This window comes from Gymnogyps californianus, chromosome 25, assembly GCF_018139145.2.
Source record: "Gymnogyps californianus isolate 813 chromosome 25, ASM1813914v2, whole genome shotgun sequence".
NCBI classification, from domain to species: Eukaryota; Metazoa; Chordata; class Aves; order Accipitriformes; family Cathartidae; genus Gymnogyps; species Gymnogyps californianus.
This window is the reverse complement of record NC_059495.1, coordinates 3,750,284-3,820,695: the sequence shown is the minus strand read 5'-3', so window position 1 is coordinate 3,820,695 and position 70,412 is coordinate 3,750,284. Positions and strand designations below refer to the sequence as shown.

The 70,412-nt window shown below is 49.7% G+C and overlaps 1 protein-coding gene across 1 annotated transcript; it reads right to left on the bottom strand.

Annotated features, from left to right (window-relative positions):
• Positions 1-31,121: 31,121 nt before the first annotated feature.
• Positions 31,122-70,097, bottom strand: SORL1 (sortilin related receptor 1). Its single transcript, XM_050910937.1, has 47 exons — positions 69,984-70,097; positions 69,542-69,667; positions 68,512-68,673; positions 67,052-67,119; positions 66,523-66,703; positions 64,375-64,476; positions 63,253-63,422; positions 62,885-63,077; positions 62,577-62,694; positions 61,963-62,036; positions 60,083-60,171; positions 59,792-59,970; positions 58,190-58,376; positions 56,984-57,112; positions 56,649-56,734; positions 54,745-54,917; positions 54,393-54,524; positions 53,777-53,868; positions 52,754-53,000; positions 52,132-52,270; positions 51,272-51,445; positions 50,983-51,096; positions 49,772-49,894; positions 48,980-49,099; positions 46,483-46,608; positions 46,151-46,258; positions 45,548-45,679; positions 45,158-45,289; positions 44,306-44,440; positions 43,763-43,918; positions 43,031-43,180; positions 42,498-42,626; positions 40,845-40,971; positions 40,113-40,282; positions 39,415-39,527; positions 38,956-39,060; positions 37,911-37,983; positions 36,628-36,710; positions 36,248-36,344; positions 35,475-35,659; positions 34,887-35,006; positions 34,622-34,786; positions 33,557-33,731; positions 32,899-33,005; positions 32,028-32,220; positions 31,698-31,910; positions 31,122-31,326 (listed from the first exon to the last, which is right to left on the bottom strand). Exons 1-47 carry the CDS (start codon positions 70,071-70,073, stop codon positions 31,259-31,261), a joined length of 6,330 nt encoding a protein of 2,109 aa, XP_050766894.1. The 5' UTR covers positions 70,074-70,097; the 3' UTR covers positions 31,122-31,258.
• Positions 70,098-70,412: the final 315 nt, after the last annotated feature.

Below are 70,412 nucleotides of genomic sequence, written 5' to 3'. Positions count from 1 at the left end.
GGCAATCATACATAATACATGAAAAAAGCAAAAAGACATAAAGCAAACAAAAATGAGATCAAATGCACAGGGTACACAGCAGTACAAGGCAACCCACCACTTGTGTACTGCTGCTAACAGCAATAACAACGGCTCTCCTCCTGCACCTTTCAACGCAGGATCCCCAAGTATGTTGCAGAAAACAAAACTAAATCAATTAGCCTCCCAGCACCCATTTGAAGGAAGGAGAGGGGGAAATGTTTGCTCACCTCCGCAAGGAGAAAAGCCACCATCCCTAGGGGCAAACACAGCCGCTGTGTAACCACACGCAGCATGGCTGCACGGGTGTTTAAGCCAGGCATGGGAAGACTCTATCCATGCTGCCTAATTCAGACTCCTACAGTAGCTGTGAGGCACCTAGTTTGCTGCTATAATCAATAAAGAGAGAAAAACTGTCACAGAGGTCGGGTTTAAGCTAGATTCATACTTTGGCAGAACTGTTTTCTCTCTATGGGCGGAGGCGTCTATCGTTAGGGATTGTTGGGCTCTGCCATGGATTCAGCTGCAGATGCGGGGAGGGAAATATGCTCTTCCTTAGTGCGTGGTCCTTCTTGAAATTTTCTGCGGACAGTCAGCTTGATGGTCTTTGGATGAGGATCTCTTTTCCCTGTCTCTGTGTTTGGGTTGGTGCCTCCCCTTGTCCCGCATCAGTTTACCAAGAAGCGATGAGTGATGGAGACCTGGTCAGCTCCGTGTGACCATCAGTGACACAGGCTCTGATGGTCTTCTGAGCATCCCCAGAGAGAAAGGTGGGTAAACAATCCAGGTAAAAGAATATGCCAAAGCTTCAGCTGTTAAAAGATATTAGAGCTCCGTTGACTTTAATGAACTGAGTCCCTAACAAATACTCTTGTCACTCTTGGATTGTATGTATGCTGCGAGGGATGTGTGTGTTGGAAAACAAATTTGAGAAGAAATATAATCTTGAAAGGGTGTTTAGAAAAATGAGGGAAGTCAAAGTATTTCTTGAGCCTTCTTTGTTTAATCACTACATTGTGATTTTTCCCAGCAGCATGTAACACATCCACCATCCCCCTACACACGCGCATGCACACACATACACTCTGCACCAGGGCAACTGCTCTGAATTTTATTGGAAAAATAAAAAACGGCTTTGCATTCTTACCTTTATTTCAAGACCTCCTACAAGAAACAGGAAGGGTAAACATGAAAGATCTGTTTCCTTTAAATTGTGAGTGTGGGGGAGTTTTCCTGTAGTGAAAGGACTGTTTTGAAAAGCCCTAAATGCTTTTGAATTGAATACATAGAAGTAATGTACACACGGTTTGAATTTACAGTTCTGGGTCTCCTATCCCCCTCCATATGAATCCTATAAGTCAGACGTGTTGCTACAGTGATTCCCACCGGGAAAGTCTGGACCTAGACTAGGAACAGCTGTAGATCTACAATCCACCAAAGTCGGCTTCTGAAACAGATATGAATTATTGGTTCAGTCAGATAAATATGGCTTTGCCTTTCCCCCACAGGCAACCACATATGGCACTTGGAACGAATTAAAACCTTTACCCTTGGCCAGGTCTGGTTAAATAATGGCTCTTTCTTATACTTTCCCCCTCTCTCCATTTCCTCTCATTCATTCTTCTTTTAATTTTCCTTTCATGATCTTTTTGGCACCAGTATCCGAAATGTCACCTCCTCAAAGTGACCCTGAATTTTACAGTGTCACCTACAGGGCTGCAGGAGCACAGGCAGGCAGGCGTATGGGAAAAAATGTAGTTGTTATTCAGCGGGGATGGAGCTCTGAAAGGAGAAACAAAACCACCTTTCTGCCTCTCAGCGTGGCCACACTGACTCTAGAAAAGCCTTCGCTATCAGCTGAATGCAGGCCTGCCCCCGAGCCGGAATTCGCCCACCATCCCCGGAGCATACATGCGGGAGGATGCTCCGACACCCTTTTCAGAGGGCAGAGCTTACGTCCTCTCCTATGCCAGCAGTGCCGATGTAGATATATAGGCTTTTTAGTATGTCTGTGTTACGGCTTGTGTTAAACTGCTCTAACAGTGAGGACCAGTGATCTGAGGCTGAAGCATCATGCAGACACATGGGATGTGAAGGTTTGGCTGCTGGCTCTGCCATGAGCAGCATCGCTCCGAGCCAGAGCTGTGCACAGCTGGGCACTGAGCCGTCCCTGCTCTCCTGGCCTCTTCCTTCCCAGGTCCCTGTGCTGCTGGTATACATGTGTCAGGATCTGCCCCTCCAAATCCAGGGCATGCAGGTGCAGAATGGCATCCCTTAGAGGAGGATTAAACCTCATCGCTAATAAATGCTCTTACCTGCATCTCTTGGGGTCCCTGATATCCCCTCCTCTCTCTCTGCTTCTGTTTTCTAACTCTTAGTCATTCATTCATTCAGCCTCATGAGCTTGAGGAGGCTGCTGCCCAGCCAAGCCCTCCACTAGGTTTAACCCAGTTCTCTTCCTAAAGCTACTTCATCGGCTTTAAAAATCTGGAATTAAGAAACTTGTAACTTGCTGCTTTATCTCATTATCTCCTGTTTTGCATTTTAATGTGCCTGCTCTAAAAAAGACCTCATTGATATTCTGGTTCGGCATGTGTTTGTTTGTGTCTCTTGGGAAAATTGGCTACAGATATTACTAAGTCAAAAACACACACAGGAGAGTTTGCTGCATATTTTCCTTTCCTTTTTTCCTTCTTTGAAAGAAGATGTTATTTTCTTCACTTTCTTGAATGGCAAGTGAATTGAAATGGCAGAATTTTGAGACAGCTCGGGATGTAGGATATAATCTACTGATCTTGGAGATACCGTCTCCAGCTCTGTGGTCATAGCTCCCAAATTCCTCCTCCCCCTCCACAAAAGGAGCCCAGGATCCTGCTCTGAAATGCAGGTCACTGTGCCTGGCATCCTCCTACAGCTTCCTATTCATGCGGCGCCTCTTCCTGAAGTCCTAAAAGTCACAGTACAAACAGGGACAATCCAAATGGTCAAAAGCAACCCTTGGGGACCCAAGGACAGTGTTGAACCAAAGGTGACCCCAAAGGCTGGTGTTCCTTGCTGTGCAGCCAGCCCGGGAGGGTGGCACTGGGCAGGAGCATGCTCACCAGAGCCCGTGGGCTCCTAAATGTGGAGTGTGCACAGCAGCCTTGAATGCACGAGATGGCCCCAGATCGTCCGCTGGCGGCCCATGAAGCGGCCGCGTGGGCAGAGGGCAGGCGTGTTGCAGCATTGCCCTGACTCTACAGCAGCTCCGCCGCGGCTGTGCCGAGCTCAGCGCGGTTGCTTCTGGAAAGGTACGGGTGACTTAATTTGGATGGCTTTCTTTCCACTAGTCATTGCTCCAGCAAGATGTTGCCAGAGCTTTTTTTCCTCTCCCTTTTGAGGTGCAAAATTAGCTTTCTGCCCTTGTGCAACCGTTAAAGATCCCTCTGGTGCTCCTCTCGAATGGTCGTTTAACTGCAATGGTCCTGACATGTTTCCACTGCGTAACTGTTTGCTGCTTCCTGCTATAAGCCTATGGTTAGGAGGTCTTAGGATGGGAGAAATAACCCTCTGGAGGTAGCGATGCCTCTCCACCTACTAGAGAGGGAGTTTAAATAGCTACTTCAGACTAGGCATTGAATTTTTTAGGGGAATAAAAATTAGACGAGGTGAACCCCAGGTTGGCTGCTTGGGAAATCAGTGTCAAGCAAATCTTTGAACAGATTTTTAAAAATGCAGTTGTTTTCAATGTGTCCTCAAGAATCATAAATGTGGAAATATCTACCGTCAGCCTGGGCCTTGGCATACAAGGACTTCTTGATTGTATCTCCCTGATTTTTGGCACTGCATTTTGTACAGGTGGTATCTTTGTGGTGGGAAGGGAGGATATACATTAATAAACGAGGAGGCTCTGAGTACGTGTGAATTGGCCTCAGAACTATGGCAGCTTTAGGGTTTACCCTGGGCAGGGCATGATCTAGTAAGCCCTGCCGCCACACAGAGGCCTTAGGCTGGATAACCCAGTAGAGGCGTCTTCCCACCCAAAAGGTGATGTCATCTTTATTTAGTCATCTTCCTTGTGTATTGCACTGCGATGCTCTGGTGTAAGCAATGAGTGCCATTCCCATTACGCAACAGCCCGGGTCCATCCTACTGACTGCAGCGAGGCTCCAGGTGTCTCTTGCAGGCTCTTGCTGCTTCTGCTGCTCTTTTTGTAGCTTTGAGCAATGCCACAAACTCTTCTGGCAGCCTCCCCATCTCCCCAGAGTTTGCCGTATGTCAGCAGCAAATAAAGGTATTTCTGAAGAGTTTATCTCTCAATTTCTACAGTGCTTTGCCCTCTATGAATTGGAGCAGTGAGCAGCTCGGTATTGCTAATGGCAAAGACTGCAGTGAAGCATTTTTCATCTTCACCGCTCTTCAGGGGCCCAGTGTAGGAGACTAAGCAAGGACTTCTCATACGGCATTTGAACTCTGGGGCTGGATCGTGTGTACACACTCCATAGCACAGTACATTCAGATCCCTGCGTGGCAGATAAAAGTGCCTTCACCTGCACTTACAGCGCTTCTGGCACTACAGCCACCACCCCAAACCTCTCCTGGGAGATGACAGTATCGAACAGAAGCATGTCCCAGTAGTCAGGGTCCATGCATTTATCGCAGATCTCTGCACCAGCAGGCATCCTCTCTGACCTTGTGCTGTGTCACTGAGGCCTGAAGTTTTTTCAAAGGTAGGTGGTTCATTTTGCTGTCCTGCTTTCTGGACTCCCAAAGCTGAGGCACGAATGAGACCTGCTTTTAGAAGTATGCTCATCAATTCCTCAAAATTAGGCTCCTTTATGGCATCTCAGCTATTGAAATATAGGGCTCCCTCTCCCCATGGCAATAGTTCCCTGTGGCAATAACTTTCCCTGTGTCACCAAGATGCAGTGTACCGACGTGTCTGGCATAGGGGCAGGTGGGACATGGACCTGCTGGAGGCAGGCAGTGGGCACCTGTAAGTCTCGACAGCATCTCGCCGGCCCACAGCCCACACCCGGGTGCACGTTTTGAGCCGGTCTCTGACAGCAGCCTACCCACAGCCGCTGCAACCCATCTCAGCACGCCCTTCCCAGAAACGTGGATCTATGTGAGGCACCATTGTAATCTAACGTTTCATTGCCAGTATTTCTACCTCTTAGGCATGCATTTACTTAAGTGTTGTAGGTGCTTTTTTTTTTTTAATGATCTTTTTATTTTCTTTAAGTTTTCTGATATTTCCAGTGGGACTATTGAAGCCAGCGCCTTTCTTTTTCACCTTGCACTGCTGACCACCCTGACACAGTAGCCCCTGTCAAAAGTGCAGTGAGCAGGAGCAGCTTTCAGGGGATGGCTGTGCAAGGGAAGAAATGGCACCGTTGCCAGATGCTCCAGCGAGCAAACAGTTTCGGAGCCCTGTGATTTCCCCCTGCTGTATAGCAGAGGCTGCTGCTGTACAGAGGGCTCCTGACAGCACCGCAGCCATGCACTTAACTGACTTTAAAAGGGACCGAGGTGAAGTAACCCTTCTTTCTTTATTTTTTTAAATACCCTGTGGTGCCGAACTGAAATTGCAGCCAGCTTCTATTTTCAGAGGCCTCGGTAAGAGAATGTTTTTATCTGGAGATACAATGACTGTCGCCCTGTAGCATGCAGTTCCCATGCTGGTGCTGCCAGGACCCATGAATGCGTGCTTTATGAGCTGCTCTCGCAGGTGTTCGGGGGGCATGTAATCACTAATGAATAGTAGGGAGACACAGAAACTCGAGGCAGGCTCTGGCACAGGGAGCTAGGCCAGGCTTTTCTCATTCTGTGAGAAAGGGGGGAAAAAAAGTACAGTGCCTTTCCTCCCCTCCTTTGCATATTTGACTGCCGAGAGCTCTCCCAGCCTCTGCTGGGCTAGCTAGTTACCCGCTCCATTTACACTGACACAGATGTAAATTTGGCCATAGAATTCAACGTGCCTTTTTTTTTTACCTCCCTCAGGGAGCTACTGCCTGTAGAAATCCTGAGCTGCTGGAGCAGGCAATGCTCCCATCAACGTGGAGTTTGCAGGAGCTGGTCTTTAGGATTTGGCTCAGGATTTTGTGCTTTATGCTCCTTGCTCTCTTCGTGCCAGGGCTCATGCATAAAGTCAGGAACAGTGACTGCAGGACAAGTCCAGCCCTTGGTATAATTTGGAATGTGTGTGTTATGGATGGGGCCTATTATGATAACGATGATTAATTTGCCATTAAGCCTGTCTGATACTTCCCCTTCTACAACCCTATGATGACCATAAAAGCTTGCATGGTAATGCATAGGCACAAAGGGAGGTGGATTGAGTTGCACAGGCAGTTTGAATTTTGGCATGCTGGGCTTTCAAATGCTTGACTTTGCAGCCAAATAACGTGCTCTTAACAAAGTTCTGTGTCACGTGTGAAAAAAAAACAAACAACCAAAACAGCCCCAAGCAGGGTGTATTTTAAAAGGGGAAAATCTCTGTCTGTAGTTTTCTGAAGCTTCCACTTTTAACTTTTTTCCACATTTTTTTCCTACTTCTAACACAACAGCTCAGCAAAAGAGGGGAAGTCAGTGCATTTTGTTTTCTCAGAGCCAGTGTCTTTGGATCAAGTGATTTAAGCCCTCTTGACTTCTAGGACAGTGCAGAGGTGACAGACACCCAGCAGTCACGCACCATGTTTGCTCAGGGCTTGAGCCCCGATGGCCGATCTCTCGCGCCGCCGATAAGCTGCCTCTCGCTCGGGCTTTGGTCTGGGAGGGAACAATGGCTCTCCGAGCCAGGACATGCCAGAGTGTGACGACACAATTGACTTTGAGTCTTTTGGCTTGGAGAACCTCAGCTCCAACTCGGCTACGGCTACTTCAGGTGGGGTGGATGCGGCTGCTGGCTCCCAACAGCAGAGCTGCTGGGTCTCAGCGTGCCTGCAAAATTCGGGTGCAGAACCTGACTGTGAAGCCAACTACCTGCCAAAGTGGTAGGATTTCCCCTGGGAAAACTCCCAATGATTTCTGTTTATTATTATTGTTTTTATTATTTAAACATTCTCTGGAAGAGAATAGCCCCCAAGTTATGATAACTTTTATCAGTCAGTGTCAGGTTAACAGTTATCGATAAAGCAATGTATCCTTAAGCTTAAAAGGAAGACGCTATTTTGGAAAAATACTAATATTCAGGGTGTGCAGCCTAAGCCAGTGTTTTTATTTGTGCTCATATTTTTCATTGCCTTTCTTTTACACCTCAAGGACACATTTATGATCTCCTCATGGTATTTCACTTCTGAGGTGACGGTGATGCCTTGAGAAAAAACAGATCTCACATTAATTTGGCCCCCAAAGCCATTAAAGTGCTTGTGGAAGAGGGAAACGCGAGTACAGTTCTTGGATATTTGGCGGTATTTATCAGGAATTTGCCATTTTGTGCTTTATATCTGCAGTACCAATATATGCAACGGCCTAATATTGGGGCTACATGGGTAGCGCATGTTTTCTTTAGAAATACAGGGAAAGTCAAGCACTCCCTACCCTCCTGGAAGTTGCATCCCTGAAGGATTTGTCCATTACATAAAAATCTAGGATACTGTCTGAACATGCCAGAGAAAATAAAACCTTCATCGCTTTGTATATGTTTGCAAGTAGGGTTTTACCCTCCAGAGGAGGAAGCAGAAATGCCGAGGTGATCTGCCAGTAAATGAGGGTAATTACTGATGAAGAACGATAACACTCTGCGCTTGCAGGATACGTTTCACACTAGGATCTTCTAGTACTGGTCTGGTGGTGTTATGTCTCCTCTATGGCTGAGGGAAATGGGCAGAGAAGATGCTCAAGATCATCTGCAGAGTTAGTGGCATAGCAGGAAAGAAAATCATCAACTCCCAAGTGCCAGAACATGCTTTAACCAACAGGAAACACAGCTTTTTGGTTCGAAGATGGCTCTCCGGCTGGTTTTGCCGCACTCTTTGAGCACTTTGTGAGCAATGATGCAGCACCTGTAAAATAGGAATTACCCCTGATTTACATGAGGGAAAATGAATCATGCAGGGAGGAGATCACCACACCTAACTGCAGCTCTCCAGAAGTCAGGTGTCGGTTTGAGGCAATAGTCTAGGCTCAGCTCAGGAGCAAGGAGACAGACTCTTGCAGGAGGCAAGTTATCCCAGCCGAGATCCTGGTGGGTTTCCTCACCCTCCAGAAATGTCCGTCTCCACTGAGGGCTGTGTTTGGAGGGAGGGTGTGGACGGCAATGCTGGAAGAGGGGGCTGAGGCACCGTTTGGGGGTGCCTCTGGAGCATGATGAGCTCCGGCGCTCACACACAAGATGTGGTTATAGCTAGGGTTGCTTGACCAAGGCCAGACATGGGAATTGTAGGAGGCACATAAGGATCTACTGAAGTCACAGTACTACTACACACACTACTAGACCCCTGTGTCTTGACATGGAAGCAGTATTACTCTGTAGTTTGTCACAATCTTGGCTTTTCAGTATCTCATTTCTGGAAAAAAAAAGCCCAACAAGCAAAGACAGCCAACCTTTGGTTCAGGGAAGAATGAATTTCCCCCACCTGAAACCTTGGTGGCACCAAGCCTTTGCTAAAATTTGAATTCATTACTTTGCATTTGTTTTCCAGAAATCTTGTGTTTATCTGAAAAAGGTGATTGTGTATCCCCCCACACGCACCTTTTTATCTTTGGCAGGCTAAACAACTCCAATTACTTCTAGCTTCCCTTGTACATAATTTTCTCAGGATGTGAGCACCCTTTCTGAGCCCCTCTGGAGGGTCTCCACCTTTCTGCAAGCTTGGCGCCTCAGGCTAGATCTAGTGCTGTAGCTGAATCCTCACCAGTTAGGAGGAGGGCAGAGATATTCCTCCGTGTACCTGGCAGGCTCTGCCCCACCAGGCTTGTCCACCCCAGCATTGTGTTATTGACTCACATTCAGCTTGTTATCCACTCTGCCTGCTGAGTCCTCTTCTGCATAGCTCCTAATCAGCCTGGGGTTTATTTATGCTTTTGAATATTCCTGCCTGTGTCCAATATCTTGTACTTATATCCCTATTGGATTTCATCCAGTTATTTCAGACGATTTCTCAATCTATCTAGATCATTTTGAAGGCTAATTCTGCCCTTAACATACTGGCGGTCTCTCCCAGCTCTGCGTTGTCCGCAAATTTAATAAACATGCTCTCTGTCAAGGTCATTATGGAAAATGTTGACTAGAAACAGGAGCACGACAACCACTTAAGTTTGACACCTACCATGCAAAAATTTCACCAAATCATGCTGGCTTTAGCATCAGGGGAACGTAACTTCTACCTGGAAAATCACAAGCTAGCAGCTCTCCCAAATACTTCCAGTTCTGCTTTGTTGTCAGATCTATGTTTCACCTTAAAAGAAAAGACCTCCGCCATATGACCGAAGTATTTTGAGATTTTTAAATAGCACCTTTCTACTTACAAGTAATGGGACCGCATATGTACTTAAGATGACATTTTCATTCATAAAGATTTCAGGATCCACCACAACTCTCACTAGCATATTTTACTATCTCCAGAGTGGGGTATGGCAGCCATTTTAATGATGCACAATTTAAATTTGCGCATGATTCACTCAATTTGTGGGTTTATAATTCTGTGGAGTTACAAAGTTCTTGTTCTGTAATCAGTTGCTTCCTAACTTGAAGTCATCTCAAATTATAAATTGCTTCTCTAACCAATGCAAAATACGGCAGCATAATATCATGATTGATGCTATAGAGAAAACTCTGGTACAGTTTGCATGCTATCAAATATAATCCTGGTGCAGGTGGGTGACTGAAGCATGGGGTAAATGCAGTTGATTAGATATTTTGTCTCATTCAGGATCCTTTTCTGTGAGCACTATATGACTAAATGCATATTGCATGAGGGGCCTGTTCCAAAGTCCATTGAAACGAACTGAAAGACTCCCGTTTCCCTTGGCGTGCTTTGGATCAGGGCAAAAACGCTGTCAGGCAGACAACAGAGACGTTGCGTTTCAGCTTGCGGAGACTGTCTCTTCTAATGACAAAAACAAATGTTTTGTCCATGATGTATGGAGCTATTAATGACAGTAATTCCTTTGAGAGCCCAATGATTTGCAAATATTGAATATATTTCCATTTTACAGGGGAGTGGTAGAAACTGAAGTATGGAAAATTAAACGAGATGGCCAGGTCCTTAGAGAGGAGCTAGAGCCTTGACCTCTGCTATAGCCTAAATACACAGGGATACTTATCCTAGCAGCATTGTGGGGAGAATATGGCTGCAATCGTGTTCCTTGCTTCTAGCATCATTCCTGCTAGGGAAATGGATGCTCTTTTCTTCACATGTCCAGTATGTGAGTGCAGCCAGGTTGCTGTCAGTGCAGCAGAGGCCGTGGTAGGGAAGACCTCAGACCACACCAAACAGCAGTGTGCTCCAGGAAGAGAGCAGGAAAAATTAAGTGTTGGCATTTTCCAGGTCTCTTCAGTAGCTGACGTGCCATGGCAGGGACAGTCCCAGCCCACGGCTGGCCCCCAGCACAAGTCTCATCCCCTGCTCATGTCCCAGCAGGGCTGCATCCTCAGCCGGCCCGAGAGCGGGGCTGGGACCTGGGAATTCCTCCTGGAGCCCAGATAGGAGGTGTGAGGGCAAGGAATTGCAAAGCTGAGTTTATTTTTCTCTGTGTTTTCCAACTATGTCTCAGGGTTTTTCTGGTTTCCTTAGAAAAACTGCTTTACCTCGCTTGTATTTATTTGTTGCCAGTGACGGGGAAAGCAGCGCTGCCTGAACGAGGCTGCGTGCTGCTGCCATTCCTGCTCTGCAGAGGCTAAACCAAGACAGAAAAGGCATGGGCAGCCAGGAGGGAAGCGCAATTAGTCATGTTTTGCAGGGATCTGAAGCCCACAGATGGGGTAGATGTAGGGGCACCATTGCCGAGCTAGGAAGAGAGTCCTTACCCCCACGACGATCTCCTTTTGCTTTAGTACCCTCAGCCCAAGACCAAGGATGGCAGCCGAACAGGGGAGGGGAGTGATCCGCTGCTGGGACCCAGGGGCCGGGGAGAGATGCAAGGCGTCAGCGTTGTGCAGGGAGCCTGCAACGGGGCGCCTCAGGCTGGCAGCCAGGTCTGTGACCCCAGCCAGCCATCCCCGCTGCCTGTGAGAAACTGGATTTAGATGAGTTCCTGCCTCTGCTAAATTTTCGTATTTGTATGTGCAACATTTCTCCTTCTCGTGCCCCTTCTTCTTCCTCCTCTCGCCTTATATAGTCATGCAAGGCATGGCTTCAAGGAGCAGGGGCAGCCTGCCAGAGCCTCCGACCTCCCCTGCCAACGCCGATTGCTCTCAAGAGCTGAAAATTTAGTCAGAGCTGCGGCTCTAATGTAACTATTTGCTGCATCATGAGACGTTGTTTGTGTAAACGCCCAGGAAAATAAATAAATAAAGTGGTGGACACCTAGAGCATACTGCAAATCTGTAGCTGGAGGTACAGCCACCCCCTTGCAGCCCTCACCGGTGAGCAATAAATGAAACTTTGTTCCCCCCGAAAGGCGTGTGGGTTTTTTTCCCATTTGCTGGTCTCTAGCGGTGCTTGAGACCTCCAAGAGGTCTGGGCGCAGATTGCAGTGACTTCCAACCTCAGCTCCAGCTCTTTGTGCCAGTATGGCATTATCTGCGGCTTTTCTTCTTTTTCTTCTCCTGCTTTCTTTAAAAAGCCATAAAACAGCAAGTACTATTCAGTGATTAAGATTATTTGGGTTCACTTCAGTCCTGGCATGGTGCTAATAAAAAAAAATGTTAAAGGGTTTGTTCTCTCATTTGCAGAAGAAACCGTCTCACTATGGGAATGAACAATTAACAACACTTAAATGAGCTGAACTTGGTCCTTTTCTTCCATTGTCTTTGTGCCTTTTGAATCATCTGGAATTGGATTTTCTCTGCTGTATATTTTCCGGTGCACTAAAATGTTTTACATAAATTGTAGACCAATCCTGAGATGTAACCCCCTCATCCCCGTGGTCCACAGCGCCTCAAAAAATCATGAAATGTTGTGGTTAATCACCTGGATCTGCTGTACGATCACAATCTTTGCTGATGGCGATTTTTTCCCTGCCATTTTTTTTCCCCTGAAGGAAATACAGTACAAAGATGGGGAGGGCGTTCTCTCCGATTCCGTATCTGCAGGCATTTCTGCCTTCATTAATTAAAAATGATAGCAAGGAAGGCAAGCAAAAGGTTTTGATCTTTGCATCAAAAAACCAGTATGCAGCCTCTGCTAAAACCTTTTGGTGACAAATTTAAGCGCTCCTTTCATACGTTGCAACCTCAGTGGGCTGTTTGTATCTTAAAATATTGCCTCCCTTCCCCAGGTGCACAGTGGGACATGATGCATTTGATCAGACACAGGGTAAACCGATAGTGAAAATACCTCACAGGGTTTTTGTCTGTCTCGTAGGTGCTGCCGCAGGTATTCCCACCGGTTTATTTTACCTGGAGCGCAAAATGAGAAGCGGTCCTTTAGTGCTTAAGCAGTCGCAGGGGACTGCAGAGGGGTATTTTGGCTGGGCAGGTTCGGGTTTGTCTCTCAGTTGCAGCACACAGCGGGAAAGGCGATTCGGTGGCATTGCGCTTGGCTGGGGGGAGTACGCCGGGGAAGGAGACGGGGAGAGGATTTAAACGCATTTTCTGCAAACTATTAACCTACATATGGGGCTGGGAAGCGGGGGAAAGCGCAGCCGACGTTCGGCGTGTTGTGGCTTTAAGAATCGAGACTGAAACACCTTAAATGAACTCTGCAGCAGACAGCTGAAAAAAGCGCCCTGGCCCCGCTGCCGCCCGCTTCTTCATGATGTCATTTTTCAGGTGTCAGTTTGCCGGAGCAAGATTGGAACAGGCCTTGTTGCTAGGACATGAATGGAAAAGTGGCTGCCGATTGGCTGGCGGGGATTTCCCCGCCAGCCAATGGGGGGGGAGCAGTCGGCATAGAAATGAGAAGCAGAAAAGCTGCTGGCTGGGACAATTAATGTGTTTGCAGTGTCAGAGCAAATTGTGGCGCAAAGTACTGTGCGGGTACAATTAAACCAAAAACCTTCCCCTGTGTAGGCTGGTGATGCTGCCCTAATGGACCAGCCTTGGGTCTGAGGCAATTAGCAGCCATGCTGCCTTCTGTTTGAGTTGGCAGCTTGGAGCGGCTAGCGCAGAAAGGGGACGTTTTTCACTTGCACGGCGCAGAAGATTCTATGACATTTTTATTACCTTTAACCTGCAGAAATAGAATAGGTAGAATTCATTTCCTCTCATTTTTGTAATTATTGTCATTTAAGTCCATCATGCGAAGAGAAAAAAGTACCAGTATGCTGCAAGCGACTCCATGTAGGAGGAAGGAGAGAGGGGAAAGCAGCTGGTGGGAAAGGTTGGTTTCCTACCCTGTGCGGTCCTGGAATAAACACTGCAGCAGCGACAGCAAAAAGTCGGCAGGAGCCCGCTCTCTGTAAAGGTCTTTGAGTAGAAAGTATTGCTTTATAAAGTGTAATTGAGTATGATTCTGTTATTTCAGACCCTGGCTATAAAAAGCGTTCCTATTTAAGTTGTTAGTAGTGCCTGCCTGACAGCGGAATAGCCAAGTAAGCAGATTTGCCTGCCTGTCATCCTTAGCTGTTTGCTATTGCCGCGCTCCTGCAATGCTGCCATAGCAGAGGCAGTTGTCTTACATAACCGCCCGGCTTTTCCGCAGCCATCCCCCTTCCCGCGGGAGCAAGGCACCTCCTGGGTCATCGAATCCAATCCCTTGCTTGTCAGCAGCCACTGCGCGCAGCCCGTCGCAGAGAGGGATGGAGCTCCCTCTCCAACCTCCGTGGGGCTGGTGCCTCTTCTTTTCTTCTCTCCCCACTCATTACTTTTCCTGGAGAGTCATCCCAGCCTGTCCCCTCTCTGTCAGGAGCCCGGACCCACAGCCAGGACATACCTATTGCCTCCAATGGCTCTGCAGTGGCACATGGTCCCCCTCTGTGGCCACCGCCGAGATGGTTTTGCAGAGCCATACGCGCCCCGGGGTGGCCCACGGGGAGGTCAGCGGTCCTGTTAACAAAATTATGAGTGTCACGTATGGGGCGGGGGGGCTGCAATGCTGTCGGGGGCCAAAAGTCGCAAGTTGTTCTCATGAATCCCCGCGGGGTGCCGGGTCAGAAAGGCGACTGCTGGCCCTGCCAGTGACGGGAGGTGGGGAGCAGCACTCCTCAGGGCTCCAAGCTCTGGTCTCACCCACTGAAATGGCAGCAGGTACCATGCTGGCTGGCACCAGCTCGCGTTATTAGCCTCCAGTTGCTGAGAAGGCCTTGGGGCTGTAGGATGAAAGGAGTAAGTGCCATGACCTGCCCCTCTCCCCAGCGCTGCTCCTGGGCTCGCAGTGCAGCACATCTCCTCGCACTGCCGGGAGGACGGCTCGCTCTGCAGCCCAGGCAGAAACCCCACCAGTCCCCGGACAGCTTATGAAACCGGCCATTTTTTTTATACCAGCCCTGAAGCACCGGGTCTAACCTACACCAATTCCAGTTTCAGAACATTTGCATTTGTGGCCCATGTCCAAAATGTTAAAAAAAAAAAAAAATTTCTCTGTGTAACCAGAGCTCATCCTTAAAACAGCCAGTTAACCATTTCAGTTCCTCTGTCTTCCCAGAGCAGAGGCTATTTTAGATGGGTTTATATAGGTTTCCCCAGAGGGTGAGGCGTACTGAGTGTCCCATCCCATCCCTGTTGGTGTGCACATGAATGTGTACGGGCAGCCGCAGGCTTGCTCTGCCCGGCTTTCCTGCACCGGCTGGGTCGTGCCCACTGTGCATGCAGCAGTGCCCTCTCATCACATCCCCGTCTGTCGCCCGCAGGCTGGCCACCCCTGAACAGAGCCCACAGAGCTGCGTGGCTTGAGGAAACTTTCGTTCGCAAGTTCACCGTGTCAAAATAAATGAATTTCCATGTAAGAGGCTGGGGGGGTGGTGAGAAGAGGGAACGCAGACGCACAAGCCAGAGCTCTGCTGCAGAATTAGGGCAAAAGTCTGGCCTTGTTTATTCTCATGTAAATCAAGAGTAAACCCAGGCAATTTTGTCATTCTCCGCTCTGACGCATTACTGTAAATCCTACTTTCGTAACTCTGTCATTATTTATGAGTATTACCGCAGTGCTATATGAGATCAGGGCAGAGTTATGCCTGGTCACGTGCGTGTATTAAGGACTACAGCTTGTACGTTTAAGTAGAGGAGACAAAGGCAGTCGATCATCTTCATTTTACAAATAGGGGCGTAGGATTACACGATCTGTTGGAGAGCTTACAGGAAGCCAGTGTCTGGTCTGGACAGGAAACGGTTTTCCTGTCCTGAAAAACTTTTCATAGTAGGGAAAAAAAAAAAAAAAAAGCCTGTTTGACGTTTGGGTGAAGGGTTTTGAGGGCAGGAAAACGCAATCGGTAACTGCCCAATGTGAGTTCCAGATTTGAGCCCCTGGTCCGCACCAAGCAGATGAAGGATGTGCCTTTGCAAATCCCTCCCCGCTCAACGGCTTTCCCCTGGTTGGGGGGGCTTATGGATCCTCCCGGCCGCTGGTGCAGTCAGGGATTTCTGCTATCCGTGATGAATGATGATTGCTTGAACAGGATCGATTCATCCTCAGTACTTCAGGTTTTATCTACTACATCATGTCCAGAGCATGGTGGAAAAGATAAAAAAAAATAATTTCGAGCAGATCATCACCTACTAGGACACAGGCATTTAACAACAAAAAACAGGTCTCAAGATGAAAGGCTATATGCTGTATGTCTACCATATATATGCTATATGTGTACCGTATCACCTATTTAATAATCTTCTGCATAGGAAGGTGGCTTGGTTGAATGTTCCCATCTCCTGCCCAGGCTCTGGCTGGCATTGCCCTTAGTCTTTGCTCACAAGCTGAGCTGCTGGGAAGGATTGCCCTTATGACTCTACCAGCTTTTCCATCTCCAAATTGCCAGTCTGTACTACCTGCTCCTCAAAGACTGGCAACTTGGTCGGTTGTGGTGTGCTGGGATATCTGTTGCTGGTATTCAAGGACTTCCTCCTGTTTTATTTTGCCGTATTATTTTCCTATATTTAGCTGGAGGACTTAAATCATAGAGGACAAATGTAAATACCATACCGTAGCCTGCCTTTCACCGATGAGGTCACGCATGCAGCGTTCACACAATCACTGTGTCTCGGTAATCTCATGTTTCTGCATAACTCCACACCCCCATCTGACTTTTCCATCTCAAACGACAGTATCTGCTAAAACCTGATCAGGTAAATGTAACGCCTCAGTATTGACCTAGGAGGAGAAAAATGACTTTCTAATCTGTTGAAGACGGTGTTTTCCTCTCAAATCAGCCCATCCCCTCCTCCTACCATCACGCAGTGCAGTAGCCAGGAAAGATGAGGTCTCAGCCCAGGTATTGCAGAGGAGCAGTCTTTGTTAGACACAATGTGTGGATAGTGCAAAATACTTGGGAGAGCAGAGCAGGTATCTTTTAAAGGAAAAAAAGGCAATTAATTAGACTAAATAAACATATATTAGGGTTCAAAATATGCACCGCCAAAATGAAAGCCACATTCTGGTTCATTAAATCTGAAAAGACTTTACACATTTTAAGCCTGTAATCATATTCACAGATGCATACCCCCTTCCCAACCTTCCCCCCTCCCGCAGATTTCACACCTTGGTAATGGCTATTGTAAAAAGGAGCTGCCGATCTCAGTCAGGCGAAGGTTTGCAGCGCAGGCAGCCTGCTGCAGGAGACGGGCTGGGGGGAGTGGATGCACAGGCGGCAGGAAGATGACTGTTTACTGTGTCATCTGTGTCAGGTCCTCACTGCAGAGTCTGCCATTGCTGGGAGGACGCGGGCTGGCGCAGTTCAGGTGCACAAGGAGGAGGAGGAAGCATGAAACCTCGGCTCGTGCTCTCCTTCCCCACCCTGCTCCCATGTCCTGCGTGACCCGGGGCGCTCGCTGAACCCCCTGCTTCCAGCCTTCCCTCCCTCCCCTGAAGGGTGGTATGTTACCAGGGAGCTAAGCTAAAGAACATATGGAAACGTCATGCGTGTACATATAGAAGAGGAGCGAAAATGGATGCTCTTGGGGACAATAAACATTAGTGTATCTGTGGGGGGGGAAAGAATTTCAGCTATTTGTGCTGCTTTTGTGGATTTTTGTCAGTGGTTTTACACTCCTGTTTGTAAAAATAAATATATGTAAATAATTTATTTGAATTAGTAATTCTGTGAAACCCAGGAGTCATTCTTTACGTGAAACTTCTCTTTTTTTCCAAAACGGCACGGTCAGAAAGAAAGATGTTATGACTGCATGCCAGCAGATATTTGTAAGGAGACATTTTGAAAATCTGAAGTGATCAGTGTGAACATTTTCAAGATGTTGGGTCTTGTTCTGGAATACCGTGGTGATTCAATGCTTTCTTCTGGTTTTAGATAAAATGAGATCAAAATTAAAATGTTTCTAGTATGCAAAATCTCACAAGCAGCTTTGTTTGGCCATTTCTTTCTTCTAGTATTTTTTTCTGGTTTAAAAAAAAAAAAATCTAGTGAAGATTTCACTCTCCCCAGTGTGTGTGTATTATTCAGCAAGGAGCCAGCTCCCTGGTCTGCAGCTCCCTGTACTCTCTCTTTTCAAGAAAGCAATCCCAAGGAATTTGATGCAATTACTCAGGAAAGTAAGAAAGCTCAGCGTAAGGTGTCTTACACAGAAACCTGGATATCGTGGTTTCTGTGCCTGGATATCTTGATCAGTTTAAGCTGATTAGAAAAGCTTCTCGGTTCATTCTTGGGCGAGCTGGAAAATGATCCGTGCTTTGTATAATGAAGTATGTTTTATATCCTGCCCTATAATAAATCGAGAGCACGGTTGGAGGGGGTTTGTCATCTGGTCTAAATTAGCATTGCTCCACTGATGTTGATGGCGCCTTGACAGTGCTCACCAGGTGAGGATGTGGCCCATTTAGGGAGCTCCCATGGGGTTACAAAAGCAGCATTGAGGACCACAATTTCAGAGAAGAACAGAAGCCAAGAAAGGAACAGGACAGCTTGCAGGGAATCTTAAATGACATTAATTGAAATCTTATCACTTCCTTCATCTTAAGGTGAACCCAGGGCACAATAAAGAGCAATTATCTGCCATCTTCCTTCATCTGTCCCAAGTGCAGGGAGGGGAAGAGTATATCCATCACTCTTTCTGCTCTACCTTTTTTTTTCAGTAGACAATACGATATATTTACAGACCTGTCACCCCTTCAAATCCCTCCTTTCACAGGAGAGCTGAACAAAAGCAGGTGAAAGCAATGGAGCTGGGAAAAGAGAGGGGATCTGGAAACTGGAACCAAGTAAAAACGGGGGCTTCAGCCCTCTGAGAAGCCATTAAAGGGACTTGAGTTACCACACGTCAGGGGAGCTGCCGCGGGAGGTTTTGCTGCAGGCTGGAGGGGTGTGTGCTGGCAATTAGTCGAGCTGAGCGGAGGCCTGGTACTCTCAAACCTGGGACATGTAGGCTGGGTGCAACACTTGCTGGAAGCTGAGCGAGGCAGGGACTTGTTAACAAGTCATGGAAATTGCCACAGCATCCAGCATGGGGACCACTGGCAATTTTTTCCCCCAGCTGCCCTCACTGGGGGAGCTGGGAGGTCAAATGGAGCCCATGGCCCTATTTAAGGCATTAGCAGGAGTGGCAGCGATCGCGCCCTTCTCTTGGACAGACACACCGAGGAGACCCAGAAGCTGGATCACATCCTGGTCGACGAGGAGGGAGACGGGTTCAGAAGGGGAGCTTTGCCCTGTCCTTGCTTGTATTATATCTATTCTGCAAACATATGGAGGACTGCAATCCTGGGGCTGCTAACCTAGCACCCTTCCCTGGTGCTAAAATCCCCACGGAAGGTTTCAAAAGCAACATGGGTATGCAGGGTCATGCCTGGATTCCCTTTACCTAGGGGTATGTGTCTGAAAGCAACTGCTTGGGTATCTGAAGCGATTGAGGACAAATCAGCTCACTCTGCAAAACGTAACCCATACTTTTGTTTAGGCAGCAGGGAGGAAATTTTATCAAGCCATAATACAAAAATGTGACCGAAACCTTTGAGATGTCTCAGCTAGTGGAAAGAGGGGCAGAAGGACATGGTGTGACCGTAAGAGTCTAGAGAACCAGATTTCCTTGTTTTTGCTCACTTTCTCGTGATTCCTTATGACCTTGGCCGGGTTGTTTAATCTCTCTCTGCCGCTCACTTTCTTTGCCAGTGAGCAAGCAGAGTCCTACTTCCCAGGACATCTCAGATGCACTGGGTTTTGTGAAGTGCTTCAAGGTCCAGAGACAGAAGGCTGCTATGCGGTTGCACAGATCGCATGTGGTTGATGGTTTGGAAAGCTGGGGCTGCACTGAGAAGAGCAGGGCTCACCAGCTCACTCATGCATTGAAAAATGTTTTGGGGTGTCAGGAATCAGCTTGAGCCCTGGGGAGGAGGGAGGAGGGGATACGCTTTCCTGCAGGGTGCATAGATCCATGGAGGGGGGCAGACAGCCCGTGAGCTGTTGGGGCCCTTTCCCTCAGCCCCTGCCCACGTGTGGCTCCCCTGGGAGAAGGGCCAGCGTGGCTCGGGGCTGTGGCTTGCGCCCCTCACCTTCCCCAGCAGCCGAAAAGAGGAGCAGTGTTTCCCCCACAGTGCTGCGGGAGTTTGAGGGGAGCGGGAAAGGGCACCCACACCTGAAGCACTGAGCGCAGCCCATCGCGGGGAGTTGGGATGTGAGAGGGGCAGGTTCCAGTCGGCTGGATTTCGACTGTGTGTACAGAAACTCCAAGGCCATGTTGCTTTCTGACAGCAAATCGATGCTGCTGTAAACACGAGAACAAAGGAGCTCGCAGAGGAGAGGGGGAAGGAACAAGGAAAAGGGAGAGATGGAGATCTGCTACGCAGCCAAAGCTAAAACAATGTTGGGAAAAGCTGAATTACTTCAGCACCTATTCATACCCTGGCCAAAGCTGGTTGCTTGCCCATTCCCAAGGCCATCGAGGAAGTCGTGGCCTCGAGCGGGTTAGGTGTGAGGGCGAGAGCCAGGAGCGCGGTGTGGCTCTGCTGCTTCTGTGCTTGGTAGCCCCAGGCTGCTTGCTGGGAGCACGATTTGCTCCCAAGGTTTAGCAACTGTTTAATCCCCGAGCCGAGGGGCTGGATGAGGCAGACGCTGTACATGTGCAGCTGGTTAGGGCTGAGCGTGCCCCTCCCCTGTAAAGAGTTGTGTCTCATGATGGATATCACTGGCAGGGTGAATTCCCATTCATTTGTCCTGTGGCTTCAACAGTGCGAGTGGTTTCCATACAGATCCCGCAGGAGAGAATACCGTGGAAAAATGGGGGTTTGGGAGCCAAGATGCTGGGACTTTCTTCTTCCCAGCTCTGCAGCGAAAGAGCAGATCTAGGGCCCGGCAGGTTTAAGTTTGGGACAGGGTCTGGCCCTGACCCGATATTGAGGTCATGTCGATACACAGGGTTAGGGTTTAACCCATTGCACGTAGGCTGGTGAAAGGGTTATTTAAGATAGCCCAGCTTGGAGCACCATGCTGATCTGCATGACAGAAGCACAGGTTTCCACCAGCGTTGATGGAGCGGGAACGTGGTCAGACGCTTTGCAGGTACAACACGCCATTGGAAGGCTCAGCCTTCGATGCAGGCAGGGTTTTCTTGTTTGGTTGGGGTTTTAAGCTCATATATTTTCTCTGGCTGTCATTGGGAAGGCCACATGGAAGAGCTTTAAGGACCGATCCTGAATGGGGAGAGGGGAGTTTGGAGCACATAGCTCAGTCCCTGAGTTTACCCATCTGTAAAGAATCAGCATAACAACACTTAATATACTTCCCCAACATGGCAGTTGTGGGGCTTAATTAAACTGTGCAGAGTGCTCGGAGATCCTCAGATTAAAGGCTGTGTGTACAGTGAATTACAAAAGCAAACAACGTGAAATTTTCCATGTGTTGTGCTAGAGCTGTCTTCATTTACCAGAAACAAATCATTTAATGTACCTCTTATATGTAACTTGTTTATATAGGATGTGCTTATTATTCCAGTAGGAGGGAAATCTGGTAGTTTTGATTATTGTTTCTGAATACGTAATCCACATAAGGCATAAAATTTGAATATGATGGTAAAATAGTACAAATAGCTTTTTTAACTATATATGTGTGTGTAATTAGCCATGGGAAATGTCATCAGTTTTAATAGGCCTGAAAGATGGTGGGAGGTAAATTTAATATAGTATAAAAATAAAGGTAATCCCAGCAAAAGACAAGAGTGGAGCGGTTACTAGAGTCACCGCAGGCAGAGACAGTACATGTTTTGTGTCCAACAATAGCAGCGTACGTGACTTGAAATGCTCTTTCCTTATAAAACAAAATACCCACTGGTTTGGCTTATTAGCGCTAATCTTCAAAGGGAGAAGCAGTCCTGAGGTTCCTGGTTCAATTCATAAGTTCAGCTCCGCTCTGGCAGCGCTCGCTTGACAAAGTGCCATTGTTGCCCACGGCCGGGGCCGTGTGTGTGAGGTTTAACCTTCTGCATTTCCCCTTTTCGGCTGCACAAGGAATGCCCAAAGCTGTGCAGAAATATGTCTCTGATGTATAGTTTACATGTGAAAATGCTGCATTTGAACTTGCACTGACTCTGCTCAGAGTGGATCGGGTTAAATGGACTATTACAATGGCAGGAGCTCATCTGGAACTAATAATTTTTGAGGCCACCAAAAGTAAAAAGTAAAAAAAAAAAAGGGGGGGGACGGGGGGGGGGAAGGAATCCTAGTGAGTTTGGTGGCCGGTGACTAAAGCTTCTGCTGCCATCTACTGCACGTGGGTAGCAGCAGGGCCAGCTGGGAACTGCGCGCTTTGGACCGAATCGGCCACGAAACAGGTTAAAGAGTGAATCATCAGTTCTGGTATGGATGGGAGCGGGTTCGCAGCTCCGCACACCCCGCTCAGCCCTTCGCATGAGCGTAGCTGGGGTCTGGCTCGGGCTTTTCTCTAACCGCTGCGGAGCATCTGGTGGGTCTGTTACAGAGGGAGAGGAACACCGTGCTTTAATTGTCGCAGGTTTTGAGCTGCGCTCGTTTTGCATTGTTGCCACTTGCTTAGGATTCACCACCACGGAAGAAGTTTTTGGCTCCGATTTGGGGGGCCGTTAACAAAGCCCTCATCAATTGCATGCAAGTGGCTGCATCACAAATCACACGACAAAACCGGCGCTCGGTGACCGACATCTGTTTTGTCTCAGAAAGCGCAGCACGAAAGAGCGATGCTGGTCGGTAGCCCCACCCGCTGGAACCGGCTCAAGCATTACCGTGCTTGCCGGCCTGGCTAGACAATAAACGGAGTCTATTTATTTATGATGGCTGGACTCTAGCAGGTCATTGGCATGGTCTCCAAGGGCGATGCATTCGAATCCCTTTCTCAATTTTCTCTCTTCCATCTCTCCAGGCTGCCTTCTATTCTTTGTGCCTATTCTCCCAGGAGATCTGGTCTTGAAACAAATAGCTCACCATCATTGTGGCTCTTGGTTGTGAGGTTAAATAAGTTTAGGAGGAAAAGTACATTTGAAATGGTGCTGATCCAAATGAATGAGCCAAACGTGCTATTGTCTTTACCAGCTCCGAGTCCGCCATGGTAATTTCCTGGGTACATAGACGTGTTGGCTATGAGTTACATATAGCTACTGCGAAGTGGAACTGGATTGAAAATGAAGCTGGTCTTGTGACTAAACACACAACTGGGAATTGGCCTCTGGGCTTCTGTTTCTGGCTTTCTGAGGGATCTCAAGAAAGCCACGGCAGGGGGAAAGGAAAGCTGTGTAATTTCAGAAAGCCAGCCTAACCCCAGTGCTGGGCCAGCAGCCCTCAAAGGGGGAGCATGGAGGGTGTTAGGAGAGGACCTGCCATGCTGCTCTCTGCTGGCAGCGTGAGCGGAGCCTCGGAAAGCTGCTCAGGGAAGGGGTGCTAAAAAGGCGGAGATATTTGGCGAGGTCTCTTTTCCAGGCTGCAGCATGGGATGCATGGCTCCGAAGGCAGCACATGTGCTTCAGGAGCAGAAAGGGGCTGCAGCCAGCCGCCCCTGGGTGGGAGAATGTTCTTACCCGAATCATGGGTTTGGGGATTCGTTTCACGTAGGCTGTAGTGTCTTACAGTCACAAGCCTCAGTGTGAGGTAGTCACCTTGAGTTGCCTTTATAGCAAAGAGTATCTATCTGACCTATTTTAAGATGAGGGGAACCACTCTCTGAACTGCTGTGCCTCATCCTTGGCTACAGAAGGGGCCTGGAGTGACCCTCTCAGCTTGGGCAAGAATGAATCCTGCTTAACATTCCATAGAGCCCAGGCCAGGAGGAACCTCTGACCTCTTCTCTGTCTTCTTGCCGTTACCCTTCAGGATCTCAGGCTTGGGGAAATACAAGATGTGCAGGCAGCCATTCTCGCAGGTGGGGGTGGAATAAAAAAGTGTAGAAAAATGTTTGAGAATGGCTCATTCAGGTTCCAAATTCCTCCTTGGTGGCTGTCTGCTTCCCTCCGCTGGCTACAGAAAGATCCAGGGAAAATAAGCCTTCTCGTTTGGCCGAGCCAACCTGGAGATGTGAGGCTTGGTGATGTGAATGCCACATCTTGTACATCTCTGCCTCAGATCCTCCATCTCTAAAATACATTCCTCTCCTGTATAGCCAGTGTCAGGTTGTAGCCAGCTTCAGGATGTATTTAATTAACTCCTGCTCAGCTCACACCCCCATTCCCCATTCACTGACTGTCTTCCCGGCCTTCCTTCCCAAATCACTGACTAGTTCCTTTTTCATCACCCTCCGTTGTCCTCCAAAGCAGTGGGATTTTTTCCAGCCAAACCCCACGCAGGTGCTCTTGCCGAATATGAGGTCAGGTCCGCTCCCCACTTTGCTCTGCAGGGCCCAGGGAGAGCAAATCTGCTGGGCATCATGTGAGCCCAGCTATGAGAATCTGGGGGATGTGGGCTTCTGGATGCTTATAATTTACAGGGAAGAAATAAACCACACATCCTGGAAGAGCCCTGGACTGCCATTTTTCTTGCGTCCCACATTTGGCAGGTTGAAAAGTTTGTGGCAAGAGCCAAGATGTTGATGGTTAGCATGAATCTTTCCTTCCCACAGACCCTCTCTTCTCTCCTTAGTGCAGGGGCTGGGCTATCTGGGAGCTCTTGGCTCCTCCATCCCAAATTCCAGCTTGAGTTCTGCTGCAAAATATCCTCAGTTATTTCATCTTTCCTGCCGAGAAAGGCTAAACACAAACGTTCAGGAGTCTGGCACAAGAAACTTGGATTGCTTACTCAAAAGAGGAGCAGCAAGCCAGAACTTCAGCTGCTCTCTCTCAAGATCAGAGCGCATCTATTTTGTGAAATGCTTAACCCATGCTGGGAAGTGCTTTTGCAGTCTTGGCCTTGCTGTGTTTCCACCTGGCTTCCTCGCTCCTGCAGGCAGCTCACAAAGTCCTAAATTAGTGGTTGTGGTCCATCCACTGGAAGCGGCCCCTGATGTTAGTTGTAGGGGAGAGAGATGTAGTTTCAGGAGCAGCAGAGTAAAGGGAGCCTGGATCTGGGCCTCCCGGCTGGGTTTGTACCATGTGCTCCAACCAAAGCTCCTCCCGTGGCTGGGATCCTCCTCCTCGATGGGTTCTCGTCTGTCTCATAGTGAGGAAAAGTGTTTTGCAGTGGGAACACTCACTTGGATCTCTTTCCTCAGCATAGCCTCCTGTTTGCAAGGAACACACAGGATAGTGGCATGTTCTGAGAGCTGTCCCCCTTCGTCAGATGTGCTTGATTCAAAGGGTGCTATGGGGAAGGGGAGGTTTGGAGAAACACATGTGAGCAATGCCATCATGCCTCGCTGTGTTTCTTCACGAAACTCTGACTCCAGCCTGAAAGCAGTGGGGAAAAGAGAGCTGGATGCTTCCTGTGGCACACTCGGGTTTAGATGTAAAACAAGAGACAACTAGGGTCTCAAAGAGAAAATAAAGTCACGTCATGAGCAAAGCTGGGAGATTTATTTGGGAACTGCCAACACGCTCAGCAATATTTAAGATACCATTATTCGTTAGGAGTCATTGCCTAATACCACTACCTAAAGTGTTTGAGAGCAGGGTATACCTACTCACACACGTCCTATAGAGATGCTACGAGAAACTCTCTTATCTTTCAAGAGCTTGTTGTGTTTAGAGGCTAGACAATAAGGAAAGGTCATAAAGCAATAAAAAGGGAGAAGATACAAAGAAAGAGCCAGGAAAAAATTCCAGTACAGACTTCCAGGGAAGGTGGGTTTAGTCTGCCCCTGTGACTTTCTGGCTGCTCTCCAGGTAATCGGTCTGAAGGTGAGGATCAGGTGAGGGACAGTGGGGTTTTGATATAAGAAGTCCACGGGCAGCCAGGGAAAGGTTTGTGAGTGGGATGGTGGGCGGGAGAGACTGGTTCTCTCGGAGCAATATTTCTTCAGTTCATCACAAGGTAACTTGATAAATACAGTTCAGGAGAAGGCAGTAACGATTGGGGGAAAACCTTTCCTATCCATAAAAATCTGCAAGTTTTGTTAGGAGGGGAGGCATGAACAGATCTCTTCTCTGTCAAGCCTTTACTCTGTCAATATTTTCTCAGTGACACTTAGTGCTGAAGCTTAAGAGTCACGTTGACTACTTTAACAGAAAGTAGGTGCATGGGAATGAGGTGTAACTTCTTGTACCTCCTGGGGGGAGCAATCTATTTCACCAACAATAGGGAAAAATCTGCTTCATTCATGAAGAAGGGGGCAACAGGGAGGAAGGAATGGCTGTTTGTAAATGTTGCCTTAAGCTAAACATTAATGAAGTGCAACACTTAAGATGCTTGCATGCCTCAATTATGTCCACCAAGCTCACATGTTGCCTTCCCAATTATGTAGGCTAAAAAATGAGGTACGTGTGAAGAGACTGCTGCCTGCTCATTACCTCTCTCGGCGAGTAGTAATTCCGCTTGCTTTCAGCTGCTTGGGTGTCAGGTGTACTTGTATACACGGGGTTTCAAACAGCAACAGCCAAACAGTGCAAATGCACCACGTGGTGTGGGGATGGGATTGTTGTGGAAATGGATTTTAACCAGGGAAATAATGTGTGATGTGAGCAGCAAGCCGGGCTTAGCGCCGGAGAGGTTGTTCTGCAAACATGGAGGTGAAGCTCGGAAAGGCTCGAAATGTTGTCTGGTGTCTGAGGGTGTTGCTTACTGACTGGTGCTGACCTTGAAGGAAGGGACCGAGAACTAGCCAGATACGTGACTGCATTATGAATGTTAGTGGTACCTTTTTAGTAGGACTCTGCTGCTCCTTCTGCAGAAAGCTCAATTTTTCTGTTTCTGATCATCCTATTAGGTTATACAACACGTACTTCTAATGTAAAACAAAAATCAAATACGGTTCAGAAAAAAGTCTCCTTTGTATTGCACTAGACACACAGAGGCTAGATAATAATTTTGGAAACCAGAAATTGTTTTGTTTACCCAGTCCATTTTTATTATTATCATTAAGTGGAAAAAAATTGACAGACAAAAATTCCTTCAAAATTGTGCAATAATAACATAGCAGAAATCAGTTAATGAAAAAAAAAAAGATACAGAGTAGCAATTCAAATGGTATAGTATTAAACTTCACTTAAGGAACCAGAATAGAAGTTGACACTACCTCTAAAAAACTCATTAGAGGCTGGCTGCTTGTAGACTGCTGCACGTTTTGAAGGATTAATTATAAATATAACAGCTAGTTCCAGTAATGAAGATGCTCTCTGGGTCCAAGAGTAACTAAGTCAATTGCACCATTTCCCTCCTGAAGTCCATTTGAAGGAGACTTGCAAGTTGTTTTGGAAAATGTTATTTTGGTTTTTCCTGAACACTGCTTTACATTTCCACCAGCAAATTAGTGAAGTTTGTCACTAAATACTACTCTGTGCCTGCAAAGAGATTTCAAGCATGCAGATCCCAAGACTGAAATCTGCCCTGCGAGGAAAGGGTGTGCTGCTCAGTGAGAGTCACTGGCTCAGGTGAGGTTTCCCTGGTGGCTAATGCGAGTTTGGGGCTGCTTTTGGTGACTCTAGAAACAGGATTAGTAAATAATCCTGCCCTGTCGGTTGTCTGGGCGAGGCAGATCCCTCTCCACCCAGACAGGAGCTCTCAAGTCACTTCTCCCAAGGTTTCTAGAAATCAGCAGGAAGCAATACCATTTTGTGACCACCAAGGTGACCTGCAAACACAAAGGTCCTTTGGTCACGAGGCCAAAAGACAATTGCGTGGATGTTGGTAGCCAGCATTGTCACGGCACGTGCTCCCTCACGCTCGTATGCTCTCTCCTCCCCTTTCTGGCTGGGTATGCGCTCGTATACATCTATATGTAACTTGATCTCTGTCCAAGGAAAATAAGTCTTTTCCCAGTACTGAATCTGCAGCTGCCTCCTGCTAATGCTGTGTCAAGGTAGGAGCACATGGAACAAGTTACGGCAGGGTTAGCCGGGGCGTGAACTTATAGCACGCCAGCTATTCTGCAGATTAAATATCTACATGCACAGTTTTCCCCTGCGGTCAACACGACATGCTTCACCCCTCTGAAATTCTCTTAGCGTTTACCTGGGGTACAGGCCATCGGCCGAGCAGCAGAGGAGCTGTAAGCTCATGCTCCGGCTGGCTCCTGTGTGCGCCCGGAGCGGGTGCTGGGCTCCGCGGAGGTGGCTGCGTGTGCAAGTCGCTGCGGGAGCTGGGGCGAGCAGCTCGCTGCAGCCATTTTACGGAGGAGGCAGCCGACAGACGAAGGAGTGACGTGATTTATTCAGGCTGAAAGGATCGCTTTTTTGACCTTGAATGGGTGTTTCAGATCTCAAACCTGCAAAATGGCACCTCCTTGTCCTTTCTTGTAAAAACCAAAACCCCCACCCCCCAAAAAAAGCACAAAAAAACCTCAAAAAAACCTGAGCCAAAGCAAAACAAACTTCACGGTCCAAAACCCCACCAGATTTTAGTGTTCAGCCTTAGTCTTTTGTTCAAATGGACTTAAGAGTACCAGCGGGCATCTGCAGTGAAATCTGAAATGGATGCAAACACAAATTAACTGGAAGAAGTTCCTCCTAACCAGGGTACTTCCCATACCCCTTTTTTTCCTTATGGTTCCAAACATTTCACTGGGTTCCTATGAGGTAAACCTCCCAAAAGTTAGGGTAACGAGTCATGTCACATTGCATAAGGCTACTGAAACAAAACCAGAACAAAATATGCATCCACATCCACGTACCATATTTACACCAGAACCCCCCCCCCCGCCCCATACGTCTCTGTGAACAAGATTCCGTGCTTCAGAAGTTCATAAAAATATACAATTTACCCAGAACTGCATCTATCCTGCTCACTCCCCGCCTGGGACTTAGACTTCTCTATCGATATATAAAATACACTAGCCCTGTGAAGTTGCTTTGCTGAGAGCACAGTGGTGATTTTTGCAATGAAGGGAAAGTCTCGGAGGGTAGGGCGTGCCTCTGCATTACAGTACTGTCCACCTAAGGTAAATTCAGCTTTGCACAAAGCCTGGCTGCTGCAGGGCCCCCAAACCCCTGTGCAATGCAGGGGCGACTCTGCAGACCGAGCGCAGAGGGCTCTGTTTCGCCCACGTTGTGTTAGTGAGGCACAGGTAACCAAGAGTGTTGCTTTTGAGTACAGTATTACAACAAAATGCTTTGCTGGCAATAGACTGAGCTCTGTACGAGTGTGGCTGAGCCACGGGTACAAAGGAGCCTTTCAGAGTGGCCAGAAGTGACCTGTCCCCCAGCTGATGCTTGAAAGCATCCAACAAAGGGATTTCTGCAGAATATAAAGTGGTTACGAGGGTCCCCCTTGGCATCTGGCTTCCAGACAGAGATGGGTTAAATTCTACTCACCTTACTGGAGCGGGATTTACCCTGGGGGAGTAAAGTAGCAGTATTTAACCAATAGTAATTCTCACCAGAGAGGTACCAGCTTCTGGGATACTATACTGTAGTTTTCAGTTACCTGTGCCAGAAATATTTGCTTAATAAGGAAGGGGTTCAATACTCTTTATCTCTGCTTGTAGGCTTTCTTTCCTGTATAAAATCTTTTGATTTATATCTTTAGAATAGTTTAGCCTCTGGGTCAGATTCTGGTCTCTCTATGTGGCTGTAATTCTAGGCAAATTGAGCTATACGTGCTGGGTTGATTTACTCAAAATTTTTACTCCTCAACAGCACCTGACCCACTAACAAGGTAAAAATATTGCAACTCTGCAAGCTTGCTGCTACTTATAAAAATCTGATTATAGTTTGGTCCCAGCTTTGGGGGAAAAAAATCTGTCACCGGGAATGATAACACCAGTAATTGAAAATAGAGTTAGTATTTCTATAGAGTATCAAACCATACAGAACTTCAACTTTTTATACATTTTCTGCATGTGAAATTAAATGGATCAGTCACGTATCAAAACATAGTTGGCCTCTCTCATTTCACCTGTAGGAAGACTGCAATTATAACTTAATTTACACAGCAAAAATACTTTCAGTTTAAACAAAGAAAATAGTGTGACAAGACAGTGTGCTGTATTTTACTGGTGCGAAGTTTTGCATATATAGAGCACGGACAGGTGTGAGCCGTGAACATCCGCTCGTGTCGTCGCTCTTGGGTTGGCAAGTAGTTGGATTCGCGGTGAGATTCACATTTTGCTATCACAAAAAAAGCTCAACAGTGGTAACCAGACATTTCTACTGCTTAGCTCTGTAGCCAGTATTATGTCTACTGGAAACGTGAGATGACTAGTGATGGGAAAATAATACATATGCGTATATATATGTTACTTCTAAAGCCGAAGGTACAACTACAGCTGCTTTTAGGAAATGCTAATGAAGGAGGATCAAATCCCTGCTGTAAACCAAATGAATTTAGATGTTTAGTAATTACTGCTCTGTATGACTGTGGAAAATCTGCATGCGAAGCTGTTTCCTAGCTGCGCACAGTGGAGGCTCCCCCTTCCGTCCCACCGACATATTAGCATCTCAGAGAAGCTCCACAGAGGAAAGGTGTCCTGATTAGCTGGGAAGTGTGTTTCAAGGTGTGCGCTTTAACCTCAGGTAGTGGGAAATTTTTTCAGTGACGTTACTGACGTAAACTACAGTGTTTACGCATGATGGGCACGGGCAGCAGCTCGGTAACTGCGGGTGCCCTCCGAAGGGGTTTGGGCAGCGGTGGGAGGGTACGCTGTGTTGTTACTGCACACCTCAAAGCGAGGGTCAAAACTGCAAAGCCTGGGCGCTTGTACAGCGCTGCAGAAGGGTGCTGCAGTGCTGCTGCCCAGGGGTAACCTCTCTCCTGCAGGCAGAGCCCCAGAAACCCTCCTGCTAATGGCCCATGGCGTGTCACACCCACGTGCAAGGGTTTGCACGACCCTTGGCAGCACGGCTTGGTAGGGATGCTTTTGGCTTATAGGTACGGCAGCAGGAAGCTAAACTCATACATAAAGTATGTGCTGCAGTATCTTGACGTGGGCTCTGAGACTGCTGAAAGACTGGGTCTTTTAATAAGGGGGAAAAAATATGTAAAAAGGAGGATTTTTATTATTGTGGCAAGAACAATGATGGGGATGCCAAGATACTACTGCCTTGCAAGATAAAGTGGCACATGTTCTACACAATAATGTGTACAATGTCTGACGACTTTGGAAATCTGTTCTCAAGCAGATTTCCCAATAAATTAACACAACAAAAATACTTTCATATAAAAGAAAGTCCAAAGGATTTTTTTTAAAGTAAAAGCAAAACCTTCAGGGACTATATTACTTATCTCTCTCTACATATATAATCTCCTGAATTTTTTTTAAATAAATTTATTCTTGTCTTAGAAAAATAAAATGAGTAGCCAATTTAGTCAACGGAAAATATCTCACAGACTTAAAAGCATGCCCAGCAAGCATAGCCTTGTAAGACTAAATTAATGTTAAATCAAAGCAATTTGTTACTAAACCAACCTAGTCTGCAATTCACAGTTGATTACTACAAAGTGTATTTTTAAAATTTTTTTTGGCCCATATAAAAATAACATATTGCAACTCAAAGTGCATTTTTAAAATAAACAATCAACTATTTTTATCAAATAAAATATTTACACCATTTGGTTTTTACAGTCAGAAATGCGCTTCATGCGATGACCATGGGAACATCATCTGAAAATCCAGTTATCATGGGGGCTTCATCATCCTCATCTCCTGAAAAACAAACCCAGAGCGCTGTTATGCTGCCCTCAGCGTTTCAAGGGGCACAACTAAACAGGCTACCGAAACTGGCCACAAAACTGCCCTCAAAACCAGTATACTGTGGCCTCGCTTGTGCTCTTACCTGGTTGTTATATCTGTTATATTCAGGTTTTAACTGATGTGCATTAGAGGGAGAGGTTTAAGTGAAGTTGCTACAAACATTTATCCTGGGCCAGCTTTGTGATCTTAGGACAAGATCAAATCCATAGAGATTTTTATGCCAAAGGTGGCCCAAAGCATGATAGAGAAGTTAGGTCTTGCACTGATTTCACATCCTTAAGGCTGTCTTGAAATGCTATTGCATGAAACCAAGGGCTACGTACCTAAATCATCTCCCGAGGAGAATATGGCCGAGCCCAGGCGGGAGCTGTAGTGGCTGTTTGCAAAGGCAGTGAAGCTGTTCTGCAGCCGTCTGTGCCGCATGTACAGCACCACGAAGCCAATCCCGAGGGTCACCAGCAGCAGGAACAGCACCGGTACCACGATGGCAGCGACGTCTGTGGATCTACCGTTTTTTGCTGCAGAGGAGTCCTCACCTAAGATGAGGGAGGGAGAGAAGTGCCATTTGCAACCGATAGCACATTTCTCTAGTGAGTTTGTGAGGCTTTCATTAGTCTTTGTTAAGGACGATGGGGAAAATGCCAGGGACTTACCAGTTCCTAGTTCATCATAGAGAAGCGTGGCTGGCTCGCCGCACATCTGCCCGCTATACAGGCACCTGGCCTGAACGGTGAATGAATAGTTGTGACCTATCTTCAGGTTGGAAACTTTGAAGAAGTTTTCTGTGGTGTTCCCGAGATAAGCCGTGATGTTCATCAAGCTGTCAAACATGTGAATCTCGTAACCCTGAGAGTTGAGAAAACAAAGACACAAACCCCAAATCACTCAGCTGCAGAGGTCAGGTTTGCCCCTTCCGACAGGGCTTTGAAACTTGTTTTTCCTCCTGAATCTTGCTTTGATGAAATGCGTTAGTCTATCAGCCGGGAGAGAGCAATGTGGAGCCTCCTCCAGGCATCCCTGTAAGTGTGCATTGACCTTGGCCAGTTCAGGGAGGAGAGATGATTTCGGTCTGGCTGGTGCACTCAGTTCTTAGCATCCACCCGAGACCACCCAAAACACAGACTTCAGCAACACTGATGGCTTTTTTGGCGTAGTTTGCTGCCTGTCTGGGCCCTGACAGAGAACATGTCACAGATTTTCTATCAAAGTCTAAATAATGACAAAGACACTACTGATGTGCTTCCTGGCATGGTGGAGCAGTGTCCTATTCCCAGTCCTTTCACATGTGTGACAGCTGACCTTTTCCAAGAGGATAATTATGTTCCTAAAAGGTGACCGATTGGATCTATTGGCTTTAGTGCCTTAGTTGTGATACGAATTGAAGTGAGCTTTACACAGAGGGCTCATCAAGGCCACTTAGGGGAGCAGAGTGTACTGGTGTATTTTAAAGAGTCTGCAAAAGGAGCCTTGCAATAGGTTTGTCTGAAACACTGCCTGTAGGACGGGAGAGACAGCATAACTTACCCGGCTTTCATTGAAATTACTTTCCTTTAATGCCAAACTCTTCCAAAAAAGCAGAATATGGTCATTTTCTGTTATAATTTTTAAGGCGTCTGGTGCAGACAGTGGAACTGCAAATGAGAAAAAATGGCAGGCAGGTTAGGTTTTAACACTGGTGACACTTTTCTTTCGGCTGAGAAACAGCAGTGGGGTCATTGCTGAAAGTTAGTATTTTTTAAGGGATCAGCACAATACTCTGCTTAGAAAAGGGCTGTACTGGAGGAGAGGATACTGTGGCATGTAATCTGGTAGGACTTTTTCAGTGGGTTTTTATGGTAGGACAGTAAATGGTACTTCATGGTGTCTACACAGCCAGCCAAACACGTGTCTTTCCCATCTCCATCTAGGCAGGAGAAAAACTCCCCAGCTATCGTTTGAGAGGCTTCCTCTCTGCTGCTGTTGTTCGGGGGCTTAATTGCCTTCCCTGGGAGCTACAGGGAGGCCTCTCAGAATTGGGCTTTGGCTGTGGGAGAGGACCAAGAGATGCAGAAACACTACTGCGGCCTCCAACCAGCGCAGGGGTGGGATGCATGGTGTGTGGGACGGGCGCTGGCTTCCCTCTAGTGGACACTGCTGCAAGGACTCGCCCCGGCACCCACCCAAGTACTACTCTTCCCTTTACCTGTGTTGATCTTCATGCTGGATTCTTTGCTCATATTTCCCAGTTGAACAATCACGTGGTATTTGCCTCCCGGTTCAAGTTTCTTAATGGTGTACTCCACCGTGCTGTTCCGGGTTTTTACTTTGTAGATTTTATCTGTTTTTCTTACTAAATCTTTAACTGCGACAGCATATAACTGGAGGGGGAGGAAAGGCACACGCGGTGAAAGATCTTACTTTCCTGCAGACTTGCTAGCAATCTCATACAATGGTAGGACATTAGATGCGGGAGGACAAAATTTAAATTAAACCATGCCTGCGCTCTACAGAAAGCCTGGGAAAGAAGATTTCAAGCCTCTTGCTGGACTAGCTGGATCCCTGCCTGAGATCAGTATTTACAGATACAGAAAATGGAGTTACTGGAACAGACGAGGGCAGGAGGAAAATCTCCGGTTGTATTTCTTAATGAATCATAAGGATGCAATGCAAACTCCTGCCCTGTCAAAGTTTCCAGTTTTGCCGGGAAGATTTATACCTTTAAACCTTTGCCGTTACAGTCTCTGGACCAGAATAGGAGTGGAAAGCTTGCTGAGAAAATGACTCGCCTTCAATGGAGCGAGACCTGACCGTACGCCAGCATGCCAGAAAACAGAACCGGGCTTTGTTGGGGCTGCGCCGGCGCGGCGGGAGCGGGAGGCAGAGCCCGCAGCCCGGCTGGCCCGACGCCTGTCCTGCTGACCTGCGGGCTGTGCTCAGGCACTGGCCAGCCTGGACTCCAGGGCAAAGCCGAAGCCCAGAAAGGTGTTTTAGCACATGCCCAAGTTTGCTTTCAGACTTGGTCAGCAACAGATATCCCAGACCTGACTCTTTTTAAACGCAGTGTGAATGTTATAGGCCTGAGCTAATGGCCAGTAATGTGAAGAGAGGAAACGCAGGTCTCGAGGTGTCAGCATCTTGACAATGACTATTTAGATGGAGGGTAGACCTGATCTCAGACTCAGCTCTCCCTCAGCAGCAGGGCAGGGATCTGTCTTCGAGCCAGGGTTTTGCGTGCAAAGGGACAGGGTAAGGCGCTGTGAGATATTACCATGTCCTGGTCGGGCGAATCGTAGGGCGATTCCCACTTAATGACCGCGAACGTCTTTCCAGTGTGCACTGAGTGGAGGTGCCGAGGGGGAAGCCGGTTGTCAGGGATCATCTTCACCACAACGTAGTCGGATGGTGGCCCTTGGTAGGGAGACATCACACGGACCTTGAAGGGATGACACAGTGGTTAATACTGTGCCTGCACCCTTCGGTAGCAAGCTACAGCCCGCTGTGCAGGTAGGAGTGGGAACAGAAAAGGAGCCTACCAGAAACAGGTACTGCTCATCCCGCTGCACGAGCACAGTGACGTTGTGGGAGGTCGTGGTGGTGTTGTGAGGGCTCCTGTACAGCTCTAGGAAGGACGTGGCGTAGAAGATGCCATAGACCTGCGGAGGAAGAGCACAACAGGGACGGTACAGAATTTGGCAAGGGCCGGAGCTCCCACCCAAACTTTCACTGGCTGTCGCTTTTTAGGGACATGACACAAAGACCCTTTTTCCTCTGGGCACTCTCTCCTGCCCAAGTTCAGGTTCAGTCTGCCCACTCACTGCTGCACTCCCCACTCTAAAATCCTGGGCTCAGCTCTGATAACACAGCAGTCAACTGAAAGACCACTGGAGCATCATGCTGTCTGTATTTCAGCCATTTCTCCACTGGATCAGTGGCTGAAAAAAACAGACAACAAGAAGGCTTTCCTTGCAGCAGGTGCTTTCCCTCATTTTTTGAGCATAAAATTTTCAGGGCCTTGCAATTCAATCCCTACAAATAATCCTGTTTTTAAGATTCTGCTTGTGTTTTGAGGCTCTGAGCTAGACCCCGTCCTGGCTGGTGAGAAAAGAGACTCAGTGCCTTACGACATTCCTCGGTCCGGTCCAGCTGCACTCCACCGCAGTCTGGTTGATGGCCTTGGCTTTGAGACTTGGTGATGCAGGTCTTGTCCCACTGGTCACCACATGTACAAAAGACAGAGGGCTGTCACCCAGCTCCGTCTTAGCCCAAGCAGAAATTTCATAGGGGGTGTGTGCTGTCAAATTTGCCACTGAGCAAGAGAGAAATGTGCACTATTAGGTGAGGGAAAGTACTGCAATGGCAGGGTGAGAGCACTAGGAGACGGTCAGCAGCATCAAACAATCTTAAACAGGAGCCTGCCTCTCTTGGTTTGTGTCTTGAGTCATTTTGAGTAATTTCCTTTACACAGAAGCACCTGGGACTCTGGTATCTAACCTAGCCTGTGCTTTTCTGTATCGGGATGCTTTCCTGTATCCAGACTGTGCACACCAGTGATTTTTCCAAACCAGAAGGTAATCTGATTAATAGGGACATGTACTGTATACAAGCCCAAGAAATTGTTGACCTTTTGCAGAGTAGATAAGGAACCACAAACAAAATGCTGTGTGATGAGAAAAGGCTGGTGCAGCTCTGGGGGATAAATCCCAAGTCCGCTTGAAATCTCCAAGTCCTAAGAAGAGAGGCCAAGGATTTGCTGGTTTGTCCTCTCAAGATTTATTCTTTCCTAAACAGAAGCTACTCAGTTGCAAAAAAAGAAACAAAAAATCCTATAGCCTTCTGTAAAACCTTCCATTTGGTGTTGACTAAAGCAGAATTTTACACTTTGCACAGAATTTACCTTTTTGGATGGACTTTTCTCCTTCTATGATCAGAGTCCTTTTCTCCTGCCTGTGTGTATCAAATGTCCAGTAGATGTTCACAACGTAACCGCTGACCTGTCAAGCAGCAAGGGCACGCAATACGAACTATCAGTTCAGCTGGTTTTGCATGCAGTGAGAGAGTCACCGCTGAAAGCCTTGGCATTGTATTTTCCATCCTAATTAAGAGAGCTGAGGTGGTTTGAGTAGTAAGATATGATTTGGCATGAAATAACTAGTTTCACAAAGTAATTGCAATACTTGAATAGGTGACAGCTTATCCCATCCAGTATTTACCATTTACCTAACGCAGGCCTTTTTTTCTTTATTTTAGTTTCAGAAGTAAAGGTAAAAATGTTACCTTGATATTAGTATTCATTTTTAGGCTGAAACTTATGGAGTCCTCGCTGTAGCTCTCAATGTGTATGACAGGTGGAGGAATGACTGGAAGGAAAGAGAGAAACAGCTGTTACCGCAGCACAAAGAAATACAAATACTTGTCGAGAGGGGACAGGTAAAATACAGGCTTTCATTATGACAACCAGCTCTCAGACCAGGAATCCCCCATCTTTCCAGCCCCAACTTTGCCTGTCTCCAAGACATGTGCCCCCCAGAGAAGACACCGACATGCTGTACCTCCATCATTTTTTCAGTCAGCCACCTAAAAGCTGCCTTATCTGTGCCTTGCTCAGCACGGGCTGGAAGCAGAGAGGTATGGGCACAGGTATTTTACTTCTGAACTCAGTGGGACAAGCTCATATCCCAGTTAACAGCTTCTGGCCTTCCGAGGAACTGGCGAGGGAGGTCAGGAGCTATCAGTGGGGACAGCTGCCAAACACTCGTGCAAAACCTGAAGTGAAAGTTATTACGGTTCTTTCTACCTCTGTTTTTCTAAGGAGGTACTCATGTACTTCATATTATCTGAATCTGGCAATTTTACTAGCATGGTGTTTTCTTTCCTTCGTCAACATAGTGAAGATGCACTTTTATCTAACAAATTAGCAGACAATTTTGACATCAGAATATAGGTTTGGAAGAAAAACTTGGCAGGAATACAAATGATTTCAAAAGGCTTTTCTAAAACAGTTTGGAGGGAAACGATTTACTGTGTTGTTTGAATTTATCTACTGTCAGGCTGTAATGTTGTGATAGTTCCTGGGAGCCTTAGTGGTCTTTTAGTGATCTAACCTACATGAGATGCAGAAACCATCATAATCATAACCTAAGAGGGAGAAGAATAAGCAAGCATCCTTTCAGCCAGTGTCAGCGAAGGAGTTAGTGGTGATGTGTCTGGCCTATCTGAAGGTAGGATCTAGCCTACACAAGTCAGAAGGAATCCATCTGCAGTCTAGGAGAGAGGGGCACCTTCTGGACAGGCTTCTCACCCACTTCCAGGGCAGTACATCCATCCTACGTGCCACAGAATTCAGAGGAAGAGTCAGTGACCTGTTCAGACTTGCCACTGAACTTTGAGGCAGCTCAAGTTAAGCGAAATGGTACAGCAAAGTTGTTAAATAGTGTAAAACGCTCGATAGGGAAGAATAAAGGACAAGGAGGTGGTTACGCATGCTGATGCTAACGCTTCAGGCTTATATTCTGCCTTTTTGCTATGTTGTCTGAGTTGACTGAAACAACAACATTTACCTTTGCCTTTTATGGTGGTTATGGATTTGGAATCACTCCAATTTCCCACTCCTCGACTAGTTACCGCAGCAACCTTTTCAAATAAGAGGGTTAGTTAATATGAACAAATGTACGCCGCCAACATTGTATAATGCAAACAGAGAATGAGGTTAGAGCAAGGTTACGGACGTGGCAGAGCTCATGGGAAAAGGACTTTGAAGCAAACAATAGCTTAATTACTTGGCAATAAAATGCTTATTACAGAGATAAAGCAGACTACTTTAAGTCAATTAAAGGAATCTAAGAGGAGGGAGGTGCATCCTCTTTGCAGATAACCACTCTCTTATGAGGTCTTTATGAGGAGTCCATCAAGATAAGGAGCTTTGGACTCTATCGGCCATAGCATAGGTAAGAATCACGCCAGTGAAGTCCATGCAAGCACTGAATCTAGTTCCAAAATTCGGAAACAGATTAGTACGGGAAGGAATACCATGGAAGGAAAGACTCGCTCCAACTGACTGCGAGAATAACACTGATTCATGGGGGGGGGGGGCATTTATCCCACCTCCCAGTGAACTCCCCCAAGAACCCATGCACATTCAGCACAGGGATGATGGACAACGGCAGAGTATACATTTCCCAGGGCTCACTGTGCAGACTTTCATTTCCTATTCTTATTACTTCAGTCTATAATTACCCAGCTTGTCCCATGTGCATACATTCCCCCCAGGCAGATCTGCTTCTTTTCCCAGTGATATAGTAAGGACCAAATTTATCTCTGGCCCAGATCCAGTGCGATTGCAGTGACATTGGAATGGGCAATTAGTAGTGCAGATTTCATAATACAGCCTGGCCTTCTGGGAGAAGGAGCACATCAAGGGCCTTAATTCAGGCCTTGAAACTATATACACTAGCAGCGCAAATGCCAAGCCCCCATTGTGGGTTGACATTAAAGGGCAGGATTCTAACAACATACTTTTTTAGCAAGTACTCGACTGTGCAGGACTTAGGCCATTTAGTAAAAAGTAATGAGAGCATACATAGACAGAGCTTTGAAAATACTCACTCTAACTATGTATAACGTGTTGACCTGTAAGTTCTTGATCTCAGTGTAGTTCTTGGTGGTTCTAAGGGATGACCACTCCTTGGATCCACTCGTGCTGTATTCCACCTAGGAGCACCAAAACAAGGGATGAGGGCTCCACAGTCAACAATACCACGGGGTGACAGGTCCCTCTGTGTCAAAATGTCACTAGAAAGAAGTATGAAAGCTTAGAAAGGGAGCCAGAAATGAAATTATGAACTTGAGGGCTGTGTCACTACCTACAGCCCTGCAGCATTTCTTCTCCCAATTTGCCCGATGCTCTCAGCAGATTTCCTCTACGAAATGTCCTATTCCTGGCCCACCCCCCTCTGCAGAGATCGCTGTGTTCAGACAGGCCAGCCCGCGCTGCTGTGAGCCCCCAGCAGCCTCCCACATCCCACCACTGATCCGGACTCGGCCCCGCCGGGCAGCAGGACTCACGATGAATTCCCGTATGAGGCCGTGGGCATTCACAGGGGGACTCCAGCAGCCTGTCACCACACCCTCAGCTTCTTTTTTCAGGGACAGCTGAAGGTTAAAGGGAGCATCTGGTACTAGGGGGAGAAACAGAGGTGTTAGTGACAGTTGCAGTTGTGTGTCCAGTTCACATGGGGAAAAGCAGAGTCTCCCTGACAGGTTGGGACAAAGGGGGATGGCCAAGCAGTCCTGGCTCATGGGAGATGTCTGATTCCTGCAGTTGTGTCCTGAGTCCCTTTCACCTCCCTCTGGAGCAACGAAGCCTTTTTTGTAACTGTGGTGAAGCTAGGATTGCGCTAAGCTCTTTGCTTTACTTTGCATCCCTTCCCTCACCTGACCTCCACTCTGCAGCTAGAAAGATCTTGCTCCTTGCGTGCGGTACTGAACAGTCCCACAGGCTCAGCACTGCACTGTGACAAGAGATGAACTTCCCAGTGATACTAAACCACTAAGTCATGGGGAAGAAAGAGGGCAGGCTGGTGCCTCAGTGCAGGACTGACTCTAGGCAGCGAACCCGCAGCCCTTTTTCCCAGTCCAACAAAATTCCCAGGCCTGTGGAAAGACTCCTTTTGTTCGTAACAGGGATACCTCCGCAGTATCTACTTTTTAAGCCGAAGCGGCATGCATCAGGTCACTGATATGAGCTGTGCAGGTCTGCTTACATCCTTCGGGTGCCCGCAGGGTGATGAAGTCGTTGGTGTTGTAGACTCGGCTGAGACACTGCACTTGGACTTTCACCTGATAGGTACAGTCAGGCTTGAGGACTTTCAAAACGCTATTGGTTTTGTTGCTGTGGGTTTCCAAAATCTTCCAAATGCTTTCACCGACCATCCTGCATGAGAGAGTCACACCCCTCCCGTCAGGACAGTGTTTAGTAACAAAGAGTGAAACCATCTATCTGTATGTTAAGAGCTTGCTGCTTAGTTTTCTTTTCAGTAAAGCCACACCACTGCCTTGAAAAGATGCTCTTCGAAAGCCTGAACTAAACATAGCTTAGTGACTTACAAGCACCGCCCTCCGAGGTTTTCTATAACTGCTGTTGCTCTAATTTCTTGACTTTGTTCTCGGTGTTGGTGGTCCCACAAAGACAAGACCCGAGTGGGAAAAAAACCCCGAATATAGCTACATTACTGTCTGAGTAAACAATCGTGAAGGAAACAAATACAGCTTTTCACAAATACCCCCTAGTTACAGCTATTTGGGGTCTCCTTTGCAACCAAGTATTAGAAGATTTTTCCAACCACAACTACATTGTGCAGCTCACAGTCTTTCAGGCCTGATTCTGTACGGTACTTTGCCGTAAACATGGGCATACTGATACCTGTGCTCATGCTTCTCCTAGCCCTTACTTGATACGAGTAGCAACGGGTCATGCAGTGTAATGGGTGGTGTACCTGTAATAGACGTTGTAGACACAGGAGGTCGAGGACATTCTTTTTGGCCGAGCCCACGTCAGAGTGACATCGCCAGAGAAATCGGCTGTCCACTGGAGGTTTTGGACTTTGTACACGATTGTGTCATCTAAGCAGGCAACGGGAAAAGTTAGTCTATCGGAGGGAAACAAGCCCTTTGCCCAGAACAGAAACAGGAGTTATGTTCGTAGCACAAACAACATGTGGAGGTAGAAACAGTAGTATGACTGAAGGGAGTATCTGCACCATTCAAATTAGATGTGTAATTTAGGTGGGCGTTATCAGTGGAGAAGAGTGGGCTCATCAGAAGGCAGTTCAGAGCAGGAACATATCCCTGGTGCTCTTAGTTCTCCCCAAAATGTCTTGGTTGTCTTTATGCTGCATCAGGTAAGCATCCTCTTTCCCCGAAGGAAAGATAAAGTGTGGCTGTTGATGAAATACTCTTCAGCATCATTTTGGAAGTGTATGACTGCAAACTGATCAGTGCAAGCTAAGTCACTCTTCTACTCGTGCGATGAACCTGTGCTGTCACTGTAAGCCATCCAGGACCTTTCTTTATGCGGTTTTCCTTATCACATCTCGCGTTCAGCAGAAGGACCCAAGCGAAGGCTGGTAATTAAGGCAGTAGTCTGGGGACTGCCTTAATGCGAGCTCTGTGGCTGAGAGTGCCGCCTGACCTTGGTAGAGGCATTTAGGGGATAACGGCACTGTGAAATCCAGCGCTGGCAGTGGTGGGGACTGGAGGTGCTTATCGGAAATGGCCCAAATCCATGCCCTGCTCCTGCTAGGCCATTCCCTGCTCTCTCCCTCCGGGGACCGTGTGTCGGAGCCCACATCCAAACACCGTGGCCTGGCCCCGCCTGGGTGCTCAGCTTCATTCCCAGTGCTGTGCGGAAACCAAGCGGAGCAGAGCCAAACTGCTGCTGCTTCGCTTTCCCTAACCAACTGGAAATGAAACCAAGCAAGCATGTGGGTCTGCGGACAGGCACGGCAAGACAAGCTATCTGAGGGAAAAGAGATGGATTCCCCTTGGCGTAGCAGCCGAGCCGTCAATCTCGGCAGCTCCTTCCCCCTCCCCTGAACCTGCTAGCCTCTCCCAATCAATATTTAATTAAGGAACTAAAACCTGATTGATGCTCAAACCCCCAAGCAGTTCAGTAGGAAAGTGGCTGAATCTCATGGCTGGCCAGAGACAGCGATTGATCACCGTTATCTGCCCAGGGCGGGCTGCTGTGTGCGTCCTGCCTGCCTCCGCGGGGCCACCAAAGGCCAGCGTGGGAGGACCAGTGATGGCAGCAGGGCACGTGCCACAGCACCCAGGGTCACCTTACAAAGGACGACAGAGCTGGAGACTACTGCTTCACCTGTGGGCCAAGTAAAATAGACAGCTTTGCTCCTACCTGTCCTAAAGTTGTTTTTCTGTGTCTGAGGCTGCTGGAAGACAAATTGTCAGTGCAGAAGCTGGCTGGGAAGTTTGTCCCAGCTGGTTATAAACGGGCGAGGAGGTAGCTTGGACAACTGAACAGAGGCAGATACGTCTAGGATGTTGTAAATGAAAGGTTACGTATCCAGGAGAGCACCTCTGTGTGCTAACACAGAGCAGGGCATGAGAAATGGGAGAGGGCTGCTGCTTACCGGTACAGTTTCTCTCATCGCTGTTGTCTGAGCAGTCCAGATATCCATCACACCGCTCTGTCACCATAATGCAGGCCTCTCCGTCCTCGCATTTATAACCATTAGGGCACAACAGGGTGCTGTGAGTAGCTGAAAGAGGCAGAATGGTTTCAGGACTCAAGGCAGGAAAGTTCCCTCGCCAGCACTGGGCTGTTTGCAGTGCCAAGCGCTGCTTCAAAAGCAGGCATGACGCTGGGGTGGCTGCATGCCAGGGATGGAGCTCAGGCAGAGTGTGTCAGTCATAGGGCTATCTCATTCTGGCTGCATCTTCTAGCATGGTAGCAGCAGAAGAACCTGGAGCTTATCCCACAACAACTGGACTTCTAATGGGAATGGCACTGGTTGGTTGGGCTTTTTATTCCTTTTTTACTGTAATGCTGCATTTACTGCAAGGATTTCACCAGCAATAAAACTCCTCGGTGGCTTCCCCATCCTCACAAAGAGCTCCCCAAGGGAAAGAGCCAGGGGAGACGCTCTCCCCTCCCCGCACTTACGGCAGTTCCTCTCGTCCGTGCCGTCCTGGCAGTCCCGCAGGCCGTCGCACCGCTTCCAGTTAGGGATGCACTTGTGCAGCTGCTGGCACTCGAACTCGAACCTGCTGCAGCGTCCCGGGAGCGCCGGGGAGGTGGCCGTCACGTTGGGTCCTGCACACAGCAGCGAGTGAGGAAACCACCCAAGGCACGGCCAGGCTGCCGCTGCCACCAGGAGGGACCAAAACCTGTCCCCAGGTCCTGACTCCACTAGATGGCAATCTCTTCCCATCTAGCAGGTAGATGGCTTCTGCTGGGATGATGCCTAAGCCATCCTCTCTCCTGACTGCAGAGGGCTGGAAAAGCAACTGGTTTGCAGGGGATGTCCTGCATTGGCTCAGAGCTCGGCAAGCCTTAGCAAGGACTGCAGCAAGAAAAAACCCTCTTTTACCTTCAGCATAGGTGTGAGCTGAAAAGCCACCCTGCAGCCCTGCTCTCCGTGATCTTACACAGTATCAGACACAACGGCATTTGAGCAGGGACCTGCGGCAGTAATTCATGCCTCCTGCAGGGCTGGAGCAGTGTCCCAGCTGGTGGCAGGGGGTCTGACACCAGGGAGAGGGGAGACGGTGGGCTTTTACACCACGGTGTAATTTAGCCCTGTTATCTGGCAAGGCTCTGAGACTGAAAGGCCGACAGTCCTTGCAGATGTGATCCTACAGAAAAAGGAAAGGGGTGAGGAGGAGAAAAGCTTACGTGAAGTAGGGCAGACTTCCTCATCGGAGCCGTCGGTGCAGTCCTTGTAGCCATCGCAGACCCAGCTGTTCACGATGCAGGCGCCGCTGTTGCAACGGAAGTGATTCGGTAAACACGTTGGTGGGATCGATGTAGTAATGGGATGAACTGGAGAACCTAAAAATACACCGGGGAGAGCTGATCCGAGATCCCTGCTCCTGCGTACGGGCGGTAAGCTGTGCCTGTTCCCAGCAGACTGAAAGCCACTATCAGCGGAGGGAAGCATGGAGCAGGCAAGGCATTACAAGCGCAATGTTTTCATCTGCATTGTATCTGCACAGCTCCTAATCAGGATTTCCAAAAATATGGAGTAAAAAGATGCATGAGAGTGCACACTCAGCCCACTCATCGGGGATTTCTGGGGCAACAGAGGCTGGTGCAGGCTGTGCCACGCAGCCCTGCGGGAAGGCAGCTGATGCTGAGCGTGGTCCTTCAGCATGCCGCAGCCCAGCCTCGACCAGGGCTCCCGCGAGCAGAGCAGAGCAGAGCGCCGTGTGCCCTTACCCTCGCAGTCCTTCTCATCGGACCAGTCCCCGCAGTCGTTCTCCTCATCGCACTTCCATCGGTTGGGGATGCAGTGCCCATTCCCGCACTGGAACTGGTAGTACCGGGAGCAGTTCGGGGCCTCTGTTGGGTTTTCTGACAACGAGAGGAGTCCTGTGAGCCTCAGTGTTATCTCACCAGGCTTTGGCACAGCTGAGGTGTGGGAGCATCTCAGGCCGGGCTACGGCTGGTCCAGAGAGCATCACCCTGTCTATTTGCCTGAGTAGCACGGGCAGGGTTCTTTCTCTTCATCTCCAGCATCCCCATTCCTCACAGCCTTCGCTAGCCTGTTGCCACCACTATTATGTCTGTGTGCTGGGTGCTTCATGGCCAGACACCACCTATGATCTCAGAACCAGAGCTGACAGCAAACTTCAGACAGAGCATGGCAGAAACGGAGAAGCAAACCCTGCAACTCTGAAATGAAGACGCAGCTGCTTCGTCTGGCTGGGTACAGCTCCACAGCTACCCAGGGAACAGTGGTAAATATTGAGTTTGGCTGAAAACTGCCTGTCTGCTTTGGGCTGGGAATCTGTGGAGTAAATACGGCCACATATGACTTAGTCAACCACAAGATGTGCCAGCCATATCGGGTTTTCAGTGTGCTTCACTTTACCTACCTGCAACATGAGCAAAATGATACTGATCTCCATGTAAGACACTCTGTGATGTGCAAGTGGAATGGTACACACACACACATATATATACATACACGAGTGCCTATGTAAAACATGAAGAAGCCAGTACTCTGTGCTCCTGAAATTCAAAGGAGGCTGGAGCTCTGGTGACAAGAGACCCTGAGGTACTGCTCACCACAGTTTGCTTCGTCAGAGTAATCACCACAGTCATCCATCCCATCGCACTTCCACACCAGGCTGATGCACACGCCGTTCTGGCACTGGAAGCTGAACTGGTCACAGGTCCGGTGGAACTCGGGGTCCTGGGCTGCAAGGCAGCACGGAGAGACATCAGAGGTTTAGCATAAAGACCAAGGGCTTGAGGGAAGCTCATCATTGAGGAGGAAGGAAGGACCACATTCAGAAGCAATCATGGATTTATAAGCAGAGCGTTACAGTCCAGACCTGCCTCTTAGGAGATCCGGCAACTTTCTGGTACCCTGGGGAATGCACTCTCCTCTCCATGCCTCTGGTTTCAATCTCTATCCAACCCTCCTTTTGCAAAGATGCACAATATCACACTTACAGCAGCCAGCATAGTTGGCATCTTCATCTGATCCGTCTCGACACTGGATGATGCCATCGCACACCATGGAGTGGAACAAGCACTGCTGCCGGTTCTTGCACACGAAATCCATGTAGCGGGTGCACAGGGGTTCTAGAGAAATGGGAGGTCAGCAGGAGAAGGGACGGCAGCTCTGCTGTCCTTGGCAGCAGGAATGCCACCCACTGGGATCTGCGCTGACCTGAGCGCAGCGGCCGGATTTGAGGAAGTTACAGAAAGTTTCTAAGACAAATTGCTCAAGCTCTGTCCCTGCACAGGCTGCCCTCGCCCGATAACGCATTGGGGTGCAAGCAGGTTGACACAGGCACCAGGAAGGGTTCGATCACCTCCCTGAATACAGCTCCTGACAGCACGTCCTCCCGATCCGTCACAGCCCTGCCTACTGCGCCTTTTGCTGACACTCGCAGACCAGCCGATTTCCCAGGGGGCTTGTGAATGCTAGCTAAGGCTTTCCCATTATCTCACCAGGGCTCTTCTCCCAGCGAGACAGGGTTTGGCAGACTGTGAAGGCTGTCAGCCCTCACTGCCGGGGCCCCGCCAGCTCCCCGCGGCCCCGGTACTCACCACAGTGCTGCTCATCCGAGGCGTCGGAGCAGTCGTTGATGCCATCGCAGTGTTTGCTGGTTGGGATGCAAGTGCCGTCAGGGCACTGAAAACCGTTGCACTTCTTTTCTGAAATTCAGAATTGGGTGGATGTTGTGTGGGTTTTTTCAAAGCTGCCTTTAGTTACCTACAAAAAGCCACGGCATAGCCCCAACTGCCTTCTCCTTGTGTCTGCCTGCTTTTGGAGGGATGGGAATCGTCCCCCTGAGTTTGCTGCAGGTTTATCTCGGCGAGTTTGTAGAAATCCCTCCCACCCCCGTGGCAGAGCCCCCTCCGCATGCGTCGCACGTTACCGCAGTTGGCGGGGTCCTCGTCGGAGCCGTCCTGGCAGTCGGCGTCGCCGTCGCAGGCCCAGCGCTGCGGGATGCAGTGGCCGTTCTGGCACTGGAAGCTGGAGGCCTCGCAGGTGTGATATACTGCTGAAACCAGAGCCGGGGGGACCGCCTGAGCGTGGGGTGCCACCACATCCCTGCTGAGCTGCAGCAGGCGTTGAGTCGGGCCCCGCCGCCACGCACCCCTGCTCCCTCCTCCTGCACCAGGACTTCATGCCGTGGCAGGTCCCAGCACTGAGCACAGTTCCAGAGCACAAGCAACCACCCCGCGGGCCCCAGGCAAGAGGCTGCCGGGAGTCCACGTTCTCCCTGGGTCATGCCATGGTCTCTTCCTCCTCTGTGCCGTGCTTGCTCACAAGCCTGCTGTGCCTCAGGGATGGCTTTCGGAGGCTAGCGAGCCCTCCCAAAGTCAGGAGCCTCTTCCCTTTGATCTCGGTCCTTGGTGTGTGCGGGCAAATGTGACAGTGGTGGCATGTGGCCAGAGATGGCAAGAAACGTCACAGCAAGCAAGCAAGCCTTGGCAGAGCGGCAGGGTCCCCCGTGCAGGGCAGGACAGACTCAGAGACAGCCTTTAATTAAGGCAGGGAAGGCTTTACCGTGTTGCAAAAGCAAATTAGAAATACAATTCTCCTTCGGTTTCCAAGGGAGTAGGGCCCTGGCTTTCCTTAGGCTCCTATTACGAAAATACCTGCCTGTGGGGTATCTTGGTTGAAGCCTGGGCTATGTTGTCACTTTAGAGACAAATACTGCTCTTCAACCAGGAGAGCACTTCTCATTATTGAGAAGAAAAGCAATGTTCAACTTAATTAAATTGCATGCTACTGAGTTTTAGGTTAGTGAGTGACATGTACTTGCAGATATTTCAAAATACTACAATCTTGCGGCAGTAATATTCTATTAGGTATTCAGCATGAAATGTAATTATTTTAGATAAGACCAATAATTGCAGCCGGTGAAGTCAGATGAAATGTTTCTCAAATAATTGTGATCCTCTTAGATAATTTCAACTTTAGGCTTTACAAACCCGATATGCTTTTTGAAGTAGGTTCCTTTCCTGTAGTAATTCTCTCTGGAGAAACTCATATGAGAGATAAGTGATACCAATATAAATTAAACCTTCTTATATAGCCACGCACGCGGAATACTAATGACCAGGATCCCCAGTGCCATGCTATAAACCCTGTATGCTCGAGGCACAGCAAATGCCACAGGGGGTGAGCACACAGGAGCTCGGAGGCCTGAAAGGGATCTCCTAGATCCTCGTGCCAGAGCCCCACGACAGCAGCTAGCCCCGCTGTCTGTCCCAGCAGCTCCGGGGCTGCAGCCAGAGCAAAGCTGCTGCCGGTATCCCCAGGGGCTCTCGTGGTCCCCCCAGGACTCCACTTCTGCCTTTCACTGATGGACTGAAGCACTGCCTACTCTCAGAACTCTCTTCTCATGCAAATACTTAGGTTTTTGGCTTGGTTGTTTTTTGGGTTTTTTGTTTGGTTTTAATGTAAAAGACTAACGCATTGTTATCTGTTGTCTTTTCTAATGAGAAAAAGGCTCTATCTGGCTGTTAACTTCAGGAGACTGCTGAGGGACATCAGTTTTACACTGTGGTGCTCAGGGCAGTTGAGTGTTGTGACTGTCAACCGCAAATAGAGAATGAAGCTCACGGGTGTAGGACTTGCTGCACGAGAGGTGTAAACTAGGAACAATACTATTTCTGGCAACCAGGTTGCACCAATATGAGTTGTAAGCAAAAACAAAAGCGGATCTTCTATGTGTGACTCCATACTCATGACACCCTCTTTAGATTTCCAAACCCACAGAGCAAAGTGAGGCCGCTCAGAAGAGGAGCCACTTCCCGAACTAAATCTGCCTCTCCTTCAGATCCATTGATTGTGCAGAAGCTGCAAAGAACGTGCCTGTTTTCTGCAACGTATTTAATGGCAAGAAAACGGCCAGAGTTCAAGCTGTGAAATGCGATCAGTGCACACTGGCCTGTTTGCTGCCTCTGTGCAACAAGGGAGCCCTTCTTGCACAGAAGCATCCTTTGGCTGCCCAGCAGCCACAGACCTGCTTCCCCATTCAATGGAGCTTCAAAGGCACGGCCACCACCAGCTGGTACACAGAAGGCGGACAGCCCTGTGGCCGCCGCAGCAAGGCATGCCTGTCGGTGCAATCTTGCAAGTAAAAAGCGAAGCCGGATCACTGTGCGAGCATCGCAAAGCTGTCAGCAAATTCACAGCGAGCCCTAAGGCCTGTTGAAGGCACTGGAGGAAAGAAACCCTTCACTTTTGGAGCATTACATCACCCCGAGCTGAGCTGCAGGCTGCCTGGCTGCCCTGCTGGGTGGCTAAGCTAACAAGCAGGGAAACTGAGGCACAAGATGTGGCCGATGTCTTACAGCACCTCAGGCTGTAAGTAATGAGTGTTTGCAACAGAAGGTTATTGATCACACCAAAGTGCTTACCAGTGCAGTTTGCTTCATCGGACCAGTCCCTGCAATCGTTATCACCATCACACATCCAGGAGAGACGAATGCACATCCCTGAGCTGCAGCTGAATTCATCGTTTCTACACTGGTGAGCCTCTGCAAACAAGAACACACAGTTCAGATGTTGTCAGGGCCAGGAGAGAGGAGGAGGAAATCTTCACGTGGTCTATTGACTGAGGAGAGGAGACTGATATCTCAGAGGCAACAAACTAGACAGCCCTGCAAAGCAGACTCGTCTTGAAAGCAGGTTTTCCTGCCTCGTCCCTAGCCCTGAACGACCAAGAGCTACCGCCTTGCTGTTTACCAGCCTCTTCTCTCCTTCAATTCAGCACCGAACCTCTCCGAATGGCTAAGCTGGAGGTGGATGGCCACAAACACGGCACCGCTGAGCAATCCACGCCTCCCATGCGCTTGCTGGGCAGCTGCCCAAGGTCAGCTTGTAACCTCTACCAAATATTTGGCTTCGGGTCACAGGAGTGCCCAAGGAGCAGAGCGGGAGAGCTGGATGATAACGGCACAGAAGTCTCCCTGCTGGACCACAGCAAGGGGGAGAACCAGTGCACGGCCTCGCTCTCTTCTCCTGTCCCTCATTTCCCAGTACCCAGTAAATGATGGGAGGAGGCGGCTCTTAGCCAGGATAAACAGGGGGATCTGGTGAAGCACTGCCTTGCCCTACAGCGTCTACGAGTAGCACCCTGCCCCAAAACACTGCTGGACTTTCCACCCTCACACAGGGACAGGGAAGGAGGTTTGAGTGAGGGCACTCACCACAGTGACTTTCATCGCTGTTATCCCCACAGTCGTCCTCCAGGTCACATTTGTAGGACAGTGGGATGCAGGTCCCTGAGCCCTGGCAGCGGAACTGGGTCTCGGAGTCGCACACGGTGGTGGCTAATGAAGCAGGGAGGGAGAGGAGGAGGAGAAGGAGGTTAAGGTGGTGGTTAGAAAATGGTTTCTGCTGCCCAAGTCTGTGTACTCGTTGCAGGGAAGTGAAGGGAAAGGGACAGCATCCTGTGAGCTTTGCTCAATGCAGCCTGAGTTACTGTTATTGTATTTTAATGTCATTATTAGACACTCCACATAAAGCAGAGCAGAGAGGGGTTAGCTGTCTGGTGAGCAGGACTGAAGCTCCTGCCACCGTCACGTCCACTCGCAAGCCGGGGCAGTGCCTCCCAGCCAGGGAGCAAGAAAGCTGAGGCTGTAGAGCTGTCTGCTCCCCACAAAGGGGCCTTGAAACCACGGGTGGTGGGATGAGACACGGCAGCCAAAGGAGGGCAAAAGCTGGAGAGGCTTTCCCTCACCTGGAGCCAGGCAATGAACTCAAATTTGAACTCTGCTGACTGGTGTCTCAACGTTGGCAGGAAAATAAGCTCCTTAGCAGTACAAAACAGGCATAAATGGCATCTCTCCAGGAACACCTGGTCCTCCACCGATTCCTAACTTTAAACCTGGCCCTTTTTCCACAGCGCACTAATCCAAACCCTTCAGGCTCTCCAAAGCTGTGGAACATCTGCCCCTTCTGCACGCATTGGCGGTCCCTAACCTTATTCGAAAAGGTGACCTCCATCTTTAATGTGTGAACTCCATTTAATAGCTCAACAAGAGGCCCATGTCCACATGATGCAGACAGAAAGTCACTTTCTATCTGCACTCTTTTTCTCGGCATTGGCTGTGCCCTCAATTAGCCTCAGAAGACAATTAATGCAAGAGACACATGCCCTCACATGAGAGCTGGTATCAGTCTCATCAAATTTTAGACATTTACACCTGAGCTGGTCAAGGGGGAAATATTGGCCCTTGCAGGACACAACTCATCCGACCGGCTTCGGATGTCTACCAAAGGAGGAGATGAGTCGCACCCCCAGAGCGCCTCTTGCTCTCCATGACTATGAAGGGAGCGTAGACCATAGGCTCAGGTGCAATGCCGACACAGCAGACATCTAAATTTAGACAGGTAAATGCCACCACAGGACACTTACGGCAGTTCTTCTCATCGCTCATGTCCCCACAGTCATTATCGTTGTCACACTGCCAAATGCTGTTTATGCAGTTCCCATTGAAGCATCTGTACTGGTTTGGCAGACACGTGTTTTCTGGTGCAAAAGGGAAAACAAAAACAAGCTGGCATGAGGCATGACGCTGCGCTTTCAGAAGACAGGCTACACTCCTCCTCACCCAAAGGGCAGCGGAAAGGTCATGCTGACCTCTTGCAATTGCAGAATCCGCCTCTCAACATAAAGCAGCAACAAGAACAAAGCATGGTTTTACCTTCCTTTATGCAAGTGTTGTTCTTCATGATGTAGCCGTGAGGACAGTCGCACTTCACCTCCCCTGTGGGCAGCACGGTGCTGGACACCCCCTCGGGGCACTTGCAGCTCCTGCCGTTGTTCGACTTGGGCAGGCAGAGCAGGCTGCAGGGCTTGGCGATGCAGGCATTCTCCCCTGGTGTGAGGGTGGGGAGGAAGGGGACATCATCAGGACAGAGGGCTGGAGATGCCGTGGGAAGCTCAATTTCACCTGGCATCCCAGGCTTTGGGTTCAGACCCTCGTTAGGAGCCAGCTCTGCAGTGCTGAGTGCTGAGGCTGGCCTTAGAAATGCACAGAGCCATCTGCTCCAGGGAGATCGAGGACCTTAAATGTCCTCCCAGTCTCTTGCAGGCAAAGCCCTTGGATGGTTTTATACCCATCTGAAGATGAAGCCAATCCCTTCAGCACATTCATCATGCAGGAGCTGCCACTACCTCATTGCAGCCCAGATGCATGACTAAGTGGAGGACAAAGGTGGTGCAGCTCTGAGACCCTATATTTTTTTTGGCCCGTACAGCATTTTGCATGGAAAGGCCATGGTCTGTGACCTAAACTACGAGGTGCCACCACAGCTGACTGCCCTATGGGCTCTCTCCCTGATGGGGAGTATCTCTCCTGGCCTCGGAAAAGCAGGGTGCACCGCTCATGAAACACATTCCTTACGATGGCGCCTGAGCGCTTCAAACCCTGCAGGAATGGGGATATATTCAGGCTCATGAAATGTGAGCTAGGATGGCCCAGTGGCCTGGGAACCTGCGGAAATGGGCGATGAACACATTTCTAAATCGCAGGAAAGATCATCTGCACACTCACACGATTACCTGTTGTCTTTCCTCTGTAAAAGATTTTCATGTCCATGATCCCATTTAATCGGCCGACTAAGATCTCCATTCTTGAGCCGGTGTTTTTGGATGCTCTGAAAATACTCAGCTGTGACCAGTCGTTCCAGTAGATTTCATTCTGAAACACAGGCTTTGCTCTTAGCGCGAGGAGCAGTGCTGCCGGGGCCGTGCTCATCAGCAGTTACCTGCACTAAGCCACCCTAACCGCCTGGATGTGCGGGGCAATCGAGAGTGCAAAATCTCCCAAACCCAAGGGGAGGAAGATGAGGAAGATCTGAGCTGGGATTTGAGCAGGAACGGAAGCGGCAGTCACGTCTGCTGAGTGGCACACAGTCTGGGGAAGACATCACAGTGCAGCTGCTTGGGAAAGCTGCATGTCTCTTGGATGTTGGTCCTGGTTTCAACTGCACCTGCCTGCTCGTTTCAGGGCTTTGTGGGAACGTGCCAGGAGCAGAAAGAGAGCAAGCATCATGCCCGCTCGTACCCTCTGAATCCAGTGTGCTCAATGCTCTTCCGCCGCCCACCCCATACGTACAACAACCTCTGAGCGTGTATGCTATGGAAATGCATACCAACTGGAAACGAGCCGCCGCATGCATACCTTAAATACAGCAATAGCATAGGGGTGAGGGAGGCTGTCCAGGATCACGGATCTCTGCAGGCCATTGAAATCGACCCTCTCGATCCTGTCCATATAGGCTTCTGTCCAGTAGATCCAGTGGTCATCCACAGAAATGCCGTTTGGCCACCGCACACCCTCTGAAACGATGCACCCGGCCGATGACCCGTCCATGTCGCTTCTGTAAATGCCAGCTCTGGAGTCTCCCCAGTCTGTCCAGAACATCAACCTGACAACAGGCAGAGAGGTTACTCGAAATAATAACAAAACAGCTCGTCAAAAGGAAACAGGTTATGAAGCAAAGGTTTGAATACTTTACATTCCATGTCTCTTGCAAGACATGCCTTTGGAAAGGGAACTCTTTGCAATTCTAATGAACACCACCGGCAGATCTACAAGCAGCAGAGAGGCTGATTTAGCTGCAGGTTCTGTGGTGTGAGTGCAGCTGTAGGTTACCTTGCGTTGAACCGCTTTGCTTTAGGGCATGCGGCTAAAGGCAGCTCAGGTTTGTCAGTGCGACATTTGCAGTGCAGCAGCCGCGGCAAAACCGTACTCAGAAAGACGTAACTTGCATTTGGCTCTTGAATTTGAGCGTGGCTCAGTTTCTCATGCATCACTGCAGCTTTCCCCACTGACCAGACCAGTTTTACTGGCAGGAGAAGTTATTTACCAGTAGATATGTATGGGTAGGAAAACAGCAGTTTAATCGAAAGAAAAAAACAGTTTGTGATCTCTGCTCTGAGGTGGCTGGTGCCTTAGTTGGGCACGCGATGGCAAGAGTGGGCTCCACAGGGCAGGACTGTGAGCTGTACCCCGCTGTGCTGCCCACCACCGCTCCCGTCCCCCCATCACGCCCTTCGGGGCCAAGCCTCGCAAAGCTTTCCATGCAGCACCGTCTCTCGTGTTTGCCTCTTACGAGCGTAGTGGTGCAGGAGAGGCTGTACCAGTACGGTTCCCCTGGGCAATACCAAGGCACCTGACTACTTGCGATGCTTGCTTTCTTACCCGTCCCGGGGAACCAGAGCAAGGGCTCTGGGTCGTTCAAGTATTGAGGAATTGAGGACAGTGAGTCGCAGGTCTCCATCTGGATTGGCAACCTAGAGTCGTAACCAAAAACAGGAGAGGTGTGTTTACTGCCGGCAATACGGAGGGCAATTGCACTGGTTAAAGTTACATGAAATCTGTGGCAGGTAATTACTGCTCCCTAATAAAATAGCTGCTGTGGGCACAGGGAGCAGTTACTGTGAGGCAGGTGATAAAGAGGATAGATCGGTGTATTTATTGACATTTCTGTGTGACTGAGTGAGCAGATGGCTGCTGCAGCGCTCTGTCTGCACCCCGTGCTGGCTGCGTGTACTGTGCAAGGATGTTGCTTTTTCCCCCCCACTTCTGCTGTGCATTCGGCCTCACAAACTGACCTTCATTTAAGTACACAGGGCTGAATGTTATTACACCCTGTTTGCATTTAGATCCAATAAAGTGGCATGTGGGACGAGGGTCAGTGTTCAGTAATGCCCCACCAGCAATGAGACTTCAGGGCAGCAGCCAACTTAGGGCCCAGCCACCTCAAAGATGCACTGCCACAATCACCTCTTTGTAGCACGGGTGGGCGCAGCTGTACCTCAATTTTGGGAATCCCGGCATTGACCCAGTACAGCAACTGACTGAGAGGTTCAAAGGCCAAAGCTTCCACCGTTTCCAGCCCGGTGCTTACGATTATTTCTTGCCCAGAGCTGCCGTTGAGACAAAGACGCTGAAAAAACAAAATGAGAATAAAAGATGAGGAAGTTCCGCAGCCTCAAGGCGAGCGCGGTCAGGTGTGCGAGGCAAGCCGTAACAGACAGCTCAGAGGGGAGGAATATCCAAGATAAACATTTGTACTTCAGGGTGTGTATGCAACGCCTGCCCCCGATGCAAGGAGGCGATGACACGGGCAGCTGGCACCGCAGCAGCCTCTCCGCTGCCCGGCTCACCTGTATAATATCAAGAGTCACATCGGCCCAGTACAAGCAGTTGTGGTCGTAGTCGAAGTCCAGGGCGACCGCCCCTCGCAGCCCGGCCAGGGGCAGCTCCTCGCTGACGCCGGAGGCGAGGTCGTAGCGGTGGATGGAGTAGCGGGTGGCGTAGAGAATGAACTCGTTCTCCTCTGCAAGAACAGGGAGCGCCTTGTTTAGACGCCTCTGGCCGTTTTAGGCTACTCAAGGGGCAAAAAGAAAATACCGGGTATTTTTTTCTAACCCCTGACTGCACGTTTTAGCACCTCAGCGTAAGGGAGGCAAAGGCCCTTTGTTTCAGTGGGATTAGGTTAATGAGAATGCGCTAATAGCCTTACACAGGTCCCGCGTGCACTCCTGCCCGGGAACACACTGCGGCCATTGTTTGTTCCAGGGGCTGAAGGAGGAAGTAAGGACGGAAAAATCTGTCGTGACCCCTTCCTTCCCACATTACTGTGCTGCCAATTAGAAACAAAATACTGATCTCCTGTTCCTCAAAAATCTCATAAAAAAGGTGGGAGTGATGTAAATCTGTGAGTCCTAGGGGACACTGGCAGCGCAGTAAATATCCCAGAGTGGGTTTTGTTTCTAAATTGCGCTGAATCCAGCGTAATGGGATCCTGGTCCGGGACAAAGTCTCCTGGGCATTAGCACACTACCGGCAAAGTCCAATAATGCTATTAATGAGTAAAGCTAATGTCAGTAAGTAACTCTGGCTGTGCATCCCTAATGAGATTATACGGAGATACGAAACAGATACTGTACATGAAAGTGTTACCATGGTGCGAGCCAACACGTATCTGAAGACGATCAACAAATACTCTGGGAACACGGCACTTCAAAGCCCAGCCCGGTGGGGACTGCAGGTTTATTTTTCAATCAGCAGGGCCCTTCTCAGCATGACTAACACAGCTCTCCAAATAGCTCAAGAGGGCTCGGAGGGGTGAATAACTTGTCGGGCTCTGAACAAGAAGGAAAACTAAGCACGGCATTGGCATGAATCCCAGCAGAGGGAACGCTTCCCCAGGCACCCGCTGGGCCGTTTTGCACCTGGAATATCTTTTGCACCCTGAAAAATCTTAGGATGGTGCAGGGAAACCTCACGCTGTGGGTCTGGCTGCTCTGCAGTCCTGTGGCTCTGCTCAGCCACGGCCCTGGGCTCGCCCTGCCCGCAGCGCCGGCTCAGCCGCCCCATCCCTTACACGAGCCTCTGCCCTGTCTCAGGCTCGCTCTTGAGCTGCTGCGCGGCAGCATGCTAATCATGCAGCTCATGACGGCAGATTAAATTAAAGCTGTGATGAGCAGAATGCAAATAACTTTGGCAGCACAGGAGCACAAGACGTTTCAGTGCCTCGTACATTTGAGAGGATAAAATAAGGACAGAGGCGAAGTCTGGCGGGCACGGGCGTGAGGACTAAAGGGCAGTCTCTGCCCCAGTCTGGCCCCAAATAGCCATCATTCAACTGCATACGGTGGCCTGTCTCAGGGTGGTACCTTCCCAAGGGTTTCTCCAGGATGATGGTATCTTTGATCTAACTCCTGTCTTTCTGGTTGGGTTCAAGCCCACTACAGTGAGGGCACGACAGGGATAAGAGGGTTCCTGCCCGCAGCCTGCTCTGAGGGCTTCAGCCTCCTGTGACTTCAGGAGCAGAGAGGGCTCTGCACCGCAGGCTGAAGCTGCTCCTGAGCAGGTCCCTCAGAAGCTCTCTGGGCCCTGGACAGGACAGGAGATGATGGATTTGTAACCCACCGAGGCATTTCAGCTCCTCTGTCATAGGTTTTGTCTGAGAGCCCTCTGGGAATCTGTGCGTGGTCCCTCAGGCACCAGCCAACGGTTTTATGAATGAAGCCCTTGTGCCCGAAGCAATCCTGTACGTACTCACCAGCTAGCGGGCATGGTACCAGCTCCCCTTCAAGCCGCGACTCGATGTCTCCACCTGTACAAGTGTCCCCAGAGATCTTTCGGTAGCTGCAACATATACAGCCAGGCAGTTTATTTCATGGAAACTGTTAACACACCATCACGTGCAGGCAGAACAAGCAGCGGTATTTAGTTACAAATTAGATGTTGTGATGTATGTCCAAACATGTAATTTGTTTACTGCCACTCATGGGGCATTTGTGTGTGGGTTTTGTGGTTGTTGGGTTTTTTTAATCACCAATAGCATAAATCCCAGCATTTGGAAGATCAGGTTCCCCTCCCAAGTACAACACATACCCTCGAGTCTTCTTGTAAGTTGAGCCAACAGGGCAAGGGACTGGCGGGTCGTACGGCTTCCCGGCAAATTCAGGGTCAGGGATGCAAACTTCTAATGATAAGTCATCGCTCAGTTTAAAGCCAAAATCACTGCAAGGAGAAGAAGGATGTAAGGAAGGACAGGGGAGAAGGAAAAAATGCAGCCGTGCTCTGCTCTATTTTTGCACAGAAGTTTTAAGAACCTGAAGTATCTCAGAAGTCCATTAATTTATCATCAGTATTTAGCTGCATAATAATATCTTATAGCCAGACAGCTTCTGTCTCCAGGACGTTTCAAGAAGATTTTGCAAATAAGCTTGCCAGTGGTCGAGCAGACTAGGGTACGTGAGGCAGCAAGGCACAGCTGAGCCAGTGTGCCCTGAAAATCTGGCTGCAAGCCCCAGTTCTCCTGCTAGCTGGCTTAGGTCACTGGCCTGTCTCTTGGCTTTTCCTGTTGGTAAAACGGGAGTTACAGTGCATCTGTTCTTTGGAAAACGCCGTGGAAGAGGTTATGTCAATCTGATTTTGCAGAGAGCCCAGGGCTGCAATTCTGAGGCAGGAATCAGATCCCACCAGCCCTATTCTCAGTCTGCTCATGACGAGCCAGACTCAGTCTCTGTCTCGGCATCAGACAGGCAGGTCTGGACCCCTGTCCTTAACTGCATGTACCGAGCACTTGAGCAGTCTGGCCGTGAGCTCTGCTGAAAGTCCAGTCCCTGAAAAGCAGTTCACCTTCTAACCTCAAACCTTTGCATCAGATTGCGAGAGTGTGTTTCCTAATCCTGAGAGCTGTGCAGTGTCAGTAATGTGCAAATTGCAGATAAAATGATATAGCAGGGCCAACTGCATCCCTGTGGCTAAAGGGTCACTAAGCTTTTTAGTGGAGGATCTCTATATGTGATGGGAAATGGTCCGCCATCATTTGAAAGAAGGTGATGGATTAACAATACTTTCCTCTTCTATGGAACCTTTCAGAGGCTCCCGAAAGGCTCTAAAGACATTAATTAAGTCTCATGCCCTGTTATTAATGAAAGGATGTTTTCAGTCTATTTAGTTTCCTCTTTCCTATAAAATCAAGCAGCGATACACAGAGCTAAGTAAATTGGATGTTTGTTCACTTTGAGCGATTGGTCACAGATATTTATCTCAGACTTACAATCCAGACTAAAGAAATTAATTGGTATTTACCATTCAAAGTCTTCCCTTGTACAAGAGCAGTTGGAGACCATGACAGGCCTGTCAAAATCTTCCCCATTGAAACAGGTCGCATGAGGAGTCCTCCTTTTGAAAACGGTTTTATGCCCCAGTAAGCATTCATTGCCTCGCTCGTCGGAGGGTGACCACAGTTTGTAGTCATTCTCTGTGCAAGGGACCCCTAAGAGAAGCAACAAGGTTGGGGTAAAGAAAGGCTCAGTCCTTGCAGCACCCCAGACCAAGGGTTTAAAGCAAGAGAGCCGCAGATGTCCCTCAGTCGCTGCTGTTGATGCGTGTCCGGCAAGGATGTGCAAAGCACGGTACCGTGTCCTGTGCCAGCGCTGCACTGCGCTCCAGGGACTGGGGGGACGCAGAGAGCCTTGCTCTCAGAGGAGGTGCAAAAGGCCTCCCGGGGGGAGCCGCAGGCTCCAAGCAGTCAGCCCAGCCTCCGAGGAGCCTGCATTAACCTCGGCTTTTTGCCATGGCTAGTAGCATCATGGCATCGAGACCCAGGATGCTCGGAGGGAGGGCAGGCATGCTGGCACCCAGCCATGCACCACAATAATGCCTATTGCCCCTTCCCTCTCGACGCCCTCCTCTGGCACAAAACAAGCGGTTTCCCCCCGACTGCAAGGCTCTAGCCCTGGCCCGAAAGAAAAGGCAAAGCAGAAAGCATTTCAGCTCAGAGCATGCAGCAGCACTCGGTGACAGGAGGCAACAAGCTGCTCCGTCGCTGTGACAGTGAATTTGCGATGCCTCATTTAAATGAAGTTGTTCTGGTTACCAAACAGATCTGTTTCTAACAAAACGTCAAGGGAATCAGTTATAAATTTTAGTCAAGCAAATTCCTCTGCTGGGTTTAACTGCTCTTTGATTAAAATGCTGCCTTGCAATCAAAGCTGAAATGGGTTATAAAACATTCATAGGCACAAGCCTTCAGAAAGATTTCTTTTCCCCCTTTCCTTTTCAACAAATTCCTCAGTGAGGAGGGAGGGGATACGGGCAGAGCGCAGGGGACACAAACGCCTTCAGCAGCCATGTCCACGTGGACATGAGACGCGAGGGACAGGGCACCCGAACACGGCCAGCGGTACTGCCGTCCCCGCAGGAGATGCCCCCTCTCCCCTGGCTCCCACGGGACAGCCCGGGCAGTGGGGTTAGGCTGCTGCTAATGGGACTTGAGGGCATCTCTCTGGGGTCTCTTTTGGAAAACAGTACAGAGGGCAAGAGCAACAAAGGTGTTTCTGCACCCAATTTGTATTTAGGCGCCCAACTTCCCATGCTCGTCAGTAGGAATTTAAGAGCCTTAGATGACTAAATAGTTTGGTTCATAGCCTGAGGTCTCTAGGTTGCTCTGGGCTTGTGAAAACCTCTCCCGTACCCCCTCCTCACTCTCAGCCCCCCAGAGAGGGTATGTCAAGATCTCCCTTGCACCCAACAGGGATGCTCGGGGTAGGCTGTGCGGCGTGGGGACCGGCTGGCTTCAGGCGAGGGCTTATTAGTGTGTGTAACCTGCAAAGCCGCAGGGTGGAGACAGGACAGCTCTCCCACCTGCGCAACCAGCATCAGCGATGGCTCTGTCACCTCTCCCCTTACCCAGCACATCAGTGGTGTTGATCTGCAGTATTAACCAGCTGTGGCCGTTCTCTTTGTATGAGCCGAAGATGGTGAATATGGTGCTTTTCTCCCCGGGCTCGGTAAGCAGGCCATACACAAACACCGGCTTCTCTGAGAATGTGAACATTTTCCAGGTTTCCCCTTCATTTGTGCTGTACCTGGAGAAAGAGGATTGGGAGAGCTGCCAGGGGCAGGTCCTGCCTGCCGCAGGGCACTCTCTCCTGGCCCCAGCCCGAGCACCAGAGGCAATCCCCCTGCCCTGCCACTTACTTGAGCTGGTCGGTCTCAGTGCCTTGTGCGATGGCCACAAGAATGCCACCGTGGTCGCCCCAGGTGTAATAGTGGGGTCCAGACAGCGCCTGGAAGAGAAACGGTGCCAAGGGGTGCATCAGAGCCGTGCTGACTTAAGGGAAAAGCTTGGCTGGAAAGCATGCTTTGTCAGAAATGCTGCCTGACCCGAGCTAACGTTTCGGTTCGCCTGGGCTGAGCCAAGTATCTGGAGGCACCAGAGATTCAAGTGTTTATGGGCCAACATCTGTAGACAAGAGCAGCCAGACCAATTTCCCTAAATGTATAGCTGCATTTAAGAGCAGCACTGCGCCCTGGACTCTGCTCCTCCCGCGCTGTGTGCAGGGATAGAATCAATGGAAAAAGTGCCATTACACGAAACCAGAGTCCATTGCTCCCCCTCTCAGTCTGCAGCTCTTTTGTCATGTCGGCGAGGCTTTCCCGACGCTCAGCAGGAACTCGCTGCCTTCCTAGGACTGCAGATAAGTGCTGGTTCTTGGGCTGTAAGGTTTTTTGAATGCTCAAAGAGAAGTGGGGCCATGGTGTGCAGAAACAAGCCCTGGAGACAGTTCATATATCCATCCCATGGAAAGAAACTTGTTGTATTTCACACTCACCTCCAGCTCTATTTAGTGACCACCAACACAAAATCACCTTTGCTTTCCTATCTGGGGAGCCCAGTGCAGCTCGGGACGAAAATAGGAAGCATGAATGTGCCTGACTCTGCTCACAGGACACACTAACGCACTTGGGGACGTTCTTATGCAGGGCACTGAATGTATTGTTTCTTTCTTTTCTGTGCTGTGAGATCATACCAGTGATCTGCAGAGCAATGAGCCTTCCAGCCTGCTGCTTGCCAAAGCCGAGAGGAAGGAGTTGGGTTACTGCTTCTCAGCTGAGGAGCTACACTGCTGGGTCATTCTGCACCTCCGCTCACGATACAAAGGGCCCGACTAAGTCAGGAGCTCAGCATTGTTAACCGTGGGTCAATGCTTCCTCGACATGTTTTAATTGCACTTCAACACAAACCTGCCTGCGAGCCCGGGGAGGTTGGCACCTGAAAGTCTCAGCTTTTGGATACCCTTCCCCGCCCGTGAGCACTCCTGTCTTGCTGCAAGGCTCCTGCAGGGAGAAACAGCGGGTCCCCGCGGCCGCTCCCCAGCTGAATTTTGGAGGCGCCCGCTCTCAGCCGGGGCCAGCCTCTGAACCACGGTCGGCTTTGGCAGCAGCCAGACCTGTGGCATGTCCCCACCGCCGCTGCAGCTGCCCAGACATTAACCCAGACCGCGCAGCACTTACGGGAGGAAAAGGAGGTCGTTTAATTCACAGGATTAAATAGCTTGCAGATGTTGAAATACCATATTACACTCACAGCAGAATGCACAGGCAGACCACAAATACTGCCGCAGACCAGAACACCCACTTAGTAAACACCATCAAACTCCCCGTAAACCGAGGGCAACATCCCATTTTTCTGGAAGATGCCAGAGTCTCTCCAGACACTCTCACATACAAAGTCCTGGCTGTCAGTCCTGTCTAAAAGGGGCCAGATGCCCCATGCCAGCGGCAAGCCCTGCCAGTTGAAGAAAAGAAAGAGAGGAGGGAGCTCTCCTGCATTTGAACCCACCACCTTCACCACGAGGCTCATCTCCATGCCAACCCACACCTGGTCCTTCATCTAAAGACCTTTTTGCCTTGGTCTCAAGGGACATTCAGCACCTTCCAGCTACAGCTCTTGGATGCGTACATGGAGGTCACCTTTAATGCCCAAAGGCTGCATGTCACTTATCTACGTTGCTGCCAATGTCCTACCTGCTGCACCACCGCCTTGGCTAGGCTGGCAAGCAAAACAGTGGCCTTACCTCTCTCCACCTTGCTCCGGCACTGCTCGAGACATAGACGTTGGTTTTCCTTGCCATGTTCTTGCCAATGGAGCCTAGGAGAACAGGAGAAATCATTCTTCTCGAGGAAGGCAAAGCAATTGCTTAAAATGAAGCCAGACACCTCTGAACTATTTTTATCTGTAAGCAAAATGACAACAATTGAGGAGCTGATTCTTCATACTACAAACTAATCCCTTCAAAACCAAATATTTTAAAGACTATTACAAGCTTTAAAAGCAGCTGGGGAAAAACCTATGGCTAGAGACACAATCAAACAAAATGTGCAAATGTTTTCTTCAGTAAAAGAGCGAGACAAACAGGAATTTCGGTATGTTCAAGAAGCCCTTCACATGGATGGCAGCAGGAAACAGGATCAGAATAAAGTGGGCAAGTTTTCTCATGTCACTGTGCTGCAGTAAAATATACATGCCATAGTTACTGTACGGGGACTGCAGCGGAGAAGGGACAGCAAAACGTACAGTTTAATTGCATTTTTGTAACCTGTATATACAAACTAGATGCTGCCAAGTTCCTCATGTCCTGCCAACAACATGCCCCAAGCCCTGACGCGGCTGCGGGAAGGAAAGCGGTACCAGTGGCGATGATCAGTCCCGGTGCCGACTCTTTGGAGAGAATGGGCATCCTACGCAGCTGGAAATTAAGCAGCTGGCTCAGGCGCTGGGCCAGGTGGAGAGAGCAGCCCTGAGAAAACTGGAAAAGCAAAACGCAGCAGCATTAACACTCCGTCCCACACTCACCCATGCCCTTGTCCCACCTAGTCTGGCCCTCTCCGCTTGGAAAGGCGAGGAGGGACTCCCTCGCAAAAGGATTGCCGTTTCAGCCGCTTTTGCGGGGGGCTTCTCCCGCCCTCGCCCCCCTGCCCCTTCCCGCCCCGTGCTACCTCGCAGTCTATCTGCTCCCCGTAGCGTGTCTGCGCCGGGGGCTGCAGCAGCTCCCAGGTGCCCCCCTTGTCAAAGGTGATGACGGAGCGCATGTTCTCCTCGCTGAAGGAGCCGTTGATCAGGGTGGCGATGTAGACGCCCCGCACGCCTTCGACGCGATGGAAGTCCGCAAAGGGCTCGTTGGCAAAGTACCTGCGAGGAAATGCAAAGGCGGGATCGGTGAATCACAGCCTCCCTGGGTCTGGGGAGCGGGGGACTGTCAAGCCTGGGGATCAGGGCAATGCTTTGATCAAACACAGCCAAAAACTACAAAGACTTTGGCTGAAGTTCTCATTTACTGCAGCCGATTAGGCGTGTCCCATGTTACCTGACCAAGGTGTCACTTCCAGCTCCTCCTGGGCTGTAGTAGAGCACGTTTTCTAAAGACAAGGAGAACTTCAGGCCTTCTGCCTCCGAGATGTAGAGGTTGGTACGGTTGTTATCGTGGCTGACGCACACAAACACCTGGTCCTCTGAGGCATCGGCAACATAATATTCCTTTGGGATGTAAATGACAGGCAAGCAGGCTTCATACGTGTGGGCATACAAGCAGGGTTTACATACAGGCTGGTTTAGCATTTCTTCTCAGCTAGCTGAAAGTTATTCTTCCCTCCACCCATTTGTATTTTTTCCACTTGGCAGGTAAGTATCTTCCCTTTGCTTTTTCTTTCGTGTTTCTCCTCCGGCAATCGCTATCCTCCACCCTGCACAACCCACTAGCAAAGTCCCCCAGAAGCAGCGCTGGGTGCCAAGCCCCATTGCTGCCGGATCTCTCTCTGCCTGGACCCCACCGAGGCCGGGGACGTCCTGCAGCCGGGAGCATGCCCCGCTGCTCTGCCAAATGGCGAGCATACTTCTGGTGCTCTCCTCCGTCCCTGCCAGCCTGGGGATGCCACAACACGTCTAGCTCAAGGATCACAGACCCTTTGCAAACCCTGGCTGTCCCCCTGGGCTTCCTCTGCCTGCAGAGAAGAGGCATGCTTCAGGCCATGCTGGTGGAGCCAGCGCATGCTCAGTGACCTAGCGTCCCACGCCATGGAAAGAGGGAAGGTCCCCAAAAGCAGAGCCAAAGCACTGAGATCATCAGTCCATCTCTGGGTATCTGGGCTTTGCTGCTAGCCTCCATCACCAGTGCTGGAGGTAGTTGATGACTGTCTCTTTCCAGACAGCCTCGCACCCAGGACACTACTGGCCCTGCACAGTGCTCTGGGTACTCCACTGTCTCTCCAGAGGCATGAATTGCTAGGATAAAGTGCCATCGTGTGAACCACAAGATCATCCTAACATGAGCTTTTGCTCTGCCAAACCCCCCCGAGCAGGGTCATACGAGGTCCCTTCCCAGCTCCGACTCCCACAGTGTCTGGTGAAATGCAGAGAACTGCTGTTGACATCTGAGGGCGTCCTTGGCAAAGGAGGGAGAGAGGAGGTCTTCTCGGAAGGCACCACTTACCTTAATTGGATGCTTGGTTACGAACTGTGCCATGCGCATCGGCTTGCGGTTGAAGGAAACCCAGAGCTGGACTGAAGGCGGCTGCGAGCTGCCTAGCAAACGCTGCGGCAGAGCAGAGGGACACGTTAGGAGTAGCTCTCGCCCCCGAAATCACCCTCGTCTCCAGCAGTGGCCGGAAGGCAGACTGGGGCAAACCCACAAACCACGTGCCTGGGACTTCACCCTCCCGGCATGTGGGAAAAGCATGGCAGCTGCCTGGGACTGACGGTGGGGAGCAGCGCTCCCCACTCCTGGTTTACATTGCTGCAGACAGGGCTCAGCAAGCAGAGAAACTGCCCTTTCTGGATGGTCAGGTGGAGGTAAGGAGGCTGGTTTTAATTCCTCCTTTTTCTGCAGAGCAGTCTGTCCTTTCCTTCCTATTTTTAACGATTTGTGCAAAATGAAAGGCACCAGTGTGAAACCAAAAAAGTAAAAAGCCGGGGGCAACCTATTTCATACAGGATGCCAATGGTAAGAACCTAAACCCAGATTTAGGCTCCAAAAATAAGTGGCCTGATTTTCCCAGGCTCCGTATCGCTAAGCAACTGCACCTCCCACAGAAAGGAGCAGAAGTCAGAGTCCTGGGCGCCTCTGGCACCCAGCCTGTCCTCTTCCCAGCGCTGCTCCTGCTGTGGCCGAGGTTTGATGCAAATGCCCGATTCCAGACCTGGGGCTATAATTTCCAAATCAGGGGTTTGCAGCCAGGCCGGCCTCCCTCCTAGTCTCTGTGTTCCCCATCGGTCTTTGCCTCGGCATGGAATAGAGGTGACTGTAATGTTGCTTAGTGTCACACCAGTCATTAGACCTGCAGGAGAAAGCGTGATGGTGGCCCCTGTGACCCCTGAGCCCTCCAGAAGCAGACACCACTCCGAAGAACCCCCAAATTGGGTTCATGCTTGGAAAGGTCCCAACTCAAACCCGCCTCACGCTTTCAGAACACTGTCCCCTGAGCCCACTGCCTTCTCAGCAGAGACACAGACCACCCCCAGTGTTTCACCCAACAACAACAGCAAGCCTAGATAAAATCTTCTGCAAACCACGGCAGGCTTCAGATCAGGCATAGCGCCAAGGGGACAGGCCCTAAGAGTTGCAGGCTGTACTACCTGCAAAAGAGACTTCTGAGAAACTGAATGTGCTCTGCAAACACGTCCCCTGCCAGCACTGGACACCACTGCAGCCGCTCGGGTGGCCGGAGGTGATATGCTCGCCGCTTGCTGCCTAGGAAACCCTACGTGGTTTTGCAAGGAGTCACCCCTAAATGGCGAAGACTCAATGGCAGCAGTAAGGGAGGAAAACAATGCTAGCATCTTCTAAAAAGAAAACTGCTCCCTAAATTCTAGAAGGAATAGGACTCTACCCTCCAGTGTTGTGTCTCTGATCGTCTAGAAAGGACCTGCCCTCAGAGAAAGCACAGATGCTTTCTAGCTTTCTTTCAGGTTTGTCTGAAACTGGCCAACAGCTGCAAAAAGCATAGGGGGGCCTTGGCTGCAGGGGGACCAAAAGACTGCTTTCGCTCACCCACGTCCTCTTTTCTTAGGAAAGCAAACTGAAAACCTAGCTTGCTTTCCAGGCTGGAGCACGTTAGGCTACTTGGACCTAGTCCACATGTGATGGTAATCCTCTCTGACAAGCGGCCTCCTAACCACCGGGCTGCTGAGCCACATCCCCCCTTCCCCTGCCACCCCCACCCCACTGTCCCCCGCCTCGCCGGCCTTCCCAGGCATCCTGTGGTTTTTCCCGTGTCCCAGCACTTTGCAGGCTGACCTACTTCTGCCCAGCCTGCTGAAGGCAGGCGTACGGAAACGCCGCCACTCCGAGCCCCGCCGGGAGAGCGGCATCGGTAGGTGTTGCTTTGTCCACAGCAGTGCGAGGCCAAGCGGGAAGGCAGCTGCAGGCAGCCTGAGCGATACCTCCACGACAAGCTAAACGTGAGGTCCGAAGGCTGCGAGGTACAGCAGCGAGCAGCGTCGTCCCTAGCAAACGCTCTCGCCGCACTTTAGACACAGGTCCCAGCTGAAAGCAGAGCTATTGCCCGCTGTGGCCATGGTGGTACTGTACCAAAGCATCGACCAGTCACCCTCGGTGGTGAATTGCTCGCATGATACTTACCACAGACTTTGTTGCAAACAGGTATTTGTCCCTGAGCTGGAAGTCTTCAACGTCTTCCAGGATTATTTCTTTATTTTCTCGGCTTTGAAAAAAATCAGTGCTGCGAATGACAGTCGAAGCCCCAGAAGGCTCATGCCGCTCGATGTACACCGTATTTGGCTTATCATAGGGCTCAACTCCCCTGGAAAGAACAAAAAAAGGTGGTGGTGTTATCTCTGCACTCACAGAGCAATGCAGAAGGCAGCGGGTACCAAGGAGCAGGAGCCCTTTCAAGAGATGGGGTGGGCAGGCAAGAACTGGGGGGAATGTGGAGCACCCCTGGGTGCCTGTGTCAGTGGCTGTCTCTTGTCACGCTGCCGTGCCAGATCCCCATGGCGCAGGGTCTCTGCTGGGCAAGGGGAGCAGGGGGCCAGGGCCAGAGCACACTTTGGTACCCGGGTCCTTGGTTTGCGCAGGGCAGCAAACGAGGCAAGAGGTGAGGAATGAGAGAAGACAGGAGCTGGGCGTAACACGCAGGTGCGATACGTACCAAGAAAAAGACTTCACATGTTCCTGAATCATTATCCAGGTCTGGCCGAAATCATCCGATTTCCAGAGCTGCAACGACAAAGGTGAGAGATGCCAGTGGGACTGGGCAACCAAACAGACCCAATCCTTTAAGAGACCCAACCTCAAGCAGCAAAGGCACGACGGACATGCATCCATCGCAAAACCGTGAACTGCTTTGATGATTTCTCTTTATGTGGCAGCTGCCTGGAGCAACAGCAATCTTTCCAGCTGCAGGAGAATAATCCAAACAGGAAAAAACTTTCCTTTAGTCTCCTACCAGAAGGATTTCCCACTGTCTGTCGATCCACCTGGTTTTACACTAACTCAGAAATAAAAATAACTTGTTATAATGTTCTTGTGGAGTGCAATAGCAAGGGTAAATATCTGGGCAGAGCTGTCTCCCCTTGGAGGCCGTTACAACCCCAAGCACAGTGACATGCTGTTGTTGCAGATCTGCGGGCATTAGTATGGCAAAGGCCAAGAGGAGAGACAGTATCTTTCATTGTGCCAACAAAACCAGCAGCGATAAACACGCCAGCCCGCAGGCACATCAGCCCCATGTGGATCCCATTCCTGGAAGGGCCCGTGTCCCTGAAACCTGCCTGTTTTTTTCCAAGCACTATGGTGGCACCCAAGCTGCAATTTTTGCCTCTTTATTGCAGGTACGTGGATACAGCCAGCCAGACTCCAGCCTTGACAGTCAGTCCAGCAGCCCGCCCAGGGAAGGTGCCGCTCCCGGCCAGCTCCATCCCCCTGGGAAGGCATCAGCGGCGCCCAGCTACAACCGGACTGAAAACAGCAGGGACTGTGCGTGTACCCTGCTCGACTGTCCCCATTCACGTGTTGGGGGATGGTTGTTTCATCTCCAGGTTTTGCTTACGCTGCCTGTGTCTATCTGAAGGTGCTGTAATTATTTACAATCTTCACCCAATAGCTCCAGGGGGAAAAAAAGTGTTTGTTTTCAAGCAGCAATTTGTTATGCAAGACCCAAAGCCAAACCACATGCCTGCATGAAATACTGCAGAGGTCAGTCCTGCCTTAGCTGCCAGCACTCCGCGGCAAATTACGACTGCAATAGTCGAAGAGATCGATACGGTCAGGAGCGGCGTGGATGAAGGACCAGCATAAATGAAGGAAAAGGGAGAGGAAATGTTTAGGGCAGCCATCCTGCAGGTACTATATCCTCACTGCTGCAGAGGTCAGAAACCAGACTGACCTGTAGGGAAGGGGGTGTCCTGGTCAATTTGGGAGAACTCTGCATGCAGCAATCTGAGATCAGACAGCCTGGATGGTCAAAGCACGAACCCACACGGCGCTGGCACGAGGCAGGGTGGCTCTCGGCACGCCGTAAGGGCTGTAGGGCACGTAACGGGCCAGGAGGAATGCCACAGCAGGGTAGAGGCAGGATGCTGGCCCTCCCGTCTAAGCAGAAGTGCTCACCTGTTTTTTAGGATGAGACCTGTCGAAGCCCAAGAGGAGGTTGGGGTTCCTGCTGTGCAGGAGGAGGTCTGCTGCTCTGAAGGGAATTGAGAAGCCTTGAATATTGTTGCAGAAGTCGGTGGTGATCCAGAGGTACGGGGCGAAGGCATCCACGAAGATATACTGGGAAGACAGGGACCAACGAGGAAGAAGGAAAGCAGGCAGTCAGCCTCCAGGAGGTCAGGGCAGAGCTCAGGCTATCAGTAACAAAGGCACACGTCCCAGGGGAGCCTTTGGGAAGGCAAACTCTGGAGGAGAGGAATTTGCCTGCCCCAGCTGCCCCCTCTCCCACCACGCTCTGATGCTCCTGAGCATCGCAGAGCTGTACAGGAGGTACAGCAGCGTGCCTGGCACATCCCGCCTCTGCCCTGGGGACCCCCGGGATGGCCCAAGGGGCTCTCCCGGTAAGTGACAGGAGCGTTCAAAAATGGCCTTCAGTCCCTGTCTGCGGGAGGGGCCTGTCCCTCCCCGCTGCCGCAGCAGAAAGGCCCATGTAAGTGCTTGGCTGGTGCAAAGGCAGGTTTTCAGTGTGACCCACGGATGTGGGTCGGAGTGACCGCACACCCAGTTCCCCCAGCCTGGCTTTGGAGAGAAGAATACCTACAGGGATGGCAAGTGGCAGCTTCAGCTGCTGCAGGGCAAGGACATCTCACCTCACCCTAGGAGGGCTTCAGCCAGGAGAAAGGTGACCTTGGTGTAGATAAAGCCTAAATAAATATTTGTGTCTGTAGCTGTGTAACGATGCTAGTGATGGGCACGCAGCTCGTCGCTCTATTAGGATGAGCCGCTACGGATGCAGTCGCTCTGCCACTGCGATACCGTTACAGTTACTCCTCCCACACCAAGGAGCAGCTATATTGTTACGGGCACCACCACCGCGGCGTAACTGCCCCGGCACCGAGGGCCGCACGTGTTCGCGTTGTCGGTGGCGATAAAGCGGCACTGCCCTGCGGAGCAACCCTGCTGGGGCTGGCTGCCGCATCCTCCTCACCCTCTTGTTGTCGGCCGGGCTGTGGTAGAACTGGGCGATGGCCACCTCGCTGCTGTTCCCCTCGCTGAAGCTGAACCTCTCTGAAATCTTCTTAAAACTCTTCCCATAGTCATAAGACACATAAACCTGCAAAGGAGAAGCCCCAGCATGAGGAGTGCAAAGCTCTGGGTTCCCTTCTGACAGATTTGGTAAAAACTTAGAAAACTATAAGGGGGGAAGCCTTAGGGATTGCCTGAGCCAGCCTTTCAGGGCTCGAACCCGTGGGGCAACACAGAGGATATTAAATGTCTTTTTTGTGCCTCTGAACTCAAACTCATGGGCCTTTCTTTCATCTTCCCAGCACACGAGAGAAAGGCAGGCTGTAGCTCAGCAGCCGCCGACACCTCGCCTGGCACAGAAGCAGAGAAGGCACCCCAGGACAGCGCCAGGTTGCATTACTTACGTCGCTGTTTTTGGGACCCAGCAAAGACAGGCTGTCTCTGGCCAAGGCCACGATCACGTTGCTCTTCTCTCCCGCCCAGTGAACAACCATCTGATTGTGGGAATCGTTGAGGCTGACCTGCAATGCCAAGGAAAAGGGCACCCTGAGCCACAGCCTCACCCACAGGGACAGTCGGAGAGCAAACACCCGCTCGTACCACCCCTCCTCAGAAATACACAGGCTTTGGGGAAACTCATTCAAACCAGGGGCAGAAGTTAAACTGTCCAGAAGGCAAACAGCAGGGAAGCACTCTGTGTCCGGCCCTTTAGACCTCGGAGGGGCCGGGGGATGTGCTCGTGGGCACGCTTGGGGCGAGCTCAGCTCCAGCCTGGAGCGCTGAAATGCAACGGGATGGCCCACAGCTGTCGGGTGTGCGCTAAGGGCTTTATC

What these genes read in the sequence shown, in the direction of transcription:
- SORL1 (XM_050910937.1), bottom strand. Translation starts at nt 70,073, where the DNA reads ATGGTTGTTCACTGGGCGGGAGAGAAGAGCAACGTGATCGTGGCCTTG. An exon ending in CAGCGATGAAAGTCACTGTG is followed by an intron (nt 49,100 to 49,771) that starts GTGAGTGCCCTC and finishes TCTTGTTTGCAG; the next exon opens with AGGCTCACCAGTGTAGAAAC. An exon ending in AAATGAATACTAATATCAAG is followed by an intron (nt 36,345 to 36,627) that starts GTAACATTTTTA and finishes GCTGCTTGACAG; the next exon opens with GTCAGCGGTTACGTTGTGAA.